The sequence below is a fragment of the Camellia sinensis genome, chromosome 10 (genome assembly GCF_055761805.1).
Source record: "Camellia sinensis isolate YWXY chromosome 10, ASM5576180v1, whole genome shotgun sequence".
In the NCBI taxonomy this organism is placed as follows: domain Eukaryota; kingdom Viridiplantae; phylum Streptophyta; class Magnoliopsida; order Ericales; family Theaceae; genus Camellia; species Camellia sinensis.
Window position 1 is genome coordinate 58024271 of NC_138970.1, and position 72089 is coordinate 58096359.

At 33.3% G+C, this 72089-nt stretch overlaps 3 protein-coding genes and 1 long non-coding RNA gene across 5 annotated transcripts; 2 read left to right on the forward strand and 2 right to left on the reverse strand.

Moving 5' to 3' along the window:
- Positions 1 to 16692: 16692 nt before the first annotated feature.
- LOC114300089 (ras-related protein RABE1c) lies at positions 16693 to 33500 on the reverse strand. 2 transcript variants are annotated; one of them, XM_028244939.2, is made up of 9 exons: positions 33306 to 33500; positions 33078 to 33182; positions 25996 to 26068; positions 25801 to 25901; positions 20025 to 20090; positions 19659 to 19756; positions 19479 to 19541; positions 19311 to 19403; positions 16693 to 16972 (listed from the first exon to the last, which is right to left on the reverse strand). In XM_028244939.2, exons 2-9 carry the CDS (start codon positions 33148 to 33150, stop codon positions 16889 to 16891), a joined length of 651 nt encoding a protein of 216 aa, XP_028100740.2. In that variant the 5' UTR covers positions 33151 to 33182; positions 33306 to 33500; the 3' UTR covers positions 16693 to 16888. The 2 variants fall into 2 exon arrangements, with proteins under 2 accessions (XP_028100740.2, XP_028100739.2); XM_028244938.2 differs by having other exon boundaries at positions 33078 to 33185.
- Positions 23454 to 23740, reverse strand: LOC145801506 (uncharacterized). The gene is made up of 2 exons (XR_014343104.1): positions 23601 to 23740; positions 23454 to 23558 (listed from the first exon to the last, which is right to left on the reverse strand). It is a non-coding gene; the product is annotated as an uncharacterized LOC145801506 (long non-coding RNA).
- Positions 33501 to 60895: 27395 nt separating the features above from the next.
- Positions 60896 to 62296, forward strand: LOC145800409 (eukaryotic translation initiation factor 5A-like; the record flags this gene model as incomplete). The annotated part of the gene is made up of 4 exons (XM_082890083.1): positions 60896 to 61102; positions 61239 to 61295; positions 61378 to 61452; positions 61888 to 62296. Coding segments are annotated over 4 exons (441 nt in total), but the record flags the coding sequence as incomplete, so codon positions are not given.
- A 3649-nt stretch (positions 62297 to 65945) lies between these two features.
- On the forward strand, positions 65946 to 67820 carry LOC114300091 (F-box/kelch-repeat protein At3g23880-like). The gene has a single exon (XM_028244940.2). The coding sequence runs from the start codon at positions 66049 to 66051 to the stop codon at positions 67243 to 67245; it is 1197 nt and encodes a 398-aa protein (XP_028100741.2). The 5' UTR covers positions 65946 to 66048; the 3' UTR covers positions 67246 to 67820.
- The last annotated feature ends 4269 nt before the right edge of the window (positions 67821 to 72089 follow it).

Consider the following 72089-nt stretch of genomic DNA (forward strand, 5'->3'; position numbering starts at 1 on the left):
GATTCATGGTAAGGTTAGTGATTTAAGGCATGAATTAACTTAATATGATGAATTGAGTAGGAAATCATGCATGCATGTTTATATTCTTGAATTTTGAGGTTGATTTCATAGAAATCCTCACATGCATGTCCATATTCTAGTTTTGGTCCATGAATTCATCATGCTTTTGAGTGAATTGACTCATTTGATCATGTATTGGAAGCTTTGATTTCAATTGAATTCATGCATGTTGCATGTTCATCATGTTCTTGATGTTTATTTGAAAATGGTGTTCAATTGACTCACCCTTGGGCTTTGATTTTACAAATTGATTTTCAAAACATGTTATATTATGGGTTTAAAGTGTTTTTCCAGAAAATGGGCCCAAGAGGTTGAGTTTTGATGTGTTGAATGTTGAGTTTCATGCTTGGAGACAAATCTGGAAATTCCAGATTTTGGATCCACGCTCGAGCAAGGAACTTCACGCTCGAGCGTACACTCTGAGTTCATGCAGTCCGCTCGAGCGGGAAAAGTAACGCTCGAGCGTGAAATGCGTGTATCCAATACTTTGCATGTGTTTACAGTCCGTTCGAGCGAGAGGATGCACGCTCGAGCGAGGACTTGTGTCTCACGCTCGAGCGGGGGTTGAACGCCCGTCGAGCGTGAATTTTATGTATCCAATACTTTTCCAGTTCACTCGAGCGAGGAAAGTCACGCTCGAGCAGAGCTCCTTTGTCTGCATGTCCGCTCGAGCGTAGAAAGCCATGCTCGAGCGAGACTCCTGCTTTCTAAAAATTTTAAAAAGTGTTTTAAAGTGCATCTTTGCATCCTCATTTCATCCTAGGAATTCCTAGGCCTAGTTTAAGGCATCTTAATGAGGATAATGCTATAGAACCATACCGAGTCAAGATAGGGACTAAGTTATTGTTTCCCAAACGTGCAACTTAGTGTGTGTTCATCCTGTAACTGTGTAGGGTTGGCATCTGAGGACGCTCACTAGCTTATCTGTAGCCCAGAACTCTATGAGTAACAATGTTGTAAAGATATATTCAATCATGAATAATTTCTGAATGATCAACTGTACTGCTTTCTGAAATGATATTTCTTACTGAATGAATTCTTGTCCTATTTGCGAACTGTATTCGTGACATCCATAGCAATTTATTGTTACTGTACTGCTACTGTCACAGAGATCTCTGTCGGTTCCCATGTTTGGAACCACTACTGTTTACTGATATGATGGCCATCAACTGACTGTCCGGTCTGTTAAGACCTACTGTACTGTTTGCTATTGGATGTGCCACTTATGACTGCTATGATCGAATAATTGATATACTGTTCAAATGACTATTTTAAATACTGAAAGGACATTCATTCTAACCTCTTTACGCATATGTTATTCATTGGGCTTTAGCTCACTGTTTATATATATATGTAGGTGTCCAGGCACCGGATTGGAGTTAGGAGCGTTGGGTTAAACTCCTTTTTTATCAAGCCAGCCACTGTGCCTCACTGAGAGGTTCCAAGTCCTTCAAGCTAGGGCTTTTTTGGGGGTGTTTTAGATTCCCCCTTTCTGTTTCTGTTTTGTATAGACTGTATGGGACTTGTACTGTACTGTTATGGTAGGGATTTGGTCCCTAACCGGAATGCCTGTATATGATGTATGTACATACTGTTTTGGTTCTGAATGTGAATATGTATGAAAAGTCTTTTTGCATACAGACTGTCACAGCTCATTGGACATCTTTTATTACTGTTTTGGCTTCCGCCAGCCCTTGTACTCTGTATTACTATTATTACTATTAAGTAGGCCTTTGGTAATCGCGGATTACTAGCCGGTTACGGTGCTAAACCCATAGGGACGGGTTTGGGTCATGACAGTAACTAAGTCACATAAAGTTTTCTTAGTAAAGGTAATGTGAATAGAGTTTTAAAACTCTATAAGATAGAGGATTCTAAGCATAGTGCTCTATATAGCCTAGTTGAGAATGGAAAGAAATTTCCAATATCCTAGGGACAGTGGGAGCGATGTGCCTACTAATGGATTACACCATTAGAGAAGAATACTCTACATTCTTAGTTGCGTGGTAGCGAATGTGAAAATTTTTCAAGTCATCACTGGGTGATTGAGAGGGAAACATTCATGATTGCTCCGCAATATGATAAAGAGCCTAGGATAATGCCAAAAGCTCTAGCCCCATGTGTTTTAGAAAGTGGATCAATGTTGTGCAGTTTAAGACAAAGTTTATGAGGATTAACCATTTCTATAATTTGGTTAACTTTCCATTATGTCGCGAAACTGTTCTAAAGTTATGTGCAATTTAGATAGTCATTGTTGAGGCATAAGGCTCGCTAGATACCGAAAAGTTGCACCATTGAGGAATGTGTAGACCATGAGAAGACTTCCTCCTGGGGAGTGAGATTATTTCGACTTAGGTTATGATTGACATAAGCTCGGAACATTGATTTGTGGATGTTGTGACCTAACTTGTCGTTGGAGAATTGGATAAGTAGATCCGTAGGGATTTACCTTCTGCTTTTATGATGAAAAGTTAGGAGCGTAAAAAGGTTGCTAGTTCCAATAAATCTTTAATAGCCTAAAACAGTTATCCAAATAGTGGTTCTTAGATTTTGTCGAGCCATGATAGGCCAAGGATGATCGATGAAAACCACTGAGGCATGATCAATGGTTCAAAAGAAGTTTTTCCTTACTTAGTCATTATGAGCTAGGAATTTATAAAGTTGTCGCCACCTAGGGTGGGTAGTCCTCTGTTTTAGATATGATAGACATGGGTGATGTAATTTATATGCTCGGATGAACGATCCTTAGGGATTGTTTTGGGAGAATTCCAGGTTTGTCTTTGATGACTTACATAAGGAATATCCTAGAATGATTCTAGATGCAAAATTGCAAACCCATTGACTTACCTATCGGTAAAAGCGAGAGCCTTAGCTATTGAGTGAATCCTCAGATTGTCTTTGGGAAAAACAGATAACCTATATTCCTTGATCTTTTTTGTTATGAGAGCCTGAAGTACACTATGTGGGCGTATTTGGCATGTTGAGTGTTATCTTTGGTAAATGGTCAATTGAGTAATTTAGACCTTGACCTTGCTCATTAGACTGAGGATATGATGCTTTACTGGTAGTGTATAAATTTGCCCTTTGTAAAATTCAATGCGCTTGTTGGACGCATCTTGAATGAAAGCAAATTGGTCACCAAAATATCTTTAGAGAGGTAATTGTGCTAGAGATAGTGATCTTGAACCACTTCATGTGAGGCACACATAGTGGATTCTGTTGTATATGCTTATTGCAAGAGGTACTGATAAGACTTATATTTGGAATCTAGAATTGGCAAATTGTGGTTGTGTTTTTTAAAATCGATCACTTATTTGTTGTGAGATGATTGGATGATGACACCATTATGGTTTGTGTCATAATGATTAGCAGATAATGATGTCAGCAAGCAAGATTGGCGCACTCACACGAGCAATCGCTTTTGGCGTTTGGGTGCGAACAAGGATGAGACTAGTAGTTTATTTTTATTTAGAGCCAATAGAGGTTTAAATTATCCATTATGTATGTCGCCTTGGTTACAACCAAGATAAGGTCGTGTTAAAGATCAAGCATGGATGTTAGTACCCACTTTCCATGTTGTGCTTGTTATGATTAGCCTGATGTGAGATCTCATTTGGCGCCTAGAAGGCAAGCAAATAGAGAATTCGGGTTAGGCGCTAGAAAACGACTAGACTAAGATCTGTACGGTGTATCGAGTATGACGTCACTCTTTGGAAGAGTTACTCTAGCATAGCATGTATTCATACTACATGTGCTTGGTGACCGAGTAACGAGGTGAGAGAATGGATCCCTATTTCCTCACTGTGTGAGTCTTACGTGTCATTATTGATATGACTTTCATTTATATACCCTTTTGTGACTTTTGACTATGTCATAAAGTAAGGGGTTGATGTTTTGCTACTTTGGTATGTTGTCTGCGGTCATATATGATTCGGCCTTAAGGGATATCACTGGGAAAGCAGTCAATCTTAAACTAAATGGCATGAGGGCAAAGAGAAGATCATCTAGTATTACACCACTGTTGTATATTCACTATCAGCAACTCATATCACTCTATATGAGAGACGAATTGAGTGTGAATATATATTGCAAGAATTGAGAGGGTCAAACATGCTCTTTTGAGGGATTAAAGATGTTTTTTGAACCAGTGTAATTAGATGGGTCTGGGGTATATGAGACACTATTTTTCTTTTTGGGTTGATGTCTCTATGCTGGCTCATTTTAAGTTTCTAGTATAGAGCTCCTACATGCAGGTGTTTCTCAGCGATCGCACGGTTGATTGGCTAGTATGTGATTGTTAAATATTTGGGGAGATTGAGATAGAGATGTGGCAGTGTCATGCCAACTCATGTGCGAGTGGGAGATGTTGAAAATTGGACCGGGTATTGGACTCGGATTTAGGCACCCATGTAGCATGACCCATGGCCCATTCAGATTACCCATGTAATTTGAATTTGATTTCCTAATTATCCTATTTGTTAGGATAACCCTTTATCTATCTATATATATCCTATCCTTAGGAGATATGGATAGATGGATATATATGGTTGTATATCTGATTATATATTTGAATATATAGAACATTAGATACGTTATGCATTTTTTTACCCATAACATTTTTCCCTATACTCTCTCTTTAACTCTCTTCCATCAGAGAACGATTCAGCCTTTGCACTGTGAATAGAGTGTGTGATACTCATACTGTGGTATTACTCCATTGCTGGATGTTCTTAGTTCGTGATTAAAGAAGCACGTAATTTACCCACAAGGTTCTTTGTTTCAGATTCTATCACACAAGGTATGCCTTGAATTCTTTTACCCGCTACGTTATATATATCTTACAGTTAATATATAAAATAAAATCAATTTAATAATCTTAACCATTTAGTTTATCGGGTAAATTTATTATTGTTTTTTATATAAATAATCTGATACACATAAAATATATTTGGCATGATGTTAATTGCCCACTGGCAATGTTGCTTTGAGTTAAGAATGAATTAAGCGTGTCGGTTTATTTATTTATTTTTATACAAAATTACAAAATTTGTTGCAAAGTCTTTCACTAGAATGCATTTTTAAGAATAACAGGATATTATATAGTATGGTTTGTTGTACACAAAACAAGGCACCAAATGACAATAACTCCAAATCATGTGCCATATGCCTAAGGGTGTAAAAATAGCTCGAGACTCATGGGTAATCCGAGGTGGACCTAGCCAATTTTGGTCCAGGCCTGAGCCTAGCCCAAGACCTTGGGCTTGGGCTTGAGCATTCCATTTGAAGCCCGACCCGGCCCACTAGGCCCTCTCTCTGCCAACGGTCAAATTTTAAAAAATAAAAGACAAGTTGTAACGGTTAAATAATTAAAAATAAAATAAAATAAAGACTTGATCTTGCAACAACGGCAAAAAAAAAAAGGCCGATCATTTCCTTGTAGGGAGGCAGAGCTGATGCCTGCCCCTGCTAGTGTCGCCCTACCCCCTATCCCCCTTGCTTTGTCGTGCAATATCACTCCCATCATTGTAATTTGCGATGAATAATAATAATAATAATAATAATAATAATAATAATAATAAATTTAAATGTCTGCACTTCTGTAGACTAAAAAATAATAATAATAATAATAAAAATAATTTAACGCTCATATTACCGTTTAACACAACCGTCATTTTATTTATTTATTTATAAATTTACTTCAATCTTCCAAACTTCTATAAATATCTCCTATTTTTCAAAATAAATCTCACAAACAATTCTTTCTCTTAAACTCTCAATCTCTCTCAACTCTCAATTAATTTTAAAGTGTCATCCTTAAGTGACAATTGCAATTGTGCAATAAAAATTTTTATCAGAAAAAGTTAATTTTGGTATCGCATTCGTCAGTCGGTAACATTAATTAGTTTAATTAAATTTATTAGCTATCATTTTTTTCATTAATTATTTCTGAACATATATTTTTTTTTCTCACTATTGTTACTAATTATTTAAATTAATTGTTAGTTTTTATATATTATTTTACTTACATTATTATGGATCTTAATATTCATAATGTTTATGTCGATATTGATACATATATTATACAACATGAATCTGTTGATTATCCTTCTAATAGTCCTCTTCTAACATTTGGATCATCATCTAAGGGTACAACTAGTAGTATTTGGGAACATTTTGAAAAAATATCTATAAATAATTCTGATGGTACAATTACATTTAAAGTAAAATGTAAATATTGTGTACATTTGTTTACTGCTGCATCTACAGGGGTACTAGTCATCCAAAAATGCATGCTAACAAATATTTACAAAATCAACAACTTGATATTAGAAGTCAAATGCAATTAGGGGCTTCATCAACTGGTAATTTGCAAACATTTTTATATGATCATATACTGACACAAAATTCTGTAGTTGATTATATTATTAAAAAAGACTGCCTTTTACTACTAGTGAATGTCCCGATTTTACCGACATGATGCACCAAAGTTTTGCATTGCAATATCAAAGTTTTTCAAGAAATACTACTAGAAATAGGATTTTAAATAAATTTGAGGATGTTAAAAGTGAATTATTTGATATCTTTAAAAAATTGAATGGAAGAGTTTGTTTAATATCTGATATGTGGTCAAATAATGGTTTAGAATATTAATGTATCACTGCATATTTTATTGATAATGATTAGAAATTAAATAAAAGAATTATTTTATTTAAATTAGTTGAACTTCCATACACTGATCATTCGCTTGGTGTAAAAATAAGAAATATATTATATGAATGGGCATTGCAAAATAAAATATTTACAATTAGGTTAGATAATACTACATATTATAATCAAACTGTAACCCATTTAAAATCAACTTTACAATTACTTGTGGATGGTGATTTATTTCATATTCGTTGTTGTACCCATATTTTAAACTTAATTGTTAAAGAAGCTATGTATGTATACGAGATTTCTGCACTTGTAATAAAAAATACAATTGTTACTATTATGTCTTCTACTAATCAAATTTCAGAATATAAAAAAGTTTATCAGCGAGAAAGTATGTCATTTAAAAAATTAATTATAGATATAAATGGTAGGTGAAATTCAACGTATAATATGTTAAAAAGAGCTTGTAAATAAAAAAGAGTAATAGATTTATTTTTAGCAACAACATCAATAGAAGGAGTACTGACTCCCACATAACTTAATTGGCGCCAAGTAGCCTTAAACAAAGTTTTTTTTTCAAATTTTTTGATATTTCAACAAAATTATTTTCTTATATATATATATATATATATATTACTACTTCACCATTTGTTTACATATGCTAATAAAAATAAAACATATGCTAATAAAAATAATTAAAGTGCTCGTAAAATATATGAGTAATGAATATTATGTAATCATTATTACTTCCATGAAAGTAAAATTTGATAAATATTTTGATCTTTTGTCTCATCTTTTAGGTTTAGCCATAATAATTGATTGTAGGCGTAAAGAAATTGGTTTATAAAAATTTTTAGAATGTATTTTCGTTGATCAAACACAATTTGCCTCTATTATGCAAACATGCAACATATTATTTCAAGAATATAGGGCAGCTGCATCTGTAAATACACCTACACACACTACACTAGCAGTTTCATTTCGAGACCGGAGCTTAAGTGTTTTGTTAGCAATAAAAAATAGAAGAATATCTCAACATACAAGCGTAAGTAGTTCTGAACTACAATGTTATTTGGAAAGCCCGTTAGTGGATGATTTCGATAATTTTGACATTTTAGATTAGTAGAAACAAAATGAAACTATGTGGCCTGTGATTTCACAGATGGCTCGTGATATACTAACCGTTCCTATTTCTACAGTTGTTTCGGAAACTGTTTTTAATGTAGGTGGACAGGTGCTGAACGATTATTGCCGCAGGCTTTCACCCTAAATGGCTGAGGCATTGATGATATCTAAAGATCACATGCATGCGCTTACAAAAAGATAAAATTATAGTGAACATGATAGAATTCAAAATGATTTAGACGACATATCCTCCAATGATTGATCAACAATTTGTTTTTTACTATTTCATTTGTTACTTTTTTGTATTAGATTATTGAGGTGGAGTATAATACAAATGATTGGTAAGCTAGTAGGTGCCAACCTAGTTGGGATGTACTTGACCTATAGTGATGCAATTGCTCTACCATCATCAATAATCTACACATATTTTATTTCATTTTAAAATAAAAATTATTCATTCAATAAATGTTAACTAAAATACTCTAGTATAATTTTTCTTTTATCTTTTATCTCTAATAAATAATCTACATAGATAATGTATTTATTGTTTATTTTGCCAAAAAAAAAAAAAACCCAGCTTGCGGCCCACGACTTGAGCCCAGGCCCTTTTTTGAGTGGGCCTGGGCCTCGCTTTTCATCCCATGGGCCGGCTCGACCCAACCCGCAAAAAGCAAGAACCCATAAAGCTCGCTTGGGTTAGCCCGAGCCTGGCCCAGATGGGCCGGGTCAGGCCATTATTACATCTCTACATATGTCTTGGATTTGGGATGCAACTGTTACATGATTTATTGGGTGCATTCCGGGGTAATATTTGTATGTGAACGATGCATATGTTATATGGTATTTTATATTATTGTAATTGACTTTTATAATAGTATCCACTATATTTATGTTAGGTGTTTAGAAAATAATAGGGGACATATATATTTGTGATTAGTGAAAGTTAGTGCCATGTGACACCCAATTGGCATACAAAAGTTTCTCCTATTCCGGAGTCCGTTTATGTGATTCAAGTAGTTTATTATTATAATATATCAAATAGAATATATTTGTAAAAAATTAAATTAATCGAATATAAATATCTCTTTTAATTCACTATATTTTAAAAAATAAATAATTTGAATAATTGAAATAAGTTTTAAAACGAGTCAAATAAGTTGTGTAACACTCCAAATTCATATGGCTTTCCACTAATCAAATACCATATAAATAATAGGGTAAATTATATTGACACCTTTCAGATTTTTGTTTAATACAAATTCTCTTATCACATTTAAAAAATTATATTTTCCTCCCTGAGATTTGTAATCTCATTACAAATTGCCTATTGGATAGCTGACGTCATGCCTTAAAATTTTCAAAATGACTATTTTGTCATTTTTCCTACCATTTCTTCTTATTATCATCATGACTATATTTACAATTTTCTATTATTAAATTCTACCTGAACATATTCTTATTGAGTGATAATATACAAACATAAATTTTATATAAAATTTTCAAATATAATAATATAGCTCAATGGTGACTTTTCACTTTAAAACAAAACACCCATAAAAATTATTTATATTTACAATAACATCACTATCACAATATTTTTATGATATTTTTTGTATAAATTTTTATATATGAATATAAATTTTCAATTTTATTTCGACCATCATTTTTCTTTCTCATCTATTCATCCACATTTATTACAGTATTACCAAACACCGTCATTCACATTTATTACAGTATTACTGAATTTTTGTATTTTTTTTTTTGCATTTGGTGGATTTTAAAAAAAAATCACAAAATATTATACTTCTTAAATATATTTAGATTAGGTGTATCTAAAAAATAAAAAAAATTACTTAAAATATTAAAAAAATGAAAAATAAAGAAATTTAATTTTTGTGTGAGTTAAACCAAAGAAGATGATTGTTATTTATTTTAAAATGACATGAACAAAATATCAACATTATTTTATTATTTTATATGTAGAAAGGATAAGGGGCAAATATGTCAATTTAATCTGACAGGGGATAAATGTAATTTTTCAAACATAATGAAGAGATTTGTATTAAACAAAAAAACTCAAGGAGTGTCAGTGTAATTTACCCTAAACAATAAAAGGATCCGGCTTGTTTGCCAAATAAAAATGAAAAATGCTTTAAAAAAATTTAGAACAGTTGTTAGTATTAAAAAATATATAAAATATATAAAAGTATTATGAAATATGTGACAAATATGCTGAAATTATAAATATTTTGTATTCTTTAAGCCGTTATGAGTAAGACCCAAATCTGACTTTTCCATGGTTAAGAAGAAGTCTGGATTTTTCCAATTAAATAAAAACTTCACTCAATTTATTGATTCGAGAAGTTACAAATTCTATATGTAAATTATTTATTAAAAAAATTAAATTAATTTGATAATTATAATTATATAATTTTTTTTAAGATTGAAATTTTCAAAACAATACCTATTGTTCATTTTTTACAAAGAAATTTAATAAAATTATATAATTATAAATATCAAATCAATTTAATATTTTTACCAATGATCTGCACATCAGATTCAATAAGATAAATAGCTTGGATAAATATAGATTCTATGATGGGATGGGATCAATAAGCCAACTAATAGAATCAAACTTCTCACCGACTAGAGAGAAGTCTATATATATCAACGAGGATTTCTTTTTGTTCATAATTTGAATTAGAAGGTTGTTCGGACTAACGTGGTTTATTAGGAGTTTTATTTTAATGATTTAAATTATTTATTTTATTGGACACTCTGTATATTTCATTTACATAAAAATTAGATCGATTCGATAATTATAGTTTGTTTAATTTATTATTTTTTTCACTAAAAAAATGGACGATAATTGTGTTTTTAAAAAGTAAACCATACATTTTATATGATGACAAACAATAAATTGAATAAGTTACAATTATTGAATCAATCTAATTTTTTTTTATGAATAAAATATACAAAGTATCCGACAAAATGAATGATTCAAATCATCAAAATAAGATCCGTTGTAAGCTCCATGAGTCTAAATAGTTCCCTCTAGCCCAAAATTTCGACCGAAGAGAATCCACCTCCTTATATATCACAAATTTTTTTTTTTTGATCACCCATTTATGTTACGATAGTGCTAAAAGTTTCATACATAATGAAATGGCATTTGGTAATTCCTTTATTTTAAGTAAAAATACTCATCATTAGAAAGTTTTCTTTCAATCCACTATTTGGACTAGAGAGTCCTATTGGGAGCATTGTGGGTCCATTTTGGTTCGACATTCATGATTTTTTGTTTTTGGCCAAAACACTTCCATGATTCAAGTTATACTTTTTTTAATAATGTATTTCGAATAGGTTATTTATGTAAAATAATCAAATTAATTAGATATTAATAACTACATATTTAAATTAAATGAGTACATTTACTCGTATTTGTATAAAAAATTATTCAACACTAAAAGCTATCTTAATTAAATATTTATATATATATATATATAATGAGACCAAAATACCCTTTTTGTTTTGAATTTTTTTAATATGTTTTTTCAAAAAAAAAAATTAAATTTAGTTTGGTGAAAAATAAATTTTTTAAAAATCAAACACTTATTTTCTTATGATTTTTTTGGAGGATAAAATAATATTTAAAAACTTAAATATATATTCATATTTAGTTTTTTCAAAAACATTTATACAAATTCTAAAAATTTAATCAAATAAAAATATTTTGTAACTAAAGTTTTTTCAACAGTGCATTCATAAATGTTGGTTGAGTTCTCACCATATTAGAACCATTCAGACAAAAATTTTAAAAATAAAAAAGAATATTTTTCATTTTTATTTTTTTAATTACACGTACATAGTAACATAGTAGTTGGCAAAGAAAAATCACGTACTTGTTAATAAAGAAATCCAACGAAGAAGATGATCATCACCACCACGTGATCATTATCTGCAAAACAAAAACCCTCAACCGTAGCCTTGGGCCCTCCAACGTCCATGTCAGTCCTCCAATATTGTCAAAATATTTAATGGACTAATTCATAGTACCTCAACGCATAAGAGTGTTGCCTATTTATAATATCTAGTGACATACTTCTCAAATAATTTGAATGTTCCAGAAATCCTATCCCAAACAATCTTTGGTTGTTCAGGACTTCTATATCGATAAGATTTTATATCCTGATAAGTTTTGCATAACATAAAACACTAATGTAGTATTTGATAAAAATTTGATAACTGTCATATACATGATAATTTATAATTACGTCACATAATTCTTATAGTTATTTTTATTCCATCTCAGTAGTTAAAGAATTTTTGTCTTACAAAAACAAAAAGTAGTTGTCCATATGAATAAAAAATTAAGTCTATCATAATTAATTTTCATTGTACTTCTACTTTCCCCATACAAGAATAAGTAGTTAAAATTTATTTATTACTTTCTTAACATTTGTCTTAAAGAAACGTGTTAATAAGAAACATAGACAACATCTACTTACTCAAGAGGCACTAAAAGTACAACTTTAGCCACGAAAGTAGACCCAAAATGGCTCCACAATGCTCCCAGGACTCTTCAATCCAAATAATGGGTTGTAGAAAAGCTTACTCCTTGTAACAATATCATTGTTTCATCATTTTGGATCAATTTTATATATAAAGATTTTATTAATTAATCATTTTATAAAAGTAAAAGTATAATTTACTCATAAAAATAATAATCACAAAAAAATTTAGAGTATTTATTCGATATTACTCATGACACTGACATGACAATACTTCAAATAAATTTTCACAAATGAATACGTGACATTATTACTCAAAAGTATTCACTCTGTTTGGTTTTGATTTTCAAAATTCACTTCTTAAAAAATTCTAATTTTTTGTTTTTCAAATTTTTTATTTTCACTGATTTTTTTAATATTTTAAGTAATCTTTTTTTTTTTTAATTTTTAGACACACTTAACATAAATGCACTTAAAAAATATAATATTTGTAAATTTTTTTTAAAAAAATTCACTAAATACCAAAAATACCAAAAAAAAAAATGAAAATTCAATACATTGTTTTATATTTTTATATATTTATTAATTTTTTAAAATATTTTTTCATAAATATTTTACTTTTTAGATACATCTAAGTAAGTTTTATCTAAAAAAGTAAAAAAATTACTTAAAATTTTAAAAATATTTACTAAAAAAAAAACACAAAAAATAAAAAAAATAATTTTTTAAAAATTAAATTCAGAAAATTAAAACCAATGGTTAAAGTCAAAAGGTGCTAGGTTTGTTTTGTTTTGTTTTTTATTTTATTCTGTTTGTTTTTTTTCTTTATTTTGGAGGGAATACAAAGAGTCATTGGATGAGCTTACTTTTAATGTGGAAAAATGGAATCAGAATTGTAAACTGTCGGTTGGGAGTTCAATGAAGCAACGTTTCTTTGTCAGAATATGATACCCTGCCCTAACTTTATTTATTTATATATATATTTTTTATTAAAGAAAGCATTTTCCAACCACTGTTCTTCATGTTTTCATCCTATCATAGGCTTCATCCATCCATGAATAATCCCCATTTATTCCTCTTCTTTTATTTATTTTATTTTTTAAGGTTTTGCTATCAATCATTTTTAAGCAATCCATACATCATTTTAATGACATTCATTATATAGTAATCATACTACGCATCAATATGTACGTCATGAATTGCTTAATTCTCTATTTGAATCATAAATTTAAATAGAGATTTAAAAAAAAAAAAAAAAAACCAAAGCAAGCGAGACAAATGAAAAAAGGAAAAATTATATTTGCCACACATTTATTTTCTTTTATAAATTCATAGCCAAATCTATGACATAACACAATCTAAGACTTTTTCAGAAAGTAATTTTTTTTGATTTATTGACTTATTATGAAAAAATATATTAAAAAAAATAAAAATATGATGTGACATAAATTAGCTAATAATTAAATTTTTTTACTTTCCCAAAAAGAGGTCTAAGAGTTGAGATTTTGCCATGTAGCAGATTTTTTGACAACCCTATTTATTTTATTTATCGAGTAAACAACCTCCCCCCCCCCATTCACCCTATCAGATAGCTCACCAAATATGTAAATTCTTTTTAATATTTGTTTATATACCAAATATGTTATTTATTATTTATTTATTTTCAATAAACAACAAATTGATAACATAACATTTACTTAGGAATGACCACGGGTCAAGCTTGAAATGAGTTAGTAATCTCCTACCCCGCCCTTTATCATATCAGGAATCGGGCAAATTGGGTTGTTGATAGAAGCGAGTGGGAACAGGTTAATTTTATAATTTAAAAAACATAAATACTAATAAAAATTATAAATAATGTAGTATATTGTGGATTGTGATTTATAATTAATGAAAGGTAAAAGATGTAAGATGAGAAATAAATGAATAAAAATGAAGACTAAGTGTAATAGTATTTTAATTTTATTATATTGAAAAAAATTAAACGATAAATATAAATATATTTGGTAAATATAAATGGATTGGAGTGGAAGATGCGGGGGCAAAGCGATGTGAGAGAAAATGACCATCCCTTCCCAATGAAGGTAAGTGAAAATTGATAGGTTTACAAACATTGAGGCCTATTTTGGGAACATATAATTTTAATTAAAAAATCACTACAAAAAATCAATTATTCTCTTTATTATTTTGCATTGTAAAAAAATCAAAAACTTATTTAAAAAATCAATTCCCAAAACAAACTGAGTACACATATTGTAGTACAAACTGTTGCTTCCTTGGCATGATATGTTGGTGGAGTATCATCATACATGTGATGAAGTTAAAGAGTGAAAGTTAAAAAGAAGAGAGAATAGAATATGAGAAATTCTGCGTATTGACCTCTTTATCAAAGTCTAGAATAAAAGCCCACGCATACAGGCTTCAAGTGAAGTAAAGCTAGAGAGTGAAACTTAAAGAAGAGAACAAAAAGAAAAAGAAAAAGAAAAAGAAAAAAGAATAAAAGAAATTCTGTATATTAACATCTTTATGGAAGTGTACAAAAAACTTATATATAGGCTTGAATAATGACAAGAAAAACTAAACATGGCACAATATGTGGAACATATACACATTAACAACACAATCTAAGAAAAAGAAGAAGCTATAATAAGATTATAATCTTCTAGATTGATTTTACACACAAAAATATTTTTGTTTTTAATTAACAACACAATCTAAGAAGAAGAAGAAGCTATAAGAAGATTATAATCTTATACATCACAGAAGAACTCAATCATTGGACTAGTCCTTTGGTCTTGTTCAAAAAAAAAAAAAAAAAAAATTAGGAACCCAAAAACTACTCAAAGAATTGAACACAATTCTCTAATATGACATGAGTCTTACTTTTTTGTTGATCACATACATGTGTAAGAGATTTGTGTTCAATGTTGTAATTGATTTATGTGCAAGTATGCAAAACTATCAACAGAAGCAACATATAAGTAGGTTGAATCATGCAGCTAAAATCACTATGGTTATGGGTTTGCGGTTTGTTACAAATTTTACTTTTTACCCAAACTTTATTTGGTTCACCTCACCTCGCCTCAACCACTCAGAGTATAGACTTCGACTCTTTTTTTTTTTTTTTTGGGTGAATAATATAGACTTGGACTCGGTAAAAGCCCAGTGAGCTTGGGCCGAACCACAAACTTTTGAACCAAATGATAACCCTTAGTTGCATGTAGAGTTGTAAACGAATCAACAACTCAAGCCTAGTTCATTTGCAACTCGTTCAATTGTGTATTCGAGCCAAGCTCAAACTACAATAAGCTAGGCTCAATTGTTATAAATATATATATATATATATATATATGCATAAATAATTTAAGACATGACAACATGCATGTCATATGATAATGTAAAATGTATATAATAAATGATGTGTTTTTGGTTGTGATTTGAGCTTCAAACTGCGCTCAAGCTTATTCGATCATGTTATTCAAACTGAACACAAGCTTAAACTTCAACTCAATTAATAATTGAGTTGAACTCAAATACATCATCACTTGACTTAGCTTAATTCGTTTGCAGTGCTAGTAGCATGTTTAGAAGCACTTAAACCAGTTGCCCAGCGAAAAGAGAGAACTGACTTTAGCTTCAATATTAGTCCATAACAGATTAATAGACAAAGATCAGGCATCTTCCATTCACAAAACTTCGGTCCTTTTTATGTGAAAAATCTCAAGGCACATGAATTTCAAAATATGATTCAATAGTTGAAAATTTTGGAGATTCTCAACCCTCAATTTTTTTTGTTCTCCTATGTCTCAATATACTTGCAGTTTTTGTATGGTTGACAATGAACAAAGGATCGTGTGTCGCCAATCCTTTGCTCATAGTTAGCGATACAAACATTAATAGTACAGTGAGACGGGAGAACAATTTCTTTTTAGGATTGAGGATCCCACATCCTAATTTAATGTTTTTTCTTTTCATTTTCTAAAATATTTAAAAAAATACAAAAATCAATCTTCAACTTGATCAAGATGGACTGCTTTGCAACCTCTAGTATATACTGTCCAAAAATGCAACATCCATCAAGGCCACTCCTAAGCAACTGTGGAGTCATAACTTTGAATAGCTTTGCTAATTATTTTATTTTATTTTATTGGCGGCGAGTTAGATGATTGAAGTGAAATTTTGCAATATGCTAGGAAAGCATACAGCAAAATCGACGCTACAAGGCTTAACAATATTAATTAAATGAAAATGCTTGCATGAAACGTGCCATTTCATCCATGACAGTTAAAACAAGAGAAATGGAAGCCTGTTGCTATTTTTCTTCCTATGTCGAAAAAAGAAATTTATGTGGTAACAGAAAAAGAACTTGTACATTAATTAATTTTCTCAAATAAGACTACCATTCCCAATCACAAATGAGTAGTAGCAGAAAATAATGATAGCAAGAACAACACAATAAACAGTGATACCAGGGCGAGTTTTTCCCACCAAAATGATGATATAACCTTCTGATATGTGTTTGACACATACAAGTCTGCTTAAGAACCACAACAAGCCGATTTTTGTGCAGCTTGAGCAGCCCCCGCCCCCGGGTCTGATTGGCTAATCTTGAAGGCTTGAGGCTGCAACCAATGGGTAGTTCAGTAATTAGCAGACTACAAATATAAACCTATAACTAGAGAAGAAAAAAATATATATATAAAATTGCACGTGATAAACTTCTGTCTTTTTGTTTTGTATTGCGCATGATAAACATTGAGTACTTTTCTTCTAAATATCTTTATCCCTCAAAATGGTGTGTTTATACCATGGCAAGATCATTGCACTGGATATGATTTTTGTAGCGCAATTGTGCTATTAATCATCTCTTCTCTTGAACCCTTACACCTTCCTTTCCATCTCCGAATCCACCTTGATCTCACCTTGACCCACAAAAGTGTCCTTCAACTTTATTGGTTTTTAGAGCTCTGACTACCATTTTGGTTTAGACAATGGACCTATATTAAACCTTCCCTACCAAAAGTGGCGGACGCAAGAATTCTATGGTAAGGGGGCTAAGTAATATGCATTTAAAATAGATGATAAAATTTTAATTATTTTATTATTAGCGAAGACAACATATGTATGTCATATTAAAAGATTCACTTCTACAAGCATAAAAATTGATTTTTTTAAATAAAATATGCAAATAAAATTCAAGTAGATTTTAATATAGAGACGAATAAAATTAAATACATTGTATAAATACCTTCTCTTTTCTTTTTTTTTAATATTATAAATGCATTGTGTAAATACCTTTTTCACATTGAACAAAACAGAAATGATTATATATGTATTAGTGATGGAGACCTGATGTAACCTTCGTATCTATTGTGATATAAACGATGTACAAATAGAAAAAATATATAAAATTTATATACATAATAATGTGATTGCATTAGGACTTATCATTTCAAAATTCTATACAAAAAATTTGTAAATATAACATTTTCCATTAAAATTTTATAAATACAAAGTTTAAATTGTAAGAATCACTTAACTAACCACTCAACAAAGAATGGGTTTTCATTTTGATAGTTGAAGTCTTACAGACCAACAGATCAAGGTAGTATATCTAGTAGAATTTCTTCTATCCTTGCAGGGGCCACAGTCCCTACCATCCTGTTTACCTGTTTCTCACCCTTCTCAAGTTTAATTCTTCATTTGTGTTTCATTTTCCCAAAGAGGCTTACTCGCTTTTCCGGTATCTTGTTGATTTATACCATATTAGAATTATCTTCGAAAAACCCAAGTTACTCTAGTATTTGGCCAAGTGCCAACTTAAATCACCTGAAGAATAAATCTCCGCCTGAGTAAATGGTTCATGCTTTTTGGAGATATTACTTTTTGGCAAAACCAATTCAGGCAGACTCCGTTCACATATTGTACGATCATTTTTTTCCCTCTAAGACACATTTCTTTCCAGATCCTAATGGCAGCATTCAAGTTCACAAGACACATCACCGTTTGGTTCTTTGTGGTCATGAGCACTTAATAAACTTTGGTGTCCCAGAACTTTTTCATACTCACCAACTCCAACTCTGCATGGTTAACGGTATTGATCCAACTCATGTCTCCTCAGCTCTTCCTCATAAGGAAACCTCTCACTGGCATAATCTTGGTGCTTATCCTCTAGAATACTGTCAGACTATTTGAGAACTCTTGGTCTAGTTTGATGATGGGATTTTAGGCTAAAGTCACTCAAATAATTTCTATCATGAGAGAAGTCCAAGCCAAAAGATTCTAATGCCTTAGATCCTTCACTTTATATTTTTTATTGTGCAAAGGACAACAGTTGACGGAGGTAGTGGCCGCCGGTGACCAGTGGCTGGGAATGGTGGTGGTGGTGTGAGATAGTGTGGAAGGACGCTAGTAAAATTTACTTGGGGTATTTTTGTCATTTTAATTATATTTGTTATTTTTCCTTAATGAATGAAAACTTTTAGCTTGTCCTTAAAAAGTCGAGATTGAGGAACTTCTCACTAAAAACCAAACCTGTTCGATGATTAGTACAGCTGGGATAGATTTGATCGTGATCATCCAATCTAACAGGTTGATCTCCATCAATCTCCATGGCACAGGAACCGATATGGTTATTATGTTTCAGAATATGATTCATCTGAATCCAACCAGGATTGACTAAAAAACGCGCTTTGCAGAAGCATGGTGGAAGTGTGGTGTGATGAGTGTGATGTATGTGTCATGTAGTGTAAGTGAGATGTATTATGAGTGGTGTGATACGTGTTATAAAAAATAATGATTTTTGATGAGGTGTCACCCTCTCTTATAAATCATTGCAGAGAATCCAAAGTCCAACAATAATGACTAAGCACAATTGACTGTCATACATGCCAACCTTAATGATGCAAATTCACAAAACATTGAGTAGGTCTTGTATACAGGTGTTTGAAGAACACATACCTCAGCCTTGGTGTCAGCCTCTGTGAGTCTTTGCTTTATATCCCTTGCTATTGAAAAGAAGACCTCCTCCACATTCATATTTGTTTTTGCACTCTGCATCACACAACACACTTTAGCACCACAAATATTTACCTCCACAAGTAATTCCAACATTATCAACAAACTTACAGTCTCGAAGAATTTGATGCCATATTCATCAGCAAGTGCTTGGCCTTTTGAGGTAGGAACAGCCTAGAGAAAAAGATTCCGGTCTGGTCAATATTGAAAATTGCAAAGTAGCATGTGCTCAGACAAACATATGAGAGAGAGAGAGAGAGAGAGAGAGAGAGAGAGAGAGAGGGAGATCACCCTTTTGCTTTCATCCATGTCAGCCTTGTTACCAACCAGTATCTTGTTAACATTGTCAGAAGCATGCTGTTCAATGTTACGAATCCAATTCCTAATGTCTAAACATGGGAAGGTGTTAGTTCAGTAAAATCGAGATGAGAAAACTAGAAAGATCCACAAGTTAAATCTCAATCAACCAAAGGAAAAATCCTCAACAACTCTACTGTTCAATCATCAAAAGCAAATTCCATGGACGGAAAAAATGATGTTTAAAGAATAGAAGCAATCAAATAAAGTGAAAATCTTCCTTTGGTTCAAAAAAGGGTAAAGATAATTAAGCCCAAAAAAATCAAAATTCTAAAATATAAAAGTGGAGAAAGCAATTACTATTGAAAGAAGACTCATCAGTTACATCATACACCAACAAAATCCCCATGGCTCCTCGGTAGTAAGCTGCAGAAGAGGGAGAGCTACTTGAGAAAACTTTGTAGCAGCAAAAATGAGAGATAATGCTCTGCAAATTAAGGCAATTATACTTGCTACCAAATAAAAAGGCTAGACAAACTTCTAGAGCATTTAAAAACATATTAGGCTGCACAAGGAAAACAACACCTAAATCATCAATCAAACATCAATCTCACAATCAAGAAAAAAGTTTCCCTGCATGTTAACTGTAGAATGCATCAATCAAACATCAATCTCACAATCAAGAAAAAAGTTTCCCTGCATGTTAACTGTAGAATGCATGTGCGCCTAGCCCAAAATGATGTTGCAATAGAGACCAGACGGCAATGCGCTTCTCATGGTTCTGACCATCTTCATACACACATGCACAGATAGATAAATATATATACAAACTTGTTAAAATCCACCTACTCTCCACCTACTTCACCCACTTAAACCTACTCCACTAAACCTAACCCACTACACCACTACCACCTCACCTACTCCACTAAACCTAACCCACTACACCACTACCACCTCACCTACTCCACTAAACCTAACCCACTACACCACTACCACCTCCACTTCACCTACTCCTTACCTACTACACACTCACCCTCTTCTATATATAGGAATCATGAATCATTGTAATAGACATCAATATAAATCAATCAATAATACATACAATTTATTCTCTCTATTTCTCTTTATATATTAAATTTTACATGGTATCAGAGCAAGGTTAAGACCTTAGTATTTCTCGCTTCACCGGCGGGCGGCAACCTCGCCTTGGCCGCCCGCCGGACCTCAACCTATTCCGCTTATTTTCTACACATACCTTGACTTCTTCAACATTTTCTTACACCCCTCCTCCGCTATGTCGGCGGCGGCACCCGCATCATCGTCTAGCCTCTATCGCCGTTCACCTCGCCTCTCACATATCCGTGGTTATACTCTTACTCGTCGTCGTCGTTGGCGTTTCTGGCGCTGCTTTCCTGCTCGTCACTGCTGTTTTTTTCCCGATTTGCTCTCTCTCTCTTAGCCATGGATTTGGGTGTGGGGTGTAGAGCTGTGGCTCTGTTGTTGGTAGCCATGTTTGCTGGCTTGAAGGTTTCAATGGCAGCAGTGTACAAGGTTGGGGACTCCGCTGGTTGAACCATCATTGGAAATATTGATTACAAGGCCTGGGCTGCTTCCAAGACGTTTCATGTTGGAGATGTCATCATTTTCGAATACAATTTTCAATGTCACGTGTTGCAAGTGCCCCACAAAGAATACCAAGCCTGCAGAAGTGTAAGACAGTAACATGCATCTTCACATACAGCTTGGGTAATGTGTAACTATCAAAAGCACAAGCTTCTTGGACATCCCTCTCTCTCATCTTTTCCCACTTTCAAACCCACTTTAATCATATCTCTCCTTTCTCTTAATTTATTTCATCCACGTTCTTTCACCCTTTTCTTTTATTTTAATATATATATATATATATTTTATTATAATATATTTTCCCTATCCCTTGTTAGTAAGCATCACCCGTTTTCCATTCTCTTATTATTATTTATTTTATATTCCACCAAAAAAAAAAAAAAAAAAAAAAAAAAAAAAATCTGCTGTTTTTCTTATCACCCATCCACAAATATTTTTCTCTATTTTCTTTATCCATTATTTTCTTTTATTTTATTTTTCTTATTAAACAAAACAACACCACAAAATAACACCAACAACATTCCACAACCTTGTCATTTTATTCATATCAGGGGATCAACCCCGATCACACCTTTACATAAAAAAAAAATAAATAAATAAATAAAAAAAAAAAAACCCAAACAAACAAAAACAAAACTACCACACCCACAGTGGGATTTTTCTTCTCTACTCAGCCGCCGGTCTTTTCTTCTTGCCTCCGTCCTGGGTGGTCCTTGCCGGTGTTGCCTCCGTGCTTCCTAGACCACCAAGCAAGTTGCCTCCTCCCTGCTCCTCCACTACAGCATACGGTGGACCTCCAAATCGGAACATCACGGTGGCCTTCCGCTTCAGCTCCTTATTTTCCGCCTTTAGCACACTTAACTCTGCTCGCGCATCCTTATACATGCGTTGGAGCAGAGCCAGTTGGGCGTTTAACTGCTGCACCTCATTTGTCCTACTCTGCAGCCGGTTCGACAAATTTGTAACCGCAGTCATGGTTTCCACACATGACTTCAATGTATACTGATTGGCCTCCACATCCGACTGCACTGCCATTCTTTGCTCCACTGACCGCATCGGAAAGTTCAACGGAGCAAAACCAGAGGTGTTTGGTTGAGGTTCACGGGCCTCCGCACCAGTTATCTCTCTTGTTGACTCGTTGAGGTCGGGAAAGAGAGTGAGTAGACCACGGGATGAAGAGGCCATATTCTGGGTAGCTGAACGGGAAGAAGAGGCCATGTTTTTTGGGTTGCTGAGTGTTTCAGCGAAATAGCAATTTCAGACTGATAATGTTCGGAAGGGGAGTGTTTCAAGATTTGCAGCTCTTAGAGGCAATCTCTCAGAAAAACGAATATCTCTCTCAGAAAATGAAGAGTTTTTCAGAAGTTTTTTCCCAGGTTTTTTTGTCTTCGCTTCTGCCTCAAGCACAGCCTCCGCATTGGTTTATATTGACACTGACGATGCGGCCGACACGCCACTCTGTCGCTCACGTGCCTCGCCGCGTCTCCGGCTCACCTTTTGATGGCTCGACGCTTTTTGTCGGGCACGACTTTTGATGAAGTGGGCGCGCCTTTTGAGGGCGCAACTTTTGATGGCACGTCTTTTTATGGATTGGGCACGCCTTTTGATGGCACGCCTTTTGAAAGATTGGGCACACCTTTTGAGGGTGCGACTTTTTAGGGGTCCGACAAGACTCTGTAAACTGTCCCGACATTGATTCCGGTTAGCTCCTTCATGGGTCCGACAAGACTCTGTAAACTGTCTCGACATTGATTCCGGTTAGCTCCTTTATGGGTCCGACAAGACTCTGTAAACTGTCCCGACATTGATTCCGGTTAGCTCCTTTATGGGTCCGACAAGACTCTGTAAACTGTCCCGACATTGATTCCGGTTAGTTTCTACAAGGGTCCAGCAAGACTCCGTAAACTGTCACAACAACTGTCACCACATTGTCTGCTACAACGGTCCGACATGACCCCATAAACTGTCTTCTACATCGGTCTGACACCGCCATCCAGTGTCCTCTACACCGTTATGACACCACCATAAAGTGTCCTCTACATGGTTATGACACCCCCATACAGTGTCCTCTACAATGTTATGACACCACCATCCAGTGTCTTCACCAATGGTCTGACACGACCATACAGTGTCTCTTATCCTCTTTTATTTTTATGTATTTTCTTGTTTTGTTACTCTCTCCAAACTCAAGTTGGTTAGTTCCTATCCCCCTTGAGTTTGCGGGGGGCTGTTAAAATCCACCTACTCTCCACCTACTTCACCCACTTAAACCTACTCCACTAAACCTAACCCACTACACCACTACCACCTCACCTACTCCACTAAACCTAACCCACTACACCACTACCACCTCACCTACTCCACTAAACCTAACCCACTACACCACTACCACCTCCACTTCACCTACTCCTTACCTACTACACACTCACCCTCTTCTATATATAGGAATCATGAATCATTGTAATAGACATCAATATAAATCAATCAATAATACATACCTACTCCTTACCCACTACACCACTACCACCTCACCTACTCCACTAAACCTAACCCACTACACCACTACCACCTCACCTACTCCACTAAACCTAACCCACTACACCACTACCACCTCCACTTCACCTACTCCTTACCTACTACACACTCACCCTCTTCTATATATAGGAATCATGAATCATTGTAATAGACATCAATATAAATCAATCAATAATACATACAATTTATTCTCTCTATTTCTCTTTATATATTAAATTTTACAAAACTTTTCTTGCGAGTATCACCAAATTCTTAATGTAAAATTTTGTCACACAAAAAATGAAGGTGTATAAGAACCAGAAGCATATGTCTTCACCCAAGTTTGGTCAGCAGGTTAAATCTTTGTAACCTATGTGTGTGTTTCTTTTTCTCTTTCTTTACTTTCTTTCTTTTCTTTCTTTCTTCTTCTTCTTCTTCTTTTTATTTTTTTATTTTTATTTATTTTTCATGGGGTGGAGGGGGCAGCTATGTAAAATATAACACAAGCTACTATTCATTGCAGCTTCTGGTGGCAAGACGAAAATCTATTCTTAAAAAAAGGTGTCTGGTGAGTCAGCCAAACCATCTTTTTAAACAATTTCTTCCCAAGCCCATCCAATGCCAGCTACACAGAGTTGCGTCTTAAAAGCACATCCTTGAAAAGAGAGAGTGGCCCTAGGGGAAAGCGAGCAATGCCTACCTAAGCCTTTTAGTTACAGCACAATATCAATGCCCACATATTTCTCCAATTCAAAACCCTACTTCAGGTCTTCAATCTTTGGTGATTTGGAGTAAAAAGACAAACACCATGTTTCCAAGTGTAGAATGGAATTGCTCTTTCTATCCCTTAAAATAATGATCTGCTTAATTTTTTTAACCACCACTTTCCAGTTTTTTTTTTTGGTGATAATTTTCTAGTTTTTGTTTCTATGGGTTTTTACTATTAGTTTCCCAATTTAAACTTTATTATTAGTATGAAAATGCCATGATGAAGGGTAATAATGGTAGAAATAACAGCGAGGCTGGTGCTATTAATAAGACAAAGTTGACAATGTCTTTGCTGTGTTCAAAACCACAGACAAGGCGCTGTCAATCAAAGAGCAGGCAAAAGTGTAAACCTGTTGCATTTTCAGCAATAGCCCCCATTAACTCCTCAGCTTCAACAACAAAACAAAAGGGGAAGGAAATTCCCAGTTTCACCTCAATCCAGACACTCAAGAAGAAGAAAGAAAGAAAGAAATGAAAGGGAAAGAAGAAAATTAAATGATCGTACTTTGGTCTAGTCTAGTCCCCTTTAAAGGTTTGTTCTTCATACATATTTCATTCCACTACCAGAAAAAGGTTGTCGAAGCAATATTTTAGTAAGGAACACTCTATTCATACAAAAATTCCACAAGAATGATGTGGCAATGCCATTCTTATAAATAAACTCATCTTCAGAAGTGTTTAGTTTTAAAGTAGAAGGTCCACATTGAGCCACATCATTCTATATGAATTTTCTATTTGTATATCATTACTCTTTTTAGTAGAGATTTAACATGGTGATCAAACAAAACATTGACACCTTAACTGTGTTCATATAACTCCTTAAGTATATATTTCATTCAACTGTGAACACACATGAAAAAAAAAAATGGAAGGTGAGAAAGAGGAGGCCGAGAAGTAGTGCTCCAGTTGACGTTTAACATGGAGAACAAACAACAGAATTGATCCTTAACTGCATCATTATAACATCTACGGTAGAATTTCTCGATACAATCATTTGGGAAGTCCCTAGGAGGATGACTCCCATACAATTCTTCTTTTCACAGTTTCTATCACCAATGAGCCAGCAAGTTGGGAAAACAGATGTTTTTCTTTTTTCTTTTTTTGATAAATAAAACAGATGTTTTTTCTTTAATTTAAGTCTGTGACCTTATTAGAAGACATGTTTTAATGAAATGCAGCACTCTCCGCAACTACCTCATTTTGTTTTCAACATGGAAAACCCCATACTTACCAGTTGTAATTGTTCGGAATCGCTCCTGACCAGCAGTGTCCCAGATTTGCAGTTTGATTCGTTTGCCATCAAGCTCTATGGTCCTTATCTTAAAATCAATGCTGTATAAAAAGGTCCAAAAGTGAGATCACAAGTTTGTAGAGGAAAACAAAAAAAAAAACCTACATTGACATTTAGATTATAGAAGATACCTACCCTATTGTTGTAATAAAGCTAGTGGTAAAGGAACCATCTGAGAAACGCAAAAGGAGGCAACTTTTTCCCACGCCTGCCAGATTAGAAAGCAAATTTCAACTCAAGTAGATAAAACACAACTTTCAATATTCACATAAATAGTGACAGAATATGAGCTAAACTCCCAAAATTAACAAAAATCTCTTCCAATGGTCTGACACATGATGAACTAGGTGATTTCAGACATGAAGAGAATGTCTGACAGAGGCTTTTGATTTCTGAACCCTTGACTAGCTACTTCAGTATGTTCATATTTGTTCTCCCCAAGGCATAATACTATCCAAAAAAAAAAAAGAAAAAAGAAGGCATATAGAGACCAGAACTCAAGATTCACTTGCTGTATGTGTTATAGACTTATAGCCCCCTAAAATAGCTGCCCTTAATTCTATTGAGATATGTGGAGTTTTGAATCTACCACTGCAATAGTTTTCATAAAATTTCTTCCTAGACAACAACTACAGACTGTGTCCTTCCAATGGTCAGCAACTTGAATCAACATTAAGTAGCTTATAAATACTTCATACTCCTCTGTCCCACAAAGTTAATCCATTTTTTTTAAGGGAGATATAATTGCAGAATTCAAATTCAAAGGCATTGACATTGGCCATTTATTCCCACTTTTAAATATATTTTTTAGCATTTATACGGATATTTTGAAAAATTGTGAAGTTTTATGCATTGACTTTTCAAAGAAGACTACATTTTGGGACATCCCAAATTGAAAAGGACTAACATTACGGGACACGGGGAGAACTTTCCAATCTCATGTGTGAGAACTGGTTGCATCAAGCAACATTTTCTCCACGAAAAGATGAAAAGCTTCCGGTGTGGATGTATTCCTACATGGACCTAGCAGTTGAAAATACAATAAAGTTCAAGTACCCCATCAATAGAACTATATGAATCTCAAGGTGTTAAACCAGCTACATCTACTGCATTTATTATGTATCTATCAACTATTAGCTTGCCAAAGTTTACATATAAAAGTCTCTCCAGAGCTTCTGAAAATCAGAGAATGCACCTCTACTCTCAGCCAAGTCAACGTAGGAAGTTATGCCAATGCTACTTGCATCCAGATGGTTGTCCATCCCAACCCCCATCAACACCTCAATAAAAAGTGAAGTTGTATCTTCCTTCTAGGCTTCATTTTGGGTTCCATTTTCATAGTAATATTATTTCTATAACTTTGGCGTGTCCCCATGTCCGTAAGTATCACTAAAATAGCCAACTAAGAAGCATAGACATGGACACACGACACAATACGGACACACCGACACACCAATTTCCAAAAAAATCCAAGATAAGACACACGGGGGACACACACGAAATATATAATTTTATATATTTATTATGTCATATATATATATATGAATATATCATTCAAAGATGATAGAAAAATGTAATATAATATTTATTTTATAAATTTACATTTTTTTTTTTCCTTTTGTTATTGTATCATAAATTATTTAGTTCAAACTCATAATTAATTTTATGTGTGTCTAATCGGTGGACACGAGTGTCCAAAGAGTGTTTAAGCAATGGACACGAGTGTCCAAAGAGTGTCTGGATCTAAAAAACTTCTTAAAAATTAGGACACGTTTTAACGAGTATCGGACACATGTCGGGAAATGTAGTGTCAGTGATCGACATGGACACAACATGGATACACCGTATTCTTAGAAGTGTTCATGCTTCTTAGACACTCAATTACAAGTACGTCACTTGTCACTTTCTTGGCTTTCACTATTTACATATAGACCACCCATCATTTGTTATTGATCAATTTCATAGAAACCACTTGTTGCCTTGTCACTTGCTAGTGACTTTCTTTATTCCACAGTACTTCACAATTAATATACCCCTTGCCTCCTCCTGTACAATCCATCATGAAGAAGGTTTTCTAAACAAATAAAATGGCATACTTGAGTAAGTCCTTGCGCTCTCAAATCTCTATATTCTATGGTTTGGTTACCTGTTGGAAATAGGAGAAATTATATCTAAAATCTAATTTTGGCATGCTTGCGGCCTTGATCCAAATTTGATCAGGTTCACCTTCAATCATAGTCATTGGAGAGACTGATTACATCAATCATTCTCCCTATTTCAGAGCAAGTGGATTGGCACAGACCCACGAGTTGGATTACAATAAGTCCTCTATAGCCTAAACATGATACTTATTTGCCACTATTCATGAGTTCCTTTACAAAATCCTCTTAATCTTTCAGAAAAATTAAACTCTTTTGTAAGGCTAGTTTCTCAAGCTTAGGCCAAAAGACTTGGTTCATGAAGGCTGCTTAACATAAAGGTAAGCTCACCAGAACAGCATCTGGCTGTGCACAATCTGAGATATTTAGTAGTTCAGATGACATTCCTTGATCTTAACACATCCAAGATAAAAAGCATCATTGCCATTATCCATCTCCCCATGGGCGTTAATTTACCTACTTAAAATATCCCCCGTCTCTACCCAAGATCCGAACAGCACAATTCCATTTTTGTCTAAATTGCGTAATAAATGGGCTTCTAAATGCGGGTATTTCGTTAGTGACCTTTTTGGGGCCTTGGCCTATCACATGCTTCTGAATTTCATATTTCCGTATGTGAAAAGAAGTATAAATATTTCCATAAATGTAACAATTTTGGAGAAACAACTCAACTCTGGATTTTTTGTTTTCTTTTCTATAATTATTGCTAAAAATAAATCCAAATCTTCCATAATTCTTCATTTCATTGTTAATAACAAATGTATTATAACAATCAAACTAGAACCCTCTGTAAGGGAAAATGAAATGGTTAAAATGAAAAGGTTAAATATATAATTAGCACTAGCATGTAGACTGTAGGGTATTAATGGGGTCAGAAATTGTAGCATAATAACAGTCATCCAAGTTTGTCAGCCATTCTAGTTGAATTGTTGTAGAACTTACGCTTCTCCATTTTTCCTTTCATATAGGAAGGGTGAGTACATATCAATGTCGTTAAGCTTATATTGCCCCTCCTAAAGAAACAAAGAAAATCTGAACATAAATGCTAAGAGACATGCTGTGGCGAAGTTGCCAATTTATTTGATTGGGACAAAGACCATTGTATTCATTCAACAGTTTAGAAATCCCTTGCAAAATTAGAATGATTTTTACAAAAACAATGGAAGATAAATAATGAAAAACGGAAAACCCATTAAAGGGTGCCAAAAAGGGTCTCACTCTAGAAAATCTTGAACTAGCTTCACGCTAGCTCAAAAAATGTATAGTCAATCATTTCCACATACATACCAACTATTCAATTGAATCCAATCTTAATCCAACATCTGTTTACACTTTGTTCAACATCTAACATCACTACAAATGAGAGGTAGCTTCTCTTTCTCAACGTGCACAAAACAATGTTGCGTCAAACAAATTAAAGGTAGTCTCTCTTTGCATTGAAATAAAGGAATTTTGATGGCTTTATCCTTGTTTTATTAGATATAAGCATGCATATTTGCATAATACTATCTCTAGTTCTGGAAATGGGGAAAAGAACACTAACTTGAATTGTTTAGTGTAAGACTGTAAGTGTAACAAAACAAGCAAATGAGAATGTTAAATATAATACTACACACTGTATAATCTTGACATTTTGACAATTTCTTTCATAGAAAAGTTTTACGTCATGAAAGAGCGTCGAACACAACTCTAACTCTAGATTCCTAATTTTAGTAGATAGATAGGGCAATGGTTCCTATTTTCCCGTAAATTTTTATGGATGAACGGGAACATATTCAATGTCAATCATATTTTTGTAATTTTATATTGATTGAAACATATATTTTAGTTTGCAGTAAAGTCCCAGAACTCAACTGGGTATATTTCATGATATATTTCACACGTGTTCATAGATATTGAAATTGCATTTTAAACCTTCATTATAACTTTTTTAGTTGCATATACTTTGGCATCCCAATGTTAGAATCCTGTGTCAGTCCCTAAGCATACCCATAAACCCCAAAATTTATCTGCAGCAGAATGTTGAGTCCACAAAAGCTTTTGGATAAATATATATATATATATATATATATATAATAAGGGAGAGTGGTTTTTGAATTTTGATGGGACTGTTGTCCCTATGTCAAAATGTGAACCGTTAGATTGAATCAATCCAACAGCTAAGAGATGTCCAAGAGACATTATATTTCAATGGTGGATTTATAATGGTGATTCAATCCTACGGTGTTCAAGAGAAGAGTTTCTTTGTTTTGATTCAAGAGGAGATCTCATTCAAGAGCAGATCTCTTCTTCCCTTCCATCCATCTCTCTCTCTCTCTCTCTCTCTCTCTCTCTCTCTCATTCAAGAGCAGATCGGCAACTTCGCAGATGGAGAGTTTGTTGGGTGCTAGCCTTGCTAGATCGTTAGGTCCAAATCGGCGTCTTCGCGGCAACAAATCAATGAGGTTCCCTTTGTTTTCTTTGTGTGTATATATATTGAAGCCACATAGCTCATCCTTTTGTGTATATATATTGAAGAGTTTGGCATCATTCAAAAATACTTGAATACTTGAACGAGAATGGCATCATTCAAAAAGGTCAGTTGCATGACTGGAGCCAAAAATACTGATGTTGTGTATATGATTCTGAGTTGTTTTACCCCATGATTGAATCTCTTTTATGTTCAAACCAGAAATATGTTGAAATACAAAAGAGGGACAATACTGGGTGGTGTTTCTTTTTCAATGATGGGATTATTGATTTTGATTATATGAATTTTCTGATGAAATAAATGCTAGGGTACATGCTGCTCTGTTTGGTGCAGTTTATGGGGTTAATTATAAACTGAAAAAAATATATATATTGAGAAAGAAAGGGATACTTTATTTTAGTCTCTGTTTTCATTCCTTCATTTCTTTTCTTTGAAGCCACAGAGATCATCAATTGAAGAGTTGGTGGTACTTTTTATATATTGATTACAGATTTTTACCAATTTTTTTCTTTGTTTTTTTTTTCTGAGTATTATTTTTCTTTAATTTTGGGTGCACTTTTATGGGTTTTTGTTTATTTTTCTTATGAAGAGTTGGTTGGGTTTTTGAGTATTGTTTATTTTTATTTTTCTTACTCTGATTTAGTAGGAATTTGTGGGTTTTCTAAGTTTAGGCTTAAGCTACAATGATGTTGGTATAGAATTGTTGGTTTTCTAAATTCTATACCTTTCAGATTCTATACGGCATAGAATTGTTAGCAAAATTCTAGAATTGTTGGTTTTCAAATTATATATTATTCTATACGGCATAGAATTATAATTTCAAACTTTATTAATTTCAAATTTTAGAAAACCAACAATTCTATATTATTCTTTTTTTTTTTTTGGACAAATAAACAAACTTTATTAATATGATGTGCATCCTTTTAAGAGTGGACATTATTAATTTCCCCTAATGTATGAGAAATCAATACATGATAAATCAATATTTAGCCAAGAGAATGCATTAAAAATATATATATATATATATATATATATATTCAAAGAACAAGATTGAAACCTTAAACAAATAAAATATGGGTTTGTTGGGTGCTCTGTTCTGCAAAATAAAAGTAATACTCTAATTTCTTTCTTAATAGATTATTGTGTGTGTATATATTAATTACAATTTTTTTTTTTTTTGTTTTTTTTTTTTCTTTGAAGCCATAGAGACATCAATTGATCATTAGTGGAATAGAGAAAGAACGATTCTCAAAATCAAACTGTGAGTATTGTTTTTCCTTAATTTCACTGTGGAATAGCAGTGAAATTGTTACCATTTTGAATTAATTTATTTTAATTAATTTTTGTAAAGTATGTGATATCAACATTATTTACACCGTGCCTTCAGGCACGGGCATGCACTAGTATATAATAAAGCAGGATGGTTTTTGAATCTTCAACATATTTTTGTCCTATTAGGACATTTGAATGGCTCAGATCTGTTCAAATTATAAAATAATGGTTGGGATATATTTTTCAAAAAATGTCCTACATGTACATTTTCTACTTTCCCACTTCTCTCTCTTACTTTTTCCTTTTTTCACCCATCCTTCCATGATCCCACCTTCCTCCCTCTTTTATTTTTATTTTTTTATTTTCTCCCGTTTTTATTTTTCTCTCTAATTGTTTTTTTTTTATTTTCTCATTTTTGTTCAATATATTTTACACATATTTCCATACAATATATGTATGCCTGTAATACACTAAGACATTACGGGCATACATACAAATTTCATATAATTATATAAGCAAAAACAATATTGTATGTATGCCCGTGGAAATTGTATGTACGTCAGGCACATCTATCTATTTAGTTATATATTATAGGGTCATGATTGAGACCCCCTTAAAACTCCCACCCCCACCACCCCCCACACACACGTGGGGGTTGGGGATTGGGAGAGAAAAAAAAAAAAAAAAAATTTAACCAATCAAAAGCAAAGGGGGTCATGGGGGTGAGTGACCCCCAAAGGGGGTCCGAATCTTTATTGTATATTATATAAGCAAAAACAAATTTTCGTGAGAAATTTTGTGAGAACTCCAAAACTTTATAATAAATTTGTGATTTTATCAAATTAAATTTTTTTTTTTTAGTGCTGGGATTACAATTATATTCTAATCCTAACTTTATTTACACCGTGTATTCAGGCACAAGCATCTGCTAGTACCATTATAAAGCAAAAAGCCACGGTAGTGTAGACAAAGCCAGCTCATGGACTCAATTGAACTGTTTCAATTTGTAATTGCCAATCTAATTGTTTCACTCGCACACACCTAGTGTGTCCCAACACTACTAGTTAGTCAACATAGCATTATTCATATATATATATAAAGATGCACACATTTCAAAATTCAGACCATAAAGAATCAACAACTAGAATAAAACCTAATAAAAATCTGCCTATCAAAAAAAAGATTAAAACCAAAATTTAAGCTTCCCAAAGCAATCTATTAGAAATTAACAAGAAGATTGCCACCGAGACCACAACAATGCATAAATTTCACCATTAAAATGCATACATACATACATACAAATACATAGCACTCACCGCTGTCACCGATCAAGAGGAGCTTTATGAGGTAATCGTAATCGGCTCGAGCTCTAACCGGAGGAGCGGCCATTAGATGTATCAGAATAAACCCTAGAAACTCGTCTTCTATATGCAATCGAAAAACAAAAAAACAAAAATTGTTAATTACAAAATATATATGAGCAAATTGGTGATGTGTGTATATATATCAGATCGGAGATTAAATTTTTGATCTTTTGGAAGGACCTGTGAAGTGTGAAAGAAATGGGGCAGAGAAAGAAGAGAGGAGGGAAGGGATGTCTCCGTGGGACGTCAGCACCGGTCCGCCGTCCGTTTAAACAAGAGAGAGAGAGAGAGAGAGGGAGAGAGCGCGTCCAGAATAAAAAGTGTTTTATATTATTATTAGACGTTTATTAGGCCTGAAAAGTTTTGATCCGGCCCAATATATCTCAGACAAGTTGGGCTTCTTATCCTCATCCTGCTCTGAATTGGCGCTGAGCCGGTCAATTTGGCCCGTCGGAGATGGGCCGTCGGTCCGGCCTGTGATTCTAATAAAAAATAGGAGTATTTATTTATAAATCTTAACTGATAAATTTATTATTGTAAATTTATTTGTTAATATCCACAATCCTTACTCATATTAACTCACTCACTTACAATAATTTGTCATCTTCTTCCACTACACAAAGAACAAAAGAGGTTGATAAATTTATCACTTAAAAATAAATATGAATATGAAACAAAGGAGACGATGGTGATATAGTGGTTGTGTAGATTGGCGACAGTAGAGTGTAGATTTATGACAGTAAAGTGTAGATTGGTGACTGTAAAGTGTAGATCTGTTACGATAGTTGTGGATATGTAATGGTAGAGGTGGTTAGTGAATAATGGCGATGGTGAAAATAGTTGGTGAATTAGGGGTACTCATGGTTCGGTTGTGGTCGGAGAACCTCCAATCCGCTATCTATCAGCCGGATTGGAAAAAATCAATCCGCATCCGTCCTCTGAATTGGCAGATGCGAATTGAGCAGATTGGCGGATGGATACGAATCGGTTTGGCGGTTTAAACTTTTATAAAATTTTAACATAATACGACAACTTGTTAACATTTTTTTTGGGATAACAATCCAACTCAACACAACAAAAAGATTATCAAGTAAATTGTCAAATACTAATAATAAATACACATAAGAAAACCATGCATTATCAAAACTATTTCATTTTTTTTTATTCAAAAACTATTTAATTTGATTTTTTTTTAAAATGACAAAATTAAGCTTTGTATTTTCTATACAAAAATACCAAATATCAACACTTGTCCTTTGATAAAAGGATTTTCAAATTGAAAATAAATTGAAAACACAACAGAATATCTAAACTCTTTTTCAATTAAAATACAAACAAAATATCTAAACAAATTAAAAATATAAAATTTTGCAAATTACTAGGGGTGCTTGCGGTTTACCGGTTCGACTGCGGCCAAAGGAATCTCAAATCCGTTATCCGTTCAAAATTAGGCAGATTGGAAAAAATCAATCTGCAACCGTTCTCTCGTCATTACACATCCATCCAAAATACGGTGGATCAGTTCGATTCGATCGGTTTGGGCGGATCAAAATATCTGCTAAGCACCCCTATGGTGAATGGTGGCGACATCTGAATAACAAAGGTGGTGTGGTGGATAGACGACGGTGATGGTGGTGATAGTGGCTAGATAGCGACATTGGTAGCAGTGGTAATGGGTGGACGGTGACGATGGTGGAGTGAAACTTTTGGAAAAATAGTGAAGAGAGAGAAAACAGAAAAGAAGATGAAAGAATTTGATAGGAAATAATTTAATGAGGGCAGGACTTATTGGTGCTTTCAAAAAGTCAAAAGGACTTAATGGTATTTAAGTTTACTTAATGAGACTAGTTGATAATTTATCTTGTATAGCTGTGCACCATATGCACCATTAGTTATGCCATTTTATTATTTAGTTATGACCGATTTTCTTCTTTAGTTATGACATTGTTTTAGTTATGCCTCATGTTATGTTTGGTTATGATATTTGTTTTTAATTATAACTAAGAAAATATAAAATTATGTCATTTTTTTCGTTAATTATAAGGTGGATATACACATCATTTAAAGAGTATGTATCATAGTGTTTCCCTTAAATTCGACATGTTAGGCTAACTCCACAGGACTAGTACATCTTGTCAGGTACCAACGCATTGGAGATTCGAGTTTTACACCAAGCACCTTGCAAACGCATTAGTTTGTGAGCGGCAAGGCAGGCATGGTAGATTTCTATTGCATCACCTGGGTTGGTTTTTGGGCATAATGTATGGGGGTATGCAATACCACTCGTGGAGTCGGCTTCTCGAGAGGATGACAAGCATCCATCCGTGACAAGTGGTATCAGATCCAGCCTAGGGGCACTATGATAGGGATGGTACGTAAGACTTACACCATGCACCTTCATTATGGGGTCTGCACCAAGCATAGTGTTCGGGCGGGGCGGGGCGGGGCGGGGCGGGTTTGGGAACAGACAAGTATGGAGGCAGACAAGGTAATGTCTCCCTGACGAGGGCGTCATGGATTGACGGTGGTGGCATGTTACATACCGACTCATTGGGGATGCGAGTTCTACATCAAGCACCTTGATTGTGGGGTTCGTACCAATGGTGGTGTCCGTGCGGGGCGAGTTTGGGAACGGACAAGTACGGAGACAGGCAGGGTAATGTCCCCCTAACGAGGGTGTCAAGGATTGACGGTGGTAGCATGTCACGTACCGACTCATTGGAGATGTGAGTTCTACACCAAGCACCCTACAAGAACATTAGTTTGTGAGCGGCAAGGCATGTAGGGTAGATCCTTATCGCATCACTTGGGTTGGTCCTTAGGCATAATGCATGGGGGTACGCAGTACCACTCGTGGAGCTGGTTTCTCGAGAGCATGACAAGCACTTAGTCCGTGACAACCTGCTAGATTCAATGCTAAAATTTCAAGACATTAATTTGTGCCTTTACTTTATCTGTGTGTAATTTAAATAATTAAAATAACATAAAAGAATTATTACATACTATGTGTCATTTAAGTGGTAATTTTTTTTCTTTTTGGTTACCGAGCCTAATGTCTTAGGTTCGAGTGCCATTCTCTTCTCTATCTTCACTTGACATAAAAAGAAATAAAAGTTTCATGACATCAAATATGAACCTTTACTTTATATATAATATAAATATAAATAACTATATATATATATATATATAATATGATTTTTTTATATAGGTATAAATTATGAATTTAAAACATGGATGTTTGCTCATAAGTCCAAATTTGAAAGTTTTGGGGTTATTGCCCAACGTTTTATTATTTTTGGGTTAATAATAATTTAAATGATCATATTATTTCTAGCTATTTGTCTATATGTATACTATCTACTTATTTGTTCATGTTACTATTGTAAATGATGAATTTGTCTCCACAAATAGATAGTAAAATGAAGTGCCTGATTCCTTGCAAGAGAAACTCAAAATCAAAGATCCTCTCGACCTAATTTGATCGGGGAGGACCCTCTGACGATCAAATCAGTAACTAGATTGAACATAGAAAAATAATACTAAATATATTATCCTCCACAATATATATACTAAATATAATACTTAAAATAATACAAGATCAAATACATATACCTATGAAATCCACATTGAACACAAAATTTTGGGATTTTCCTAACCCTCATGCACCTGAATATCCAAAAATAGAGTACAAGCCACATTCATACTGCACATAAGGGTGGGTTTGAAAAATCGTATTAGGTTTCTAGTAATTTGAAAATTTGTGTTAGGTTTAAAACACATTTCACTCATAACGACACACCCAAAATCAATCACACATGCATATGACAACCACATTGAACATGAAATCTGGGGTTTATCCCAACCCTTCTGCACCAGATGCACCCGAATACCTGAAAACAGAGTGAAAGCCACATTCGCATTGCACACAAAGGTGTATTTGAAAAATTGCATTAGGTTTTCCAAAAACAAATGAAAATTTGGTGACAATATTGCTAAACTTCTAACCGAATCCAATATTAACAAAAACCCTAGCACAATGATGGTATGAAATTATCACACAAACACATAAACAATATGTGGGATTTTTAGAGTGTGGTTTGGGTATTCAAAATGAGGAAATCTAATATGAAAATCTTCTTGTTTTTGAATGGCTTGATACGTAAGTATTTATCATATTGTTTAATTTTGATGATGTCTAAAATATTATTTGAAAATTTTGAATTTTTTTAATATATATATTCTATATTATTTGACACAAAATATTATTTGTTTAAAATATAGATTGTGTGATATATTTGTTATAAATATTATTTAAATGGACATATTTTGAAAATATTACTATTCAATTTTTGACAAATTTAAAATTAATTAGTTGTATTATTTTGACAAAATTGATTGATTGGTTAGCTGGTCATTATTCACTTTTTGACAATTTTAAAATTGATTAGTTGTATTATTTTAACAAAATTAATTGATTGGTTGGCTGGTCACTATTCACTTTTTGATAAATTTAAAATTGATTAATTGTATTATTTTGACAAAATTAATTGATTGGTTGTATTATTTTGACAAATGTGATATTAATGAATTGTTTCCTTTTGATATACTCACATGGGATGATTGATTATTTTTATTTGAGTGTATTTATAATCTCTTCAATAGTTACAAAACTTTTAGAAAGGGGTATATATTGTATGTCTGATATAAATATTTTTTAAAAAGAGATTGTGCTATACATACAAATATTTTATTAAAAATAACAATGTACATTCAAATATTTTAATATAAAAATTACTATGCAATCACTGTGCATTTTTTTTGTTTCTTACGTGAAATGTTTTAAAATGAGTTGTTATTATTCATTGATAGCAACCTATAGCCTTTTATTCAAACAACAATGCTGCAGACCCCCACCACCCATACACGTGGGAGGCAGGGAGAGGATGAAAAAAAAAAAATTTTGGGCCAATTAGCACCTAGTGGGGGTGCTGGGGTCTCCCCCAGTCGGGGTCTCCCCTATTTTCCTCATTCAAAGTGTTTGATTTGTTTTTTGAACATTGAAAAACACCAACAACCAACTGCTATTCTTTTTGAAAAGATGAAGCCACATATTGAGCATGCCTCAGCTGCAAACCCATGTGAAGGGACTCCAAAGTTAGAAGAGGAGCGTCCCCTCCCCCAATGGATATATATTTTTGGGTATAAATAGAAGTATTGTGTGTGGAGAAAAATTAAGAACTTGAAGAGAAAAAAATATGTGTTCCAAATTTTTGAGTGTATTGTATTCTACTCTTTCACTTTGAGATCTAAGTGTAGTCTTTGTTCTTACACTTTCATATATATTCTTTGTGAGATTATTATTGTAAAATAGAGTTAAAGTATCTCTTATTTTTATTCATTATTTTGTAAGAAAATTTTATAAGAGTAAGGCATTTATTGTTGAGTGAGGCTCAATAGATAAAAATAAGACCTGTGTAAAATCCACAAGCTTGGTGAAGCCTTGGTGGTATATTGATTCATTTTGATAGTGAAGAAATTCTCAAGGAGGTTCCTTGGGGAGTGGACGTAGGCCTGGCATGCCGAACCACTATAAATCTCAGTGTTTGATTTTCTTTCCATATCTCTCTTACTTTTATATTGATAATTATTGTTTTATTTTTTATTCTGAATATTGTGTTTATTATATTTTAATATTGTAATTTTTTTTTAATAACCCAATTCACCTCCCTCTTGGGTTGCCTACCTGGGATAACAATTGGTATTAGGGCCTAGACTCTTGTCTGTATGACTTAACCATCTTAGAGTAGATTATGGAAACCCCTAGTTATTTCTTACCCGAAGGATAAGCATCCAATAGACCACCACTATTTAGCAGCACAAATTTTAGCTATTGAAAAACTAAAATGACCATACATGTTCAATCTAATGATTATGAATGTTGGAAAATTATTTGCAATGGTCCAAAAATTCCTACCAAAACCGTAGATGGACTTAAGGTATCAAAACTTGAAGATGAGTGGAATGAATTAGATACTAGAATGACCCAAATTAATGTCAAAGCCACAAACATGTTGTACTGTGCCTTAGATGCCAACAAGTTCAATAGAATTTCTACATGTAAAACCGCAAAAGAAATTTGGGATAAGCTTATAGTGACTCATGTGAGAATCGAACTAGTTAAAGAATCTAGAGTCAATTTGCTAGTTCGTAATTATTAACTCTTTTAAATGAAGCTTGATGAAACTATTCATCAAATGTTTACTTGCTTTATTGATATTATTAATGGTTTAATTTCTCTTGGCAAAACATAGACTAATACTGAGATTGTAAGAAAAGTGCTTAGGTCATTGCCAAAAAATTGGGAGACAAAAGTCATTGCCATTACCGAAGCCAATGATTTATCAAAGCTAAGTCTAGATGAATTAATGGGATCTCTCTTAACTCATGAGCTCATAATGTAAGCAGGAAAGAAAGATGAGGATAACAACAAGAAGAAATGAATAGCCTTCAAATCCATCTCAAAACATCAAGAGAATGAAAAAGATGATTCGGATAATGATGAGGAAATAGCATTCATCACTAGGAAGTTCAAAAGGTTTATGGAAAAGAAACAAGACATGTGAAAATTTTTCAGAAAAGACTTCAACAACAGAGATTTTCAAAGGGGAGAAAATCACAAAAAATCTGAAATTACGTGCTATGAATGCAACAAATCTAGACACTACAAATCAGAATGTCCAGAACTTAAGAAACAATTTAAGAAGGACAAGAAGAAAGCCATGATTACAGCATGGTGAGAACATAACGATGAAAGCAACTTAGAAACTGAAGTTTGCAAAAATGAGGTTGCTAATTTATGCTTAATCGCACTTGGAAACGAAGATGAGGTAAATGACGAATCTTTTATGTTTGATGAATTACATGCCAAATTTAAGAAACTTAGTTTGAAAAGTAACTGTCAAAAGAAAGTGATTTCAAGTTTATCAAAAGAAAATGAATCTTTAACTTCCAAGATAAATTCTTTAAAAAATGAAGCCATGAAAATAAAAAAGGAAAATAATATTTAACTTGAAAAGAGTCTTCAATTTCTGAGAAACGATTAGTTGTATTGCAAGAAGAAAATGAGTCTCTAAAAAAGGAGCAAATTGTTTTGAAAGAAAATATCGAAGACTTAAAAAATATTCTTTCAAAATTCACTCAAGGTAGAGAGACTTTAGATAAAATTCTTAAAAATCAAAATCGTACTTTTGGTAGAGCCAAAACTGGATATAATCCTTTTTCAAAAGTAAAAACTGCCAAAAATGGTTTTGTGCATGCATCTTCTAGTTACTCTCATCTCGCATGTCATTTTTGTAGTACAAAAGGTCATATTTTACCATCATGTCCTATTAAAAGAAATCCCTTTGCTAAAATAAAATATATGTGAGTTCTTAAAGATATTTTAACTCTGTCAAATTCTAACTTTTACGGACCAAAGAAAATATGGGTACCAATAGAAAAATCAAATTTTTGTAAGTATATTTCAAGGCAAAATCCAATAATACTAGATGGTATCTCGACAGTGCACGCTCAAGGCACATGACCATAAATAAAGCTATATTCGGCACACTTCAATCAAAGAATGGCGGATATGTAACCTTTGGCGACAATAGTAAAGGAAAAATCATTGATGTAGGTAGTATTGGTAAAAATCATTCTCCTATTATAAAAAATGTTTTACTTGTTGAAGGTTTAAAATATAACTTGCTTAGCATTAATCAATTATGTGATGAAGGTAATAGAGTTATTTTTGAAAAAACTCGCTGCACAATTAAGAACACCAAAGATAACAAAACGTTGTTTGTAGGAGATAGATATGAGAATGTATATGTGTTTGATTTGCATAACTTGTCTTCTCATTTTGATGTTAAATGTTTATCTGCAATAAATAAAATTGGTTGGTTATGGTATAGAAGATTAAGACATGCTCATTTAGATTTAATTTCAAAACTTTCAAAAAATGAGTTAGTCATTGGTTTGCCTAAAATTAGTTTTGAAAAAGACAAATTTTGTGATGCATGTCAACTTGAAAAACAAACTAGAATTTCTTTTAAATATAAAAATATCGTTTCAACTACCAGACCACTTCAACTCTTGCATATTGATTTATTCGGACCATCTAGAAAATTAAGTTTAGGCGGAAAATCGTATGCTCTTGTTTGTGTTGATGATTATACTAGATATACATGGGTATTATTTTTGACACACAAAAGTGAAGCATTTTATAATTTCTCAAAACTTTGTAAAAGAATTCAAAATGAAAAAAATCTTAATATTGTAGTATTAGAAGTGATCATGGTAGAGAATTTGAAAATGATGACTTTATTATGTTTTGTGATGACTTAGGAATAGATCATAATTTCTCAGTCCCTAAGACTTTTCAACAAAATGGTATGGTTGAAAGGAAAAATAAAACTCTTGAAGAAATAACCTGTACTATGCTTTCTGAGAATAATTTACCTAGATATTTTTTTGCTGAAGCCGTTTTCATTGTATGTTATGTTGTAAAACCGTGCCATGATTAGACCTATTCTTAAGAAAACTCCTTATGAACTTTAGAAAGGTACAAAGCCTAACATTATCCACTTGCGTGCTTTTGGTTGTAAATGTTTTGTATTAAATAACAATAAAGATAACTTAGAAAAATTTGATGCTAAATCGGATGAAACTGTATTTCTTGGTTATTCAAATCCTAGTAAAGCTTATAAAGTATTCAATAAAAGAACTTTACTTGTTGAAGAATCTGTACACATTGCCTTTGATGAATCTAACAACGTTGTTTTCAAGAATCTTGTAAGTAATGACACTGCAGAAACACAGAGAGCATTTACATAACAAATGAAGAAAATCCATCCCCTGAACAAAAAGAAGAAATCACAATGAAAAATCTTCAAGAAAAATATGCTTGTCTAGAAAACGAATCAAATCTACCAAGGAATAAAAGTATGCTCATGACCACTGTCATGCCCCAAAATTCGAACAATTAAATATTAGCGCAGCCGAGCTTCCTTTGCAGGATTAGTTGGGGCTACGATGGTGACGTGGAATTACTATAGTGTTGGACTTTTTGTTTGGACCTGTTTTGTTTTCTTGAGCTTAGGCTTGATGTTAGTTTATGTATTTATTATTATTATTTTTTTAATGACTTTAGTATTGGAATAATTTGGCATGGTTTGTAACCGTACTTTATTTAAGTTGTTTTGACTGGTTGTTGCTACCTGAATGTTGAGGTATTGGTTAGTTATGCAATTATAGTGGATGGTTTGGTTTTAGTTTTTTTGTTTCACCCATAGGATTTGGATGATGGAATATTGATTAGGGTTTGGTCTTAATTTAATATTTAATTGTCCAAATTTTGGAGCGTGACAACCACCATAAAGACCTCATCAAAGGTGATGTAGCAGAAGGTGTAAAAACTTTTTTCTCTATTAGAAATGTTTGTAGTAACTTAGCATTTGTTTCACAAATTAAATGAAAATCGTTTTTAGATGCTGAAAAAGATGAAAATTGGATTTTAGCAATGCAAGAAGAATTAAATCAATTTGAAAAAAATAAAATTTGGTTTTTGGTCCATTGGCCTAAGGATTATTCAGTTATTAGAACAAAATAGGTTTTTCGAAACAAAATAGATGAATCCAGAGTTGTTATTAGAAATAAAGTTAGATTGGTAGTCTAAGGTTATAATCAAGAAGAAGACATTGATTTTGATGAAACTTTTGCATCGGTTGCTAGACTTGAAGCTATTAGAATGTTACTTGTTTTTGCATGTTTTTAAGATTTCAAATTATATCAAATGGATGTTAAAAGTGCTTTCTTAAATGGGTATATTTTGGAGGAAGTTTATGTTAAACAACCTCCCGATTTTGAAAGTCATAAATATTCGGATCATGTTTTCAAACTTTCAAAAACTTTATATAGTTTAAAACAAGTTCCTAGAGCGTAGTACGAAAGATTAAATAATTTTCTACTTAACAAAGGATTTTCTAGAGGAAAATTTGATACAACACTTTTTATAAAAACCAAAAAGGAGGATGTGCTAATTGTTCAAATTTATGTTGATGATATTATTTTTGGTGCTACTAATGAAAATTTGTGTAAAGAGTTTGCTAAAGATATGCATGGTGAATTTAAAATAAGTATGATGGGGGAGTTAAATTACTTCCTTGGTCTACAAATTAAACAAACTAATGATGGAATCCATTTAAATCAAATGAAATATATCAAGGATTTACTCAAAAGGTTTGAAATGGAATCATCAAAGCTTGTAGTAACTCCAATGAGCACATCAATAAAAATCGATAAAGATGAGCAAAGTAAACCTACAGATGAAAAAGAAATCTCGATGTATAATTGGTTCCTTACTCTATCTTACTGCAAGTAGACCCGATATAATGTTTAGTCTTTGTATGCGTACACATTTTCAATCTGCACCAAAAGAGTCACACATCACTGCAGTCAAACGTATTGTCAGATATCTTGTTGGCACTCCAAATTTGGGATTATGGTATCCTAAGGGAACTACTTTTGAACTTTTTGTTTACTCAGATGCCGACTTTGCGGGATGTAGACGTGACCGAAAAGCACTAGTGGCACTTGTCATTTTCTTGGACACTCTCTCACTTCTTGATTTTGCAAAAAAAAAAAAACTCAGTGGCTCTGTCAACTGCAGAAGCAGAATATATTGCCGCCGCTGGGTGTTGTGCACAATTGCTTTGGATGAAACAACTTCAAGATTTTAGACTTTACTATGATCATATTCTTATAAAATGTGATAATACAAGTGTCATTAACTTTTTAAAAAATCCTATTCAGCACTCACGCACTAAACACATTGAAATAAGACATCATTTTCTAAGAAATCATGTACTCAAAGGTGAGATTGAACTCGAATTTGTGCTTACTAATCGTCAATTAGCTGACATATTTACCAAACCTCTTAATAAAGAACAATTTTGTTATATTAGAACTGAACTTGATATGATGAATACTCCTATATGATGTTTATTTTTTTTAAAACATAAATAAATAAAATTAAAATTAAAATTAAAAAAATTATTTTATATATTCTCTCTCTCGCTCTGGTTCTTTCTCTCTCTCTCTCTCTAGCTCTAATTCTCTTTCTCTCGCTCTCTCTTTCTTTCTCTCATCCTCAGACACCATCTTTATCCTCATCATTGTCCATCACTAGTTTCACCATCCACAACATCACCCATCACTATCATCATCCACCCAAATCCCTCACCGAATTACCGAGATCCATCACTGCTCTACGCAGAATCTTCATCACTGATCTTTGACATTTCTAATTCATTAAGATCAATTACTGATCCATCAATATTCGTTACTGATCCACCAAGATCCATCACCGATCTACAAAAATTCATCACTGATCTACACACACATTCATCCCTGATCTTTTCAATTCTTTCCAATCATCAACATCATTACTGATCAACATGTTAAAATTATTTTTGCACTATTTGATATTTTTTATATGGTTATATGTGCTCCAAACTCTCTTGTATTTAATAACAATTACTTTTACCTGGTATGAAGAAATTGTTTTTATTTGCATTTTCTCTTTTTATGCTAGTGCACTCAGTGTAGTTGTTTATGACCGGATCTTAATGGCCCTTGGTATTATAAATTGGTAATTTGTTTTTTACAATTTGTGTAATTTTTTTTTTGTGTGCATTAATTTAGGAGGAGACTCGTATTATGTAATCTTTTGAGATTAAATCAATAAAATAAAAATAAAAAATAAAAATACGAGTAATCTTGAGAGGGCGTTTGTATGCATAATTTTAGGGGGAATATATATATCGTTTTTACCTTTTTTTTTTTTACTCCTTATCTGCAATTTTTTTAGCAAAGACAAATAATTTTTTCAAAGAGAAATGCTTGCAATTTTATTTCCGAAGAAGAAACTATTGATCAATTACATGTACGGGTTGAGAAGGCTTCACAAATTTTTTGCGTTTCACTTCTCTCAACAACTTTTCATGAGCCTCCTTTACATGTCTCTCTCTATTTTTGACTTCTGTGAGTCTTGGCATTATAACCGTTGCATAATATTGTACCGCATTCTCCAACTGAGAATTTTTTCTTTCTAGCTCTCTCGTCTCCTGACAAGTATTAGCTAGTTGTTATTTTAACAAGCTCACATCGTCTATCAATTGCTGATTTTCTTGTACTCTTACTTGTAGTCGTTGAGCCATATTGGAAACTGCAGTCATCGCCTGTGTACTAAGAGCCATAGTGTTATTAATAGTATCGATATCATTCCGATTACCAAAAACATTAGGATTCTCATTTATAGGAATAGCGTGTGAATGCACTATTGGTAAGAGTACACATTTGCCTGAATTATAGGCACCTCATGCATGTTAGAATCATTGATGGCTAAGGTAAGGAATGGCATGATTACAGAAGAAGGTAAAATAATTTTTTCTCTAACAACACTTGACGATTTCGTATCTCTGCCTATCATCTTTGTTACGTTTTATATACTCCACCGATCCAATACTCGATGCATATCTACTTAAATCTCTTGCTTGTCAACATTTTGAACGTTGCTACACCATTTTTCCGGAGATGCTCCAAAATCCTCACAATGATCACGAGAAGATATAAAAACCATTATTATATTTTTGGCATCTCAGATTATTTTCTCAAATGTATTTGTCTAATTTTTGTTTTGATCACTGGAAATTTTTTTTTCTCTCTACAACCTTCCTATCTTCATATTTTATTTTGATGATATCAAAGGGAGGGAAAATTATCAATTTTTTTTGTAAAATGTGAATTTAAATTGCCATACATGTGCTTTAAAATGTGAATTTGAATTGCCATACATGTGCTTTAACTTATCACATATCTTATGTTGCAAAATTATCAAATAATTTGTTGCTTTTATTTTGTGTCAAATCCATACAAATATTGCCATCATAAAAAATGGGGAGATTGTTAATCATACTATTTAATTTTAATGATTTCTAAAATATTATTAGAAAATTTTGAATTTTTTTAATATATATATTCTATATTATTTGACACAAATATTATCTGTTTAAAATATAGGTTGTATGATATATATTTGTCATAAATATTATTTAAATGGACATATTTTGAAAATATTACTATTCACTTTTTGAGAAATTTAAAATTGATTAGTTGTATTATTTTGACAAAATTGATTGATTGGTTAGCTTGTCACTATTCACTTTTTGACAATTTTAAAATTGATTAGTTGTATTATTTTGACAAAATTAATTGATTGGTTGGCTGGTTACTATTCACTTTTTGATAAATTTAAAATTGATTAATTGTATTATTTTGATAAAATTGATTGATTGGTTGTATTATTTTGACAAATGTGATATTAATAAATTGTTTCCTTTTGATATACTCACATGGGATGAATTGTTTCCTTCTGATATAATTATTTTTTAAAAAGAGATTGTACTATGCATACAAATATTTTATTAAAAATAACAATATACATTCAAATATTTTAATATAAAAATTACTATGCAATCACTGTGCCTTTTTTTTTTTTTTTGTTTCTTACGTGACATATTTTAAAATGAGTTGTTACTATTCATTGATAGCAACCCATAGCCTTTTATTCAAAGTGTTTGATTTGTTTTTTGAAAATTGAAAAACACCAACAACCAGTTGCTATTCTTTTTGAAAAGATGAAGCCATACATTGAGCATGCCTCAATTGCAAACCCACGTGAAGGGACTCCAAAGTCAGAAAAGGAGCGTCCTCTCCTCCAATGGATATATATTTTTGGGTATAAATAGAAGTATTATGCGTGGAGAAAAATTAAGAACTTGAAGAGAAAAAATCTGTGTACTCCAAAATTTTGAGTGTATTGTATTCTGCTCTTTCAATTTGAGATCTAAGTGTCGTCTTTATTCTTACATTTTCATATCTACTATTTGTGAGAGAATTATTGTAAAAAATGGTTAAAGTACCTCTTATTTTTATTCATTATTTTGTGAGAAAATTTTGTAAGGATAAGACATTTATTGTTGAATGTGGCTTAATAAATAAAAATAAGACCTGTGTAAAATCTACAAGCTTGGTGAAATCTTGATGGTGTATTGATTCATTTTGATAGTGAAGAAATTCTCAAGAAGGTTCCCTGGGCAATGAACGTAAGCCTGGCATGCCGAACCACTATAAATCTTAGTGTTTGATTTTCTCTCCATATCTCGCTTACTTTTATATTGATAATTATTGTTTTGTTTTTTATTCTGAATATTGTGTTTATTATTTTTTAATATTGGAAATTTTTTTTAATAATCCAATTCACCCGCCCTCTTGGGTTGCCTACCTGAGATAACAGTAAGATTTTCCGAACATCCCAAAAATGAGTACAAAAACCCCTCAATAAATTTTGGGAAAATGTATAATTTCAAAATATGGATATTTTTGTCATTTATGGGTATTAATTAGCATCCATGAGTTTAAAATATAGGATTATATTGTCATTTCCACACAGATGGGCTGTTGAGCTCACCAGATTATTTGGAAGACTTACTAGTTACTAAGATATGAAAATAAAATTTATTGGTATTTTCTCCCACCACTACTACAAAAATAGTTAAAGATCACACTTTGATAAAAAAAAAGATCTCACTTTTATTGGAAGTGTGATAAAAAAAATTAAATTGATATTTTAATCACACTTAATTTGATTGAGTGTGATAATATTTATTTTTTATGTCACTTTTCAATTAAGTGTGATTATATATATATATATATATATTTTTAATCACACCTTCTAATTAAAGTGTGATTATATGTACACTACTACTTTTTAATCACACTTTTTAAACAAGTGTGATTATATATATATATTTTAATCACACATTCTAATTAAAGTGTGATTATTTATATATTTTTTAATCACACCTTCTAATTAAAGTGTGATTATATATACACTACTACTTTTTAATCACACTTTTTAAACAAGTGTGATTATATATATATTTTTTAATCACACATTCTAATTAAAGTGTGATTATTTATATATTTTTTAATCACACCTTCTAATTAAAGTGTGATTATATATACACTACTACTTTTTAATCACACTTTTTAAATAAGTGTGATTATATATATATTTTTTAATCACATATTCTAATTAAAGTGTGATTATTTATATATTTTTTAATCACACTTTTTAATTAAAGTGTGATTATATATACACTACTACTTTTTTATCACGCTTTTTAAATAAGTGTGATTATATATATATTTTTTAATCACACATTCTAATTAAAGTGTGATTATTTATATATATTTTTTAATCACACATTCTAATTAAAGTGTGATTATATATACACTATTCCTTTTTAATCACACTTTTTAAATAAGTATGATTATTTATATATTTTTTAATCACACAATGTAATTAAAATGTGATTATATATACATTACTACTTTTTAATCACACTTTTTAAATAAGTGTGATTATATATATATATATATATTTAATCACACTTCCTAAATAGGTGTGATTGTATAAAATATTTCAAATTGATTTTTATATAAAATATACAATTCCCAAATTTTTAATCACACTTAATCTGATTGAGTGTGATAATATTTATTTTTTATGTCACTTTCTAATTAAGTGTGATTATATATATATATATATATATATATATAGGGTAAATTACACTGACACCTCCTAAGGTTTATGTTTATTACAGTTCTCCCTTTACGTTTTGAAAATTACATCTCTCTCCCTGAGGTTTAAAGTTTCATTACAGATTCTCCCCTTAGCAATTTAATTTTTTTAAATACTAATTTTACCCTTACTGGGTAAATTACAATGACACCCCTTACATTTTAGAAATTATAATCCCCTCCCTAAGGTTTAAAGTAGCATTACCAATTGACCCCTCGGTTAGTATTAGTTGGAAAAAAAATTCCTTGAAAAAAAATTAATTGGAAAAAAAATTATTTGAAAAAAAATTAATTGAAAAAAAAATTGTTAATAAAATTTTTAAATTTCTGTTTAAAAACCAACATAAACTTATTTTTTGAATTTACGTTTTTTCTTCAAATTTACAAACTGAGACAACCATTTATAAATCAAAAAAATTATCAAATAAGTTTTTAAGACAATTTTTAAAATTTTTGTAAATACAAATTGAAAAATGAAAACGAAATGGTTACCAAACAGACTTCAAAAGGTAAAAATATCGTAAAATTAACAAATAATTAAATAAGTTACCAACATAAGAAATGACTTATCAAAAGATTCTTAGGCTATGTATGGTTTGATTTTTAGAAAAAAAAATTAAAAATTAAAAATTAATTTGGTTAAGAAATAAGAAATAAAAAATAATTATCATTTTTATATAATTTTTATCTTTCGAGTGGTTAGAAATAATTTTTTACAAATTAAATTGAAACAACCATACGTATGTATATAACCTGCCCAAAAGTTAAAATGGTAATTATTTTTTACCCTTAAATGATAATTATTTTTTAGTTTTTATTTTTTAACCAATTTAATTTTTAATTTTTTAAATTTTTTTTTCTAAAAATCAAACCATATATGGCCTAAGAATCTTTTGATAAGTCATTTCTTACGTTGGTAACTTATTTAATTATTTGTTAATTTTACAACATTTTTACCATCTAAAGCTTGCTTGCTAAGGTCCCATTTGGTAACACTTACGTTTTCAGTTTTCTGTTTATATTTACAAAAATTTAAAAAACTCAAATAAAAACTTGTTTGGTAAATTTTTGATTTATAAATCAGTGGTCTCAGTTTATAAATTTGGCCAAAAAATATAAACTCGAAAAATGTGTTTCCGTTTTGAGTTTTGAGTTTTTTTTTTTTTTACCACCCAATACTAGCCACCACCCGCCACCATTTTCCACCACCGTCTTCCGCCACCACCACCCACCACTCATCCCCTACCACCACCTGCTACCACCACTCCCCACCCACCTACCACCACCACCCACCACCCGCCACCAACACCCACCTGCCAGCCACCATCACCTACCACCCACTCGCTACCACTCGCCACCACTTGCCACCGCCACTCACTCGCCACCACCACCCACCTGCCATCTACCCGCTACTTGCAACTACCATCCACCGCCCACCACTTACCTGCTACCACCACTCAGTACCCATCTACTACCACCATTTACTACCCGCCACCACCAGCCACCCACCACCACCAGCCACCACCACCCACCACCACTACCACCCACCACCACTACCACCTAACACCCATCCGCCCCCCACCTGCCACCACCGCCACTCACTCGCTACCACCTGCCACCTTCACCCACCCACAGCCACCACCGCCCGTCATCCGCCACACACCTGCCACAACCACCCACCGCCTGTCACCACCATTCACCACCCGTTACCACCACCACCACCACACACTCGCTACCGCCCACTGTAGACACCCCATTTTTGACCGACCTTAAGACTCAGACATCACCAGTTGAGCACTCGGTGATATTGCATAACGTGCTCGTTCAGAAGTTTCAGAGTCTTGGCTGCGAGCCCCGCCTCCGGATTTCCGAACCCTCTTCTGTGCCTTGTCTCGGTTTGCGAACCAGACTCGGTTTTCTCTATTTCTTTTCCTGAGGGAAGGGAGAGGTCCCGTAGACTATCTCTCAATGCCCGTAGGCTACATTTGGTGGCCGTAGGCCATTTTTCCCATTTCGGAGTCCGGTTCCCGGTTTTCGGAGCCGTCAGGCCGTGTGCCTCGGTTCGGGACCGCTTAACCATCTCCTATTGCTCTGATTTTTGGCATACATCTTATTTCATCCATTTTGAGGGACACTGGGGGCTGAGAAACCCACTTCGAGGTCGAATACAATTTTCGGTGCTTAACAGCCCATTTCTAGGACCCCGAACTGCGTGTTTTGGCTCCGGAACATTCGTTTTGCACCGGTTTTCGCTCATTTTTGGCAGGTACCTCTGTTTTATCCCGAGGAAAGTCACTGAAGGGTGGGAGGCCAGCAATTGTTGCAGCAACCAGTTATCTCTCCTCCCAAGCCTCCCGGCGCCCGTTTTTCGCACTTCCGGACTAATGTTGAATACCTTAGAGCTAGCGTTGCCAACTTTGAACCACGTATCTGTGATCTACACACCTGAGAGGCCCCTAAAAGTTCATGGCCGGCCATTAAGGTCACCTGACCCTTTTGACCCCTTTCTTCCGGGCTAATGTTGAACCTCTTGGACCTTTTTTCTTGAACTTTGAACCACATATCTGTGATGTACACACCTGAGAGGCCCCTAAAAGTTCATGGCCGGCCAGTAAGTCAACTTGACCCTTTTGACCCCCTCTTTCCGAGCCATTGTTGAACCCATTGGGCCCACTTTCTTGGAACTTCAATTACATGGTTGTGTTGTACACACATAGGGCTACCTCCCCAATACCTGGCCGGCCAGAAAAGCTTGTTGACCCTTTTGACCCCTAGCCGGCCGGCTAGGGGGTGTGGCCGGCCGGCCACCTCCAGCCAAAGTGAGCGGCTGGCCGTGGTCTCCTCACTGTACCCTTTCCAGCTGTGGGGCAATATCCCCCAGATATTTTCTGTATCCGGGGGATATTTTGGGAGAGAGGATTCCTCTCCAACTCACCCCCCATTTACACCCCTTTCTTGACCTTATAACCAGCTGAGGGTCTTCTTCATGAGGGTTAGAAAAATTCTTCTCCAAGGACAAACCCTAAACTCCATTGTCTTCTTCTTCAATTCTTCAAAAAACCCTAAGTCTATAATCTTCATTCCTTCTACACCACCAAGCCCCACCACCACCATCTCATTTCCAGCAGCTAGGAGGGATTCTTGAAGGCTAAAGAAGCTGCAAATCAACCCAAGAAGTAACAAAAGCTTGGATCTTCAAGGGTAAGTTACACTTTGATCCTTTTGACCCTTTCCTTTGATCTATTTCTAAGCCTCATTTCTTTTTGGTTTCAAGCTTCGGCCCTAACTGAAAAGGGCCATATTTTGAGCTCATCTTCACTTCTCATTAAGGGCTCAACCCTGTTTGAGCCCTCCATAATACACTTGCTTCATTGACCATCTTGTATGTCATAATTTTGCATGCTATTTTTGACCCATGAGCAATTTATTTTCGAGCATGTTGTAAACTGATATGAGGCATATTTTGAGCCCCTCTTCAACATTGGATAAGGGCTCAACATTGTTTGGTGTTTCCATATGTCACTTGTAGTTATATCCCCTATTTAGCCCCATTTTTGCATAAATTAATAGCCCTCTTTGCTTCTGTTTTTGGACCTTGGTCCGAACTGAAAATGGTCTTATTTTGGCCTATAATTCATGTTTCATTCACACTTTTTTTCTGTTTGGTGATTATTTTGTATACTTCATGTTTTAGCACCTTTTGAGCCTCATTTTGCATCATATTTTTAGCATGTTTGTATACTGATTTGAGATCTGCCATATACTGTAAATATTCATATTTTTGGTCCCTCTTCAGTGTTGTAGAAGGAAATTTTTCAGTTTGGGTTTTGCTTATACCACTTGCTTCATTACCCCTCTTTTGGCCCCTTTTCTTGCATGCTATTTTTCCCTTACCTATGCTTGCTGTTTGGCCATGTTTATAACTGTGAAAGTGCATTTTTTGGGACTGTCTAGCTTCTTTCTTTGCATTGCATGTCCATATTGTGCATGTTTGGCATAGCTATAGGCCATTTCGGATGCCTAATGTTGCATTTCGGGACATTTCCTTGCATTTCGCTTCATTTCGCTTCATTTCGGGACTGTTTTCCCCCATATTTTGTTGCTGAAATTCCATTGGCATGCTTGCATATCATTTTTGCCATGTTTCATTGCATTTTATCATTGCCTCGGTTTGCGTGCCCGTGTGCACGCATTTCGAGGCACTTCATTTTCATCAACGGGCATCTTATATGAGTGTGGCTGAGGCTCACTCATGTTGGTATAAGTCCATTTGTCATTTTCATGTCATTTCATCACATTCCGCCATCGCCTCGGTTTGCGTGCCCGTGTGCACGCATTTCGAGGCACTTCATTTTCATCAACCGGCATCTTATGTGAGTGTGGCTGAGGCTCACTCATGTTGGTATAAGCCCATTTGTCATTTCCATATCATTTCATCGCATTTTATCATCGCCTCGGTTTGCGTGCCCGTGTGCACGCATTTCGAGGCACTTCATTTTCATCAACCGGCATCCTATGTGAGTGTGGCCGAGGCTCTCTCATGTTAGTATAAGTCCATGTTGCATTTTCTATGTCATTCGCATCGCTTTTGCATCGCCTCGGTTTGCGTGCCCGTGTGCACGCATTTCGAGGCACCTCATTTTCTGCCATCGGCATCCGATGTGAGTGTGGCTGAGGCTCACTCATGTTGGTATAAGCCCATTCGTCATTTCCATGTCATTCCATTACATTCTGTCACCGCCTCGGTTTGCGTGCCTGTGTGCACGCATTTCGAGGCACTCCATTTTTATCCGTCGGCATCCTATGTGAGTGCGGCTGAGGCTCTCTCATGTTAGTATAAGTCCATGTTTCATTTTCCATGTCATTTGCATCATCATATCATCACCTCGGTTTGCGTGCCCGTGTGCACGCGTTTCGAGACACATGTCATCGCCTCGGTTTGCGTGCCCGTGTGCACGCATTTCGAGACACACATCATCGCCTCGGTTTGCGTGCCCGTGTGCACGCGTTTCGAGACACATATCATTGCCTCGGTTTGCGTGCCCGCGTGCACGTATTTCGAGACATATATCATCTCCTCGGTTTGCGTGCCCGCGTGCACGTATTTCGAGACACATACCATCGCCTCGATTTACGTGCCCGTGTGCACGTATTTCGAGACACATGTCATTGTCTCGGTTTGCGTGCCCGTGTGCACGCATTTTGAAGCATCTCGTTTTCATAAGCATAGTGCATACTAGGTTGTATCTTAGATCACATCATATCATCGCCTCGGTTTGCGTGCCCGCGTGCACGCATTTCGAGGCATCTCATTTCATAGCATTCTGTATGTTAGGATTATATCTTAGTTGCATATTACATCATGTCCGGAATAGGAGTTAGCCCGGGCATGGGAAACGAGGTACATTTCGTACTCCGAGTGACGGAATGTGTCTCAATTCCCCAGTCGCCGACACTCCGGATTATCCATGATGGAGTTAGGTTTTAGCTGTAGTTTCATGTGCATTCATCCTACATTGAATTGTGCATTTCGATTCCTCGGCCATCATGCCTCGGTATGCGTGATTGGTGGCACGAGGATCGAGACATGCATATATCTGTGCAGATACATTGCTATGCCCCTTCCCTGCTCTCTGTTGCAGCAAAATCAGGAATCAGCAAACTTTCCGGGACTTGGCACGCTTTTCAAGAATAACAGGTGTAAACAGAGGCTAATTGGGGCATTCCGGTGGATTTCCGCGCAAGACAGTCCGGACATGCATCATCCACCAGAAGCAAAGCAGTCCCTGGCTTGCACGCCAGTTTATTTGCTTTCTAGTTAATTCATTAATTAATTAGAATTCTGTAATATTCTTTTATTTTGGGGACTGTAATATTTGGGACTGTATATTTATTCGGACCCTCCGAGTGAGGGCACAACTGTAATAAGTGTGCGTGAGTGTGTTGTATGTTTTCCAACCCCACGTCTTTCTCCCTTTTATTTATCCGCTTTTGATGGTTAGATTAGGGCATGTTTAAATTAGCATACAGTATGACAGTATGTTTTGCATTCATTCATCTGTATTGCATGCACCGGGCTCGGCGCACCATACTAAATGCATCGTATTTTCAATTTCAAAGTTGAATACATGATAGTTGTAGCATTTCATATGCCATGTTTAGAATAGCCGAGCCTGCTATAGTTGCATTTTGCATGTGTTGCATTAGGCATTTTTGTATACTTAGGATCATGCATGATTTCTAATGTAATTTCCATTTTGGCTTGGAGTACTCGGTAAGTTTTATGCTTTAGCATCCTTGCATGCGTGTGAGTGACTGCCATGAATAGCATGCTTACCATGAGGCTAATTGCTTATGTGATATAACTATCTGAATGCCTGTGGGTGAAGGTTGGGTTATTTGGATTGGAATAAATCATCAAATGTGAGTTTTAAGCCCACTAGATAGTGGCAAAACCATCTTTCTAAGCCCACTTGCGGGTGGCAAAATCTGCATTTTAAGCCTACCTGCGGGTAGCAAACCATTTTCAAAAAGGCGAACATGAAATGTTTTGTTCCAATTCAGGTGACCCGGTCTATACTTATATGCTGTGAGCATCACATAGTAACCTAGGCTAATAACCGGAATAAGGACACACAAAGTTTTCAAAAATTGATATCATGGTTAGTAGAGGCCGGTCTATGACCGGGCGAGCGGGGGTGCTCACGAAGTGACCTTCCCCAATCGTACCCAAGTTCCCGAGCCGAGGCAACTTTGGTGATGACGGACACGTGGCCTTTTGGCACCGAGTCAGGGTTTCCTAAATTTCCCAAAATAAAATATTTAGGTGGCGACTCTGTATCTGGCAAAGCAGTCCATGTTTGGCACTACTATTTCAAAAATCTGTTTTCTCAAAACGATTTGCCGGATTTGAACTCTTTGGTTCAGACTTAGAACCGTGACGAAAAGTCGAGTCCGAGCTGTAGCGAGGTCCCCCCGCGGGCTTGTTACACCCACCACCCGCTACCGTCACCCACCTACCCACCATCACCACCCACCACTTATCTGTCACCACCACCCACCCGCCACCACCCGTTACACACCTGTCGCTAGCACCCACCACCCGCCACCACCACCACCACCACCCACTCGCTACCACCCGCCATCGTCATCCACCCACCCACCACCACCCGTCATCCGCCACCTACCTACCACCATCACCCACCACCCGCCACCACCACCACTCACTCGCTACCACCCACCACTCGTCACCATCACCCACCCACCCACCACCACCCCAATCGCCAGCCACCACCACCCGCTACCCACCACCCACCATCACCACTTTCCACCACCGTCTTCCGCCGTCACTTGCCACCACTTGCCATTTCTCACTCTTTTTTATATTTTTAAATTTTTTTAAACATTTTGTCAATTAACAAACGCGTTTGTAGTTTATGTTTTTCTAAAAATAAACAAAAAATAAACAAAAACCAGTTTATAATTTTTTTGTAAATATGAACTGAAAATGTAAACGTTACCAAACAGACCCTAACCATTTCATTTTCAATTTTCAATTTATATTTGAAAAAATTTAAAAAACTATCATAAAAACTTATTTGATAATTTTTTTGGTTTATAAATGATTGTCTCAGTTTGTAAATTTGAGGAAAAAATGTAAATTCAAAAAATAAGTTTACGTTGGTTTTTAAATAGAAATTTAAAAATTTTACTAGTAAATTTTTTTTTCAAATAATTTTTTTTCCAATTAATTTTTTTTGGGTAAATTACACTAACACCCCCCTGAGGTTTATGTTTATTACAGTTCCCACCTCACATTTTGGAAATTACATTTCCCCCTAAAGTTTAAAGTTTCATTACAGATTTTTCTCTTTTTTTTAAGGTTTAAAGTTTCAATACAGATTTTCCCCTTTAGCAATTTAATTTTTTTAAATACTAATTTTGCCCTCACTGGGTAAATTACATTGACACCCCTCACATTTCAGAAATTACAATCCCCTCTCTAAGATTTAAAGTAGCATTACTAATTGCCCTCTTGGTCAGTATTAGTTGGAAAAAAAATTAATTGAAAAAAAAATTTGTTAGTAAAATTTTTAAATTTCTGTTTAAAAACCAATATAAACTCATTTTTTGAATTTACGATTTTTCTTCAAATTTACAAATTGAGACAACCATTTATAAATTAAAAAAAGTATCGAATAAGTTTTTACAACAGTTTTTAAAATTTTTGTAAATATAAATTGAAAATTGAAAACGATGGTAAAAATATCGTAAAATTAACAAATAATTAAATAAATTACCAATATAAGAAATGACTTATCAAAAGATTTTTAGGCTATGTATGATTTGATTTTTAAAAAAAAAATTTAAAAATTAAAAATTAATTTGATTAAGAAATAAAAAATAAAAAATAAAAAATAATTATTCCTTTTATATAATTTTTATCTTCCGAATGGTTAAAAATAATATTTATAAATTTAATTGAAACAGTCATCCGTATCCGTATGTATATAATCCAAAAAAAAAAGAAATAGGCGCTAAAATAAAATGTCGTGGCGCCAATCACCAAAAAATAAAAATAATAATTAAAAAAAAAGAAAAAAAGAAAAAAGAAGAGAGGTTCTGTTGCTATTCAGCAAATAAGAGAGGGAGAAGATAAAGGGTTAGTGACTATTGATGTCCGGTCAGACTGTTGAACCAACCAAACCAGAGCCGCCACTCTACTATACCAGTAAACACAGCTCTACAAGGAGTAACTGTCACAGATTCTCTCTCTCTCTCTCTATAATTTCTCGGGGTTTCCATTCGCTGAAGAAAAACAGGTACAGAATCAGCTCCATTACTCTTTTACATATATACAAATCGAACCCAGCTTTTGATTCTCTGATGTATGTATAGACTATAGTATCGTGTGTTTTGAGTTGGGACTGTTCTAGGGTTTCTTCTCAATCACAGACTTTGGCAAGGCGTGTGCACAATAGGGACATTAGAGGTCATTAAACATTTTTTTTAATTTTTTTTTCTATTTTCCTATTCGAATTTAGGTGTTTGAATTTCTTGGTTAAGTTTTTGGTTTTCATTGGAGATTATCTTTAATTGGGTTGGGTTTCTAAGTTCGAAAAGCTTTGATTAATGATGAATCTTGAAACCCATCAATATTAAATACTAACATGTTGTTGATACAAAAGAACAAAGAAAAAAGGTGTTAGCTGCACTTTTTGATGTGGTAAGCTTGCTGAAAACAATAATTCAATAGGTTCAAGAATTCATGTACTATTGCTTTTTGGATCAGTTCATTATGAGTTGTCGGTAAAATTTTAGAATGTAGTTTTTGTTTCTTTATGTTCTTTGTGTCTGCTAGGTACTCGATCAAATGCCACAAAGTGGCTGCGTTTTCTTTGATGTTGCTGACATATGTATTATATTAGAAAATTCAAATGCCTTGTGGTTTTGTTGGGTTGCTTATATGATGAGAGGAAATTGAACACTAGCTTTGCCCTTTTTTCACCAAAATTATTTTCAATTTGCTATTTATTAGAATAGATATCTGTCAATATGGGATAAGGAGCTCACAAGCAACGCAGATATAGCTTTTTAAAAGGACAAGTGTATTGTCATTTTGTGTAGAGGTGAGTTTTGGATGCTGTCACCTGAATGAAATTCTATGAAGCACAAGAGGGAGTTTCACCCGAAAGTATTCTCCGATGAACTATTCTGAGGTCGACTATTCCACTTACTACAGGAGAAATGGTTATTTATGGAAACTTGTTCACATTATGTGTACATATTGTATTTTTTGATTGCGTCATTGTTAATTTTTTCGTTTTCTGATTGCATTACCGTTTCAGATATATCACTACAAATATTGTATATTTATTAAAAATATTGCCCAATACCAAAGAGAGTTCAAAAACAAGTACATACCGTACCACTGACAAACTTGTTCCTTATCCAGTACGGGATTGACAACGTTGGTGTTGACATTTTAAGTGTTAAAAAAAAATTAAATTTGAAGTTAAAAAGATTATTATAAAATTTCGTAATATCAATCACAAAATCATAAACTCATTACAAATTGGTGTTACAATATTGTAACCAAACCACAAATAAATCACCAACTTTTGTTCCATGACCCACAAAATTGTAACATTTTGTTACGTTAATCTATGGTAAAATTATGTATTTTGTGGTTGATGTTATGCTAATTTATGGTAAAGTTATGGATTTTGTAATTGATGTTATAAAATTTTATGATAAAATTATACCAATTGTGGTAGGGTGCATATGGTATGTGCCAGGGTGCATATGGTGTCTGTCAACCGCTAGTAACTTATTAAATGTACTAATTAGTGTACAATTGTTTTTATCTTCTGTTCTAGTTAATCCAATGATCTTCTTAATTAGTTTTTAACAATTAATACTTAGTTATTGGCAAATTAAATCTGAATTCCATATTGGAGAGACCTACACCTTAGTTGTACCTCTAGTACTTTTTTCCATGTGTTTGGATGATTTCAAAGCTAAAGTTTATGGCTTTCAAAGCCCTTTTTGCAGCTGAATTTGTAGATTTTAAATCTTGTCAACTTGCCTTTATTTTAATTCTTTCTTACTGGTGTATGTGACATGGTTTCTTCACTTTGATACAAGTCTGTACATGGAGAAAGTCAATCTAATTGGTAGAGTCATCTGTGATCCATGACTACCAGTACCTTAGTTGTGTTTTATCTTTTCCTTCTTGTGGGTTATGTTAGGGTTGTTAGAATCTTACAATATACGATTTCATTTATATGATTCAATTCATGGTGTTGAATCTTAAATTGGGTGAATTTTTTATTCAATTACGATTCAATACGATTCATTGTGATTTATAGGGCCATCCATAAGGTAAGGCGAGTAAGGCCGTCGCCTTGTGCCCCCCAATTTTGTCTAAAAAATAAACTTCGAAATAATCTCAATCTTAAGTTATGTTTGGTTAATTATTTCAGTCATAAGTTATATTTGGTTTACTAAAATAAAGTTAAATAGAGTAATCATTCCATCATAATATTCATTTCACATTTGATTTACTAAAAAAAATTTAAAACGAAATCAACATTCACCATTTTGAGGGAATGGTAACTTTATGAGTAACGAATGACCATTTTCATTTCAATGAACCAAACACTGCATTATAATATTAGTAGTTTAAAAATAAAAGTTTAAACAAACAATTAAATTGGTGAATTATTTAAAAATAATGGATGATTGCTTGCTAAATGTATGAATTATTTATAGAATATTGTTTAACTATACGAGTTACAATTGCTTCTGGAGAAATAATTTTTTTTTTTTTAAATTGCGATTAATCAAATTTCACAATTTAATTTACTACATTAGGTAAAAAGTGTGAATAAATTAATAGTGTTAACAATAAAAAATATTAAAAAATTATCTCAATAATTATGATTTACGTCAATAACTATGTGTACCATATGCAACAAATTTATAGAAGGTACAAGCAAAAAATAAAAATAAATTGAAGATTTTTACTATTTTACCAATATATATATATATATATATATATATATATTAAAATATGTATGAGAATAGAGGTCCCATCTTCTGACTTCGCCTTAGGCTCCCAATAAGTTAGGGTTAACCCGGGTGATTTACAATGATTCACTACGAGTCATTGTGATTCAGCGTGATTCATTTTTGTTTGTATAATACACGATATAAATCGTTTTCACTAAATAAAATAAGAGATTAATTAGTTATATTGATATATGTAGTTTTATATGTATATAAATATATATAATTGAGTTATATTGATATTTATTTCATTTTAAATACTATGTGTTTATATATATATATATATATATATATAATTATATGTCATGCTAAATAAAATGAATCATACAGTTCATGATTCAAAATTTTAACAAAGTGATTCACGATTCAATTCTTGATTTGGCAACAATAGTTAGGGATTTTATTTATTCCTCTTGTGTTGATTGTGGCCTTGCTAGCAACCAGAACCCACATAATTGCTTAGTTTGTGTCACAAGAATGCCTCCTTATATGTGAAGTGTTTTTGGACTTTCTTACTAATATATGTAACTCTCATACAGGTTGTGGAGGTCTCAACTTCCAAAACTGGCAAGCATGGTCATGCCAAATGTCATTTTGTTGGTATTGACATTTTCAATGGAAAAAAGCTTGAAGATATTGTTCCCTCTTCCCACAACTGTGATGTATGTGCTTCCTTCTCAGTCCTGTGCATCCCAAAAATGCCTTTTAAGGATCATTTTTTTGTTATCGTGGTTTGTTTTACCCCCTTTCTTATAACTAAGCTCTCAAATCATAATGACTTGTTCTCATGAATTGCAGGTTCCTCATGTCGCCCGTACAGACTACCAACTGATTGATATCTCTGAGGATGGATTTGTATATATACGAACTTTCTCTTGTTCAATTGCCTTGTTGCTTTTGGTGTAAATTCTGTTTTATACTATTCCCAATGTTGTAGGTGAGCCTGCTGACTGAGAATGGTAATACTAAGGATGATCTGCGCCTTCCAACCGATGAAAATCTGCATACGCAGGTTACTAGATGTCATTCTCCCTTTCATTGTGGATGCTTATCTTTTACATGCATCTTTTATGAACATGTGCCATAGCATTGAATCTCTCTGTTGGCGTACAGCTCTGTTTTAATGTCATCATTTTTATGTGGATCCAGTTGTTTGTTATGTTTCTGATGCAATTGTTGAGTTTTAATTAAAAATTTCTCAGCAGGTTAATGAGTTAGTTAATTATATCTTCTGGATTGTACTTGCTAATCTGTTTACAGTATGATGCCAGACATTGATAATTGGAAAGTTAATGATCAAACTACTGTGAATTTGTTTTTATACTTTTGTTTGTGATATTGATTCCTCTCTACCCTTACTTAAGCGGAAGTTTCGTACATTGAGTACACCATTTTTTTTATTGATTCCTCTCTGCATTGCTAATAGTCAATTGTTTGAATGCTACAGATCAATGATGGATTTGGCGAGGGGAAGGACCTTGTCGTGACTGTGATGACTGCCATGGGAGAGGAGCAGATCTGTGCCCTCAAGGATATTGGCCCAAAGTAACTCCCTGAAGCTTTGGAGAAAGGTAGGGGATTTCAATTTCAAAGTGCAATAGAGATAATAATAGCTATAAGAGGTTTTGGTCTGGTTTGAGGACAAAGGCCCACCATTTTGAGAACTGTCTACTATTGGATGGATTCTTCAAATATGGTATAGCCTTCCATCTAAGACAAATTTTTCATTATTAGGGTTTTATAATTATAATTTTTCTTTTTGCCTGTTTGGTTACTGCTTGAACAATGTTGGGGAATTGATTTTCCAGCAAGACTGTAAGACACTTATTTTGGACCTTGGATTGTTGTGGGTATCATGTTTTACGCCATGTTCATCTCTACACCTATATCCACAAATTTTTCTTCGTAACATACAAGATATACAATGCATATAATAAGTGTAGAGAGAAAATAAGGGAGTATTTAGAAGCTCCGGTGAATTCTTTTCATAAATGCAGCCTCTGCTTCTCCAAAACTTGCTGCTGTTGGTGATAGTAACTGCAATGTATGTACTCTCCCCCCTCCCCAAAAAAAAAGGGAGTAAATTCTTGAGTTTTTATTTATTTATTTATGGGTACCTAGAATTATGGTTCAACAGTAATAATAATATACATTCACAAAAAGATCGTACACATGTATTGAGATTTATCATTTTTAAATACTGTGCTCATTAGTGACCTCCTAATTACAATGTCATTGACACTGAGCTGCTATGGCATCTAATTGTTAACAGGGAAGTTACTTCCAAAAGGATTAAGATCAAGCAGAAATGATTAATGTACCTATTTTGGTTTTCTGAATTAACTTTTTAGTTTATTCATATGAATCAGCGGTTTCTGGATTAATTTGTGTTTTTATTTTTCAGGTCAGAAATTTTTTGGAGAGATGCAAAATATGGTCCAAGAATTAAAGAACTTAGTTTTTTAAGTTTTTTTTTTTATTTTTTAATATATGTAAGCACAGTTAATTTTTTTTATTTAATTCCTTTGTATATACTTTTGAATATTTAATTTTCATTTATGAAATATATGACGTTATTCTATTCAATATGTGGTTATGATTCAAAATATAGTATATAGTGTGTATTACATTCTTCAAATGTGCATACAAAAATAATATTGATTATTTTTGAAATATGTCGAACCTTTTTTTTATTACAGATTTTATTAGTTATTAATCACACTTAAAAGGTGTGATCTAAATGTTATTAATCACACTTAAAAAGTGTGATTAAAAATGACCTTTTTTAATCACATTTCCAAAGATCACACTTAAAAGGTGTGATCTAAATGTTATTAATCACACTTAAAAAGTGTGATTAAAAATGATTATTTTTAATCACACTTTCAAAGATCACACTTAAAAGGTGTGATCTAAATATTTCTAATCACACTTAAAAGGTGTGATCTAAATGTTATTAATCACACTTAAAAAGTGTGATTAAAAATGACATTTTTTAATCACATTTCCAAAGATCACACTTAAAAAGTGTGATTAAAAATGATTATTTTTAATTACACTTCCAAAGATCACACTTAAAAGGTGTGATCTAAATATTTTTAATCACACTTAAAAAGTGTGATCTAAATGTTATTAAGCACACTTAAAAAGTGTGATTAAAAATGATCATTTTTAATCACACTCCCAAAGATCACACTTTAATAAAACTTAAAAGGTGTGATTAAATAACATACATCACACAAAAAAAAGTGTGATCTTTATCTGTTTTTGTAGTAGTGCACTATTATATAAGTAAAAATATTGTTGGCATCTCTAAAGATTTTACTCTATTTTTATAGATTTTTGAAATTAAAAATTATGTAAATACATATTGCACATTATCATTGATTGTTCAACTTTAAAGTTTTAATTGATTCCTTGATTAATATAGATTTTTTTTATAAAATTTATTATGAACTATTTACGGCATCTATTATCAATTATTTATATTTATATTTATATTCTATATCTATAATTTTATATTTAATTTTTTTAATATAGAAAGTTAAAAAAAAAAAAAAGGTTTAGCCATATGCATACCTAACTTGATATTTAAAAATCTTTTTTAAAAAATTCAAATATAATTTTGCTCAAAAGTAATTCCAATTATAATTTTAGTCTAAAATTTGAATATATTTACTTTATAATATTAATCAAAATTTCTTTTTTTAAAACAAAAATTGAAATAAACATGTGACATAAAACACATTTAGCCATATCTAACTTTAAAAAAAAAAAAAACAAACAAAAAGTATTAAGACACCAATTAGAGTTCGTTTGGAAGTGGGTTGACTTTTTGGTCTTTTTGACTATTTAGCCTGGGGCTAAAAAGTCTCGTTTGGGATAGGCTTTTCGGCTTTTTGGCTTTTTGGACTTTTTATGAGAGAAAGAATGTAATGATTATAGGTTGGATGTGATATTTTGTCTTATTGGACTAAAAAACTTATTTTGTCTTTTTGAAACTAAAATAGCCCCCAACCCAATCCAACCCAACCCAATCCAACCATTCTTCTCAAACGAGTGCTTAATAATCATGGTATACATGCATGGAAATAATAATATATAAAAAGAGTACGATTATCGATCAATCTAACTTTTTTTTTTATGAATAATATTCACATCATACAAAATAAATTATTCAAATAATCAAAACAAAACTCGTAAATCACTGAGAGCCCTTAAATTTTGTTGAAGTTATCTCCAAGGGAATAGTTAAAAAATGCTTGTTAGGCATTTTAGCCAATGTAATTCTAATTTTGAACTTCAATAGACTGGCTATTGGGTTAGCTACTTTACCATCCTACTTTTTTGGTGGCTACAATTGAAGAGTCCCAGAGGCTCTCCAAACAAATATATATGCATATATCTTGAATTTTTATATATTTATGTCTTGGATTTGGGATTTTATATATTTTATATATGTATATGTGTATGTAGCAATTTTATATGTTCTTTCAATTCTATTTGATGAATTACGGAATAACTTATTTTGTATTTTGTATTTTTTTTTCTCCTCATTCTACAAGTTTTGTACGTTTATGTGGGCAAATTTATTATTATTGCAAATTTATATTAGTAAAATATCAGCAATTATTATTTTTTGTTTTAAAAATTAATTAAATTAATTTGAATAATTAGCTAAAATAAAGAGTGTGGTTGAAGAATACAATAACTAAAGTAATTACGTAAAATAAAGAATATATTTTTTTCGTACTTTAACTAGTAAAAAGTCAAGAATATAGTTGGAGTTTTATTCGAGCAAGAGGATAAAGTTAAGATCGGCAACATTGCCTTGAGGATCAAGCAAGAGGATAACGTACTTTTCCAATTTATTTGCCTAATTAATAGGAGTTAACTTAGTAGATTGCATTTATAAACCGAAATTGGGCTTATTACCAATATTTTATTCTAGTGTATTAAAAAAATAATGTAAAAGATGTCAATTAATTAATTAATTGAATGGAAAACTCCAATACTCCTTAGGCTCCGTTTGTTTTAACGTAAAATATTTTATAAAAAAAAAAAATTTCTTGTAAATTGATTTTACGTAGAAAAAATATTTTTGTTTTTATTTTTCAGTATTTGACACTTGAAACAAAAATATTTTATTGTCCAAAATAAAAATTTTGATTCAATAAAGTGTCATTTATGACTTTTTTGTGAGCTAAAATATTTATTTAAAAAGACTAAATGTGTTAAAAAGGTACTGAGTGAGAGTTAACTTTATAAAAACTGACTTGTGAAATATTTAAAAATAAGTTATTTTTGAAAAAATGATGCAAGAATATTTTTCTTAAAAAATATTTTATTACTTATTTTTTTTGTTAAAATAAGTAAAATATTTTTAACATCAAAACAAACGGAGCCTAAATAATTTCTCAATAATTCAAGCCTCCTCCTTTTTGTAGCCACTTTGTAAACCCTAGCAACCCACCACCACGACCATTCATCAATACCCATATAAGTTTACCTACAGATACATGAAAACCCTACATACCCTAACCCATTAGTTACTCCTTAGTAGTTCTTGATTAACCAATGAAAAGTACCAAGAAAGAGTGGGAAAACAATGAAAACCCGAGAGAAAAAGAATGGCCATAGTTATATTAAGAACCTGTTCTTCCCCCCTTTACAGTGCAATCTCATACGACCCAATTTTCCTTCCAAATCACGGCAGCCAAACTTCTCAGAAGACATCACCATCGAAATCCTCTCGCGTCTACCGGTCAAATCTCTCTTGCGATTTAAGTCCATTTGCAAACGGTGGAATTCTCTCATATCGGATTCCAAATTTAAATTTTCTTGTACAAGACACCAATTAATCATCAAATCCAATTTCTACTTATACGCTATTGACGAGGTGGAGGAAGAAGGAGAAGTTTCGTTGAGACAGCTTCCGAAACCAATGGAAGACATGTTGGGTTTGCTTCAAATCTTAGGTTCTTGCAATGGTTTGTTGCTTGTAAGCTATTCCTTTTATCTCTACTTGTGGAACCCTTCAACAAACCAATGCAGAAAAGTGCTTAAGCTTCTGAATTCAAGCCCCGGCGACCGAGTTAGCTCGAGAGTTTATGATATCTCTGGACTCTGTTACGACTCGTTCGCTGATGATTATAAAGCAGTAATGGTTTTTGGCCAAGTTGCATTGGTTGTTAGTTTGAAAACCAAATATTGGTACAGGATTGAGTTCCCCTATGGCGGAGAATTGAAATCGGGGCCTGTAGTGGATGAAAGGTTGCATTGGTTGGTTGCACACACTGAGATCGTTTGTTTTGATCCATGGACAGAACAATTTGTAGAAGTTCCAACGCCGCGGGCTAGAAATAGAATATTGGGATTGGGAGTTTTGAAGGAATGCCTTTGTATGGTGCAATGTTTCGACTATGAAATTGAGGTATTGGTCATGAAGGAATATGGTGTTGGGGAATCATGGACTATTTTGTTCAATTTGTTTGATAATGTCGTGGGACAAACACATGAGATGGTGTCTTTCTGCTATACAAAGCATGGTGAAATTCTTATGGCAATGGATGAGAAGCAAACATTGGTGTACAATCCGAAAGAGGACTCACACAGAGTGATTCAAATCCTGAACGATGACTATTATTATGTGTCTGCATACGAGGAAAGCCTGATTTCGCCCTCTCACCATTGTTATCAGAATCCCTATCCGGATCTTACGATCCTACGATCTTACGATCCATTTGAGTACAATCGATCCGGATCATGTAAAAAACTCTTTGTAGGTAGGATCTTTCGATCCTAGTAGTGGGATCTTATAGGATCGTGGAATCCCGATCCGAATCCGATCCTATCCGATCAAATTTATAAGCCTTGTTTTGTATTGTATGACATATTTTGTTATAAATTTTATGTTTGTTGTCTAAATACCAATTTATGTCGTCAAAATAAATATTACAAATTAAGTAGTATTGAATCAAATAGACTAAGAAAAACAAACTAAGAAATAAATATTCAAATATTGCGGTAATTTAAGAAAATTAAATAGTCGGAAAAACAAACTTAGCTTTAGCGGAGTCTAAGAAGGGTAAGATGATTGCAACTTTATCCCAATTTCTGGAGAAATTATTTTTGTGACTCGAATCCGCTCCACTAGGGATGCTAGCGACAAACCTTATCATTCGACTAAGCTACTCTTTTGAGTTCTTAATCTATTTTCATTTTCAATATTGTTAAATATTTTTTCTTCACTTTTTATGCATTATTGTACATTGTAAAGTATTTTGTTATAGAATTCTTCTTCTTCTTCACCTTCTTTTTTGATAAAATACAAAACTTTTACCGTCGGGTTTTCTATTGCATAATATTATATGTACATTTTACATGGAGTATTATATTTTTCACAATATTTTCACTTCTTTTTAATAGAATATAAGTTCATTTTGTGTATACTTTATAAGAAATATTTATTTAAATTAAATTATTATGTAATTTGTCTTTTTCGGTAAGATCTTACGATCCTCGATCCGATTCTATGATCCGATCCTATAAACACCTCTAACGATCCAACGTAGGATCCGGATTTTAACAACCTTGCCTCTCACTATGGTGATGAAGGAGATTGGGAAGAAGGAAGACCGGAAGAAGTCTTGGATTTGATTAGCGAGTTGGAGTGGGATTGTGATTGTGACCGCTGCTGTGGATGGTTTAAGAGGGACATAGAAGATGACCACTACATCAACTGGGAAGAGGAAGATATGATCGATGATTGTGAGGAAGAGTTCTTCAGAACACGAAAAACCCGAAACAGAAACAGAATCTGAGCAAAAATAAAAAATAAAAATACTCTGTGATCAATTTTTCTTTTTCTTTTTCTGGAGGAGGAAGAGCTACAAACTATGCAGTCACATGTGGGTAAGTTTCTTTTTAGTTTTCAGAGAAAGAAAATAAAAACTTTCAGTTTTCTAGAATTTTATTACGAATGATTTCTGTTTTTATCATAAGTATGTCCATGTCCCAATGGATAATGAACAAATAAAGAATAGTTGTTGTAAAGAATAGTTTTCTAGAAATTATTATGAATGATTTGTCTTTTTATTACAAAGAATACTTCTTGTTCTTGTGTTTCCATTCCTCTACTAATTAAAAAAAAAAAAAAACACAAACAGATTTTATGCCATCTGAATGTTGACAAATAATTAAAGAATTTTTTTGGGGGAACCAAACTATGTATATGGTTGCTATTGGGGATTAAGAAAAGTTAGGGATCATGAAAATTTTTTCATGAAAATGATCATAAAAGCTTTGTGATCCTTGGATTACCTTGATTAGTGTGTGGTGTTTTATTCTAAGTGTAATCCAAGTGTCACAAAATTTTTATGATTATTTTGATGAAAGGTTTTTCATGATTCCTAGTATTGTTGTTGTGGATTTCATATCTAAGGATTTGGTGCTAATTATTTAAAAATTATACATCCAATTTATATATAAAAAAAAAACGTTTGATTATTGATTTTAGTAATGAGTTATCAATTATTCAAAATTATAAAAATGGGTAACAACCGTTACGTAACCATATGGAATAATCAATGGTACCTATTATGGTCACTATAGTAGTTTTATAGAAATTCACACAATGCCTATAACTTACTAACACAACACCATTCCCGCTCTATATATGATTTTCCAATGTTTGGGGGGTTTGCTTGTCAAAATTTGTTGAAGCCTCTTTCTTAATGCCATTCTGGTTCTCTTCATCCTCGACTTATTTTATCCTATGCTAGTCTCTTAATATTTTCTTCTGTTATAATCTTTGGTTATAGTTGTTTTTGTTGTTTAGTTTCTATCGTATTGTCATTTTTTACCTTTTATGAACAAAGTTCTTAAATTTTGTCACAAAATTTTTTTTGGGTCAACTATAAGGGTAAACAGTAATTTATTCCCTTAATTATCACTTTATTCCCTCAACTAAAATAAAATTATTTGATTTGATTTTTAAGCTAAAATACAATTTTCGAGTTTTTTTTATAAGTATTTTTTTAATATTTTAGTCAAAATTTTAAATGCACTTAAAAGGTAAATATTTGTGAAAACTTTTTTAAAAATCACTAAAGGCAGAATTTTTTTTAAAACAAACTGATATATTTTTATATTTTTTTGCCTATGATGGGGAGGAATGGAGTTTGGTAAGTGGTAATTTTTGCCAAAAAATCAAAAGTTAAAGAGTCACTAAAAAAATAAAAAAGCCAACCACTTATATTAAAAAGTCAAAGATTTATTTTTCTCTCAACTTTTTGCACATCTTTTCGTAAAAAACTTAAAAATCATCCAAAGCATACTAGTTTTTTTTACACTAAAAAACTAAAAAGTTACTAAAAAAACATGTTCCCAAACAAGGCCTGAATTTGGGGCCTATAGTGAATGATTGGTTGCAATGGTTAGTTGCGAACGCTGAAATTGTTTCTTTTGATCCATTGACAAAAGAATTTGTATGCCAAACAATGGGGAAGGGAAGAGAATACTGGGATTGGGAGTTTTGGAAGAATGCCTTTGTATAATTCACTGTCGCGACAATGAAATTAAGATATTATTCATGAAGGAATATGGCGTCGAGGAATCATGGATGATTAGTTTGTTTATGTTCACTTTGTTTAATAAATTTATTTGAGGAACGGAAGAGTTGGTGCCTTTATGCTTTACAATGTTGAAAAATACAAACCCAACTCAACAACAAAGTTCCAGATTAATCAAGAAGCTAGAAGAAAGAAGACTATGGTTCATGGAAGCTTCATAGAAGCTCCATGATCAATAGCTTAACGAAGAAGAAAATGTGAAAAATATGAAAATTAAACTGAAAACCGCTCACAACCTTCAGGATTCACACCTAAGGTTTTGGACTATAAATAGACCATTTAGGTTGTTGTATTAAATCATGAAAGATACTACTTGTATCCATAATTCAAAGAAATAAAATAGTTTGTTCTTCCATTCTGAAAGGGATTCCATTCTCATATCTCATCAAGTAAAATTTAATCTTTCTATCATACAAAGCATGGAGAAGTTGTTATGGCAATAAATGGGATGAAAATATTGGTGTAGAACCCAAAAGAGTACTGGCAAAGAGTCAATCGAATCCCGAACATTCATTATTAGATACATGCGGCTGCATATGCAGAAAGTCTGGTTTCGCCCTATGCCTATGGTTGGGAAGAAGATTGGGGTGAAAAAAGACCGAAAGAAGTACAGGATTTGATAAGTGTTAGAATAGTAGAGAGATAAAATAATATGTATTGTATATATAATCAATTAATCGATATAATAGGAGAAGCCTGTATATATAAGCCAAGAAACCTAGGTGTATAAGAATACAAGAATCCTAACTATAATAGATAACAGCTAACACCCCCCTTCAAGCTCAAGGTGGAAAGGCAGATATCAACTTGAGCTTGGCAAGGAGATTAGAGAAGCGTCCATGATGAGATTTGTTGAAGAGATCGGCGGTCTGATCAACAGAGGTAACAAAGAGAAGACGAACAGTGCCCCTAGTAACATACTGGCGTATGAAGTGACAATCTATCTCAATATGCTTGATGCAACCATAGAAGACATATGCAATCTGAATAGCACTTTGGTTATCACAAAGATTGATGGCAGCAAAATGAGAAACTCCCATATCAGAAAGAAACCAACAAAGCCACACAAGCTCCTAAGTAGTGTCAGCAAGAGCACGATACTCAGCTTCGGTACTAGAACGAGCAACAAGAGTTTGCTTCTTGCTATGCCAGGTAATGAGGGAGTTGTTCAAGAAGAAGCAGAACCCAGTAGTGGAACGATGATTAGCAGTATCCCCTGCGCAATCTACATCAGAAAAGGCATGAAGTTGTAGAGAATATTGGGCGGAGTAGTGAAGACTATAAAACAGAGTGCTTTTGAGATAATGCAAAATGCAAATCATAGCATCATAGTGTGGAGACCGAGGAGCAGCTATGAATTGATTGACAATGTGAACAACATAAGCAATATCTGGACGAGTAACTGTGAGATAGATAAGATTGCCAACTAGCTGACGATATAAAGTGGCATTAGACAATAAGGAACCTTCAAGAGGTGTAAGACGAGTTTGAGGATTAACGAGAGTAGCAGTAGTCTTGCAATCGGTAAGGCCAACATGAGCCAAGAGATTAGAAATATACTTGGCCCAGGTAAGAAAGTAACTAGATGAATCTTGAGAAATTTCCAAGCCAAGGAAGTAGCTAAGCAAACCCAAATCTTTCAACTCAAACTGGCAACAGAGAAACTGTTGGAGACTAGAAATACCCGTGGGGTCATCTCCAATGATAATCATATCATCCATATAGAGAAGAAGGAGAATAGTACCATGCTCTGTTTTACGTATAAACAAGGCAAAATCATGGGCACTGAAGGAAAAGCCAAAGTCACGAATGGTAGAGCTGAACTTGGAAAACCAGGCATGCAGAGTTTGTTTCAAACCATATTGAGCATGATGAAGTTTGCAAACTTTGGTTGATGGAAGAAGAACTAGGAGGAGGTTGCATATAAACTTCCTTAGTGAGATCACCATTGAGGAATGCATTCTTAACATCCATCTGATAAAGACTCTAGTGGTGAGCAGCAACCACTGCAAATAAG

Excerpts from the sequence above, each read along its gene's own strand:
- LOC114300089 (XM_028244939.2), bottom strand. The coding sequence starts at position 33,150 with ATGGCCGCTCCTCCGGTTAGAGCTCGAGCCGATTACGATTACCTCATA. Across the intron at positions 20,091-25,800 it reads ATTCCGAACAATTACAACTG|CTTACTACCGAGGAGCCATG; the intron begins GTAAGTATGGGG and ends CCTCTTCTGCAG. Across the intron at positions 16,973-19,310 it reads AGGCTGACACCAAGGCTGAG|CCTCAAGCCTTCAAGATTAG; the intron begins GTATGTGTTCTT and ends CATTGGTTGCAG.
- LOC114300091 (XM_028244940.2), top strand. The coding sequence starts at position 66,049 with ATGAAAACCCGAGAGAAAAAGAATGGCCATAGTTATATTAAGAACCTG.